General features: G+C 44.8%; 2 protein-coding genes across 10 annotated transcripts in view; both read left to right on the forward strand.

Moving 5' to 3' along the window:
* Window positions 1–253, forward strand: part of lamb2 (laminin, beta 2 (laminin S)) — a 101483-nt gene extending 101230 nt beyond the window's left edge. For all 3 annotated transcript variants that reach the window (XM_080496636.1, XM_080496634.1, XM_080496635.1), the window contains one exon: window positions 1–253. This exon is cut by the window's left edge and continues 44 nt beyond it. In XM_080496636.1, the coding sequence (XP_080352762.1) occupies window positions 1–93 (93 nt within the window). In that variant the 3' untranslated portion in view covers window positions 94–253.
* Window positions 254–9031: 8778 nt separating this feature from the next.
* On the forward strand, window positions 9032–53854 carry usp19 (ubiquitin specific peptidase 19). Of its 7 annotated transcripts, XM_080496806.1 has the most exons (27): window positions 9032–9340; window positions 15047–15425; window positions 27123–27251; window positions 29044–29180; window positions 29422–29542; window positions 29630–29937; window positions 30732–31068; window positions 31483–31639; window positions 31729–31800; window positions 32236–32351; window positions 35188–35414; window positions 37078–37270; window positions 37766–37899; window positions 38037–38195; window positions 40863–40973; window positions 41057–41167; window positions 41305–41406; window positions 42282–42422; window positions 42512–42630; window positions 42714–42857; window positions 46698–47071; window positions 47170–47280; window positions 47832–48048; window positions 48680–48832; window positions 48926–49092; window positions 49166–49338; window positions 50978–51385. In XM_080496806.1, the coding sequence occupies exons 2-27, from the start codon at window positions 15212–15214 to the stop codon at window positions 51257–51259; spliced, it is 4509 nt and encodes a 1502-aa protein (XP_080352932.1). In that variant the 5' UTR covers window positions 9032–9340; window positions 15047–15211; the 3' UTR covers window positions 51260–51385. The 7 variants fall into 7 exon arrangements, with proteins under 7 accessions (XP_080352932.1, XP_080352933.1, XP_080352934.1 ...); XM_080496807.1 differs by lacking the exon at window positions 50978–51385 and adding an exon at window positions 53276–53854 and having other exon boundaries at window positions 29422–29937; XM_080496808.1 differs by lacking the exon at window positions 50978–51385 and adding an exon at window positions 53297–53854 and having other exon boundaries at window positions 29422–29937.
* Window positions 53855–71603: the final 17749 nt, after the last annotated feature.

Consider the following 71603-nt stretch of genomic DNA (forward strand, 5'->3'; position numbering starts at 1 on the left):
AAGGCGCGGCAGCTGGACGGCTTGGAGGACAAGATGAGAGGAATCCTCAACGACATCAACAAACAGATCCAAATCTACAACACCTGCCAGTAACTCCAGAACACCGAGCTCCACAATCCTCCGCTTCCTCCAGCCACAGCGAAATATTTACAGTGTATTTTTGCATTTATTTGGAAAAGAATCTAGAATGTATGTGTTTGAATTTGTGTTTTTGCTCATTGAAAATATAGATCATTAAAGTCAAAAATGCACAGATGTGGAAGAACGAGATGATCCAAACAAAAGACAGCAGACTTCTTCCAATGATATTTGAATTTTAAGATTGAAATGAGAGTAGTTGTTGGTTGTGTACTATTCATCGACACAAGATACAAACTGCAAATCCATGGTTTTAAAAGCTTTAGTGTGTTTTGTTTTTCTATGTAAAGAATGCTGTTACACAGTTTGATTCAAATATCTCGGTGTTTTTAAAGGACTGTTATTTTCTACTGCAGCAGGAAACAACAGGTCAATGAGATCAGACATTCAGAATATTAGTCTGTGAGGTTGATCTGTGCCGTTTGGTGGTTTGCGGCAGAATCTTCTTTTTTTTCTCATTTCTTTTCAAATAAGCCAAAACGATTACAGGGTGTCGTGATCTTGTCGTAAACACGATGTAAAGCTTTGACAGAGGATGAAGAGCAGTCAAAGTACCGCGCTCCTCCAGGAACGTGGTTTCACCTCAGAGGAAATAGTCGTCATCGTCTGGCAAACTTCACAAGGCTGGAAGCTCTTAGCCGAGCTGAGCGACGCTAACTGCTCGAGTACAGCAAAGCTTTTCTTTGTCAGAACATAAATAAAAGCAGCTCATCCGTGTTTTTGTTGACTGCTAGGAAGCCAAACAAGCCAAAGAAGTGCTGGACAGAGAATCCGTCCCTCCCTGACTGACTGACTGTGTGTTGGCCTGTCATGACGAAAGGAACACGTGAGGCACGCAGCAGCTGAGGGGACGGACTCTGATTGTGCCTTAAACTTCCAGCATTACCAACAATGTAGCGTTTGCATGGAAACCTATTTGATTTCAGAAACAACAAAAGTTGAAGTTCTACCTTGCTGTCAGCTGCAGCCACGTGTCTCATCACCTAAATACCAAAAGAAGCCTTTAAAAAGTTTTGCAGACTGTCTGTTGTGAATAAAAGTTTCTTGACTCAGGATTTCTTTCAGATGAAGTCACGTCTTTCAGCTTCACAATTAAGACATCACACACTACCGGTTTGAAAAGTCTCCATCTGTTTCATCTCCTCACCTCACATTCTGCTGTCTGATGGTGATTGGTTTCACTGCCAGGTCTGCAGAGGTGTAACGTCTTTTTTGTCTCCTTTTTTTTTGTACACGACCGGGAGGGAACGTTCAAAGAGAGAGAGAAGAGAGAAGATTGAGAGCAGAGAGAGAGAGTAGGGGTTGGGGGAGGGGGGGGGGGGGGGGGGGAACATACAATACCCTTGTTAGTGCTACATATATTATTTACAGTTATCACACTGATCCAAATAATTTCCAACTGTTATAAACCAACCTGAGCAGCTCTATCTAGACAGTAACATGATTTTCTACATTAAACCAACCTGAGCAGCTCTATCTAGACAGTAACATGATTTTCTACATTAAACCAGCCTGAGCAGCTCTATCTAGACAGTAACATGATTTTCTACATTAAACCAACCTGAGCAGCTCTATCTAGACAGTAACATGATTTTCTACATTAAACCAACCTGAGCAGCTCTATCTAGACAGTAACATGATTTTCTACATTAAACCAACCTGAGCAGCTCTATCTAGACAGTAACATGATTTTCTACATGAAACCAGCCTGAGCAGCTCTATCTAGACAGTAACATGATTTTCTACATTAAACCAACTTGAGCAGCTCTATCAAGACAGTAACATGATTTTCTACATTAAACCAACCTGAGCAGCTCTATCTAGACAGTAACATGATTTTCTACATTAAACCAACCTGAGCAGCTCTATCTAAACAGTAACATGATTTTCTACATTAAACCAACCTGAGCAGCTCTAAACAGTAACATGATTTTCTACATTAAACCAACCTGAGCAGCTCTAAACAGTAACAGGATTTTCAGGTCACCTGATCACTGGTCCATCATGTTCTCTTCCTAGTCTGGATCCAACCCCAGAAAACCACAGTCCACCATGGACCAAATACACACTCAGACCGAAACTCAATTTAAAACCACATATTGACAGGTATACACGTGTTTTTGGACCAAGAAAGAAAATTAGAATATCCAGAAAAAAACAATAACATTTTAAAAGATCTTTTTTTTTTTAATGTATAAACAGTGTAGAAGGCCTTTAAGGTCACATTTTCGGTTTTTATTGAGCAAAAAAGGTCAAATCTTAACACGCTCTCGTCTCGTTTAAGACCATTAATACACTGGAGGTCCACACAGAAGGCTGTGGCGCCTCCTGGTGGTTAACTTAAAGATCTTCACCCAAACCACAGCAGCTGCCGTTGAGTTTGCTGTCTAAACAAAGGGGTGAGACTAAATGATATGAGAAGGGTTTGCTTCCCTCGAGGTGAAGTATTTTCCTCATAGCAAGAGTCATTTTTCAATTAAACTGTTTATTAGGGCTCTTTTCATCATCTGTGTCTTTGTAACTGGAGGAATTGTCCTTAAAATCCACCTCCTTATGTCTTGAGTGACAGATAGTCACAGTTCTATTCACCTGGTTGGTTTGATGTGGAATCATCTGGACACCACCCACCAGCTGCACTCAACCACCCCTTCACTTCTGATCACACTGACACCAATCTCTACATCTGCTCTTTTCTCTTATTCGACAATTCAAGCGAAACAAAATGTTTTATCAAGAAAGTAGTTAAGTACGTAAAGTTTATTTATAAAGCGCTTTTCACAGATCAAAATCCCAAAGTGCTTTACAAGGGTGCAATAAATTGGAACAGACAAAATTACATAATTACATAAAATACAGTAAAAGTGAGGGAGATATTTAGCTTAAAGCTTTCTTAAATAAAAGCGTTTTCAAGTGTTTTTTTTTAAAGAGTTGGTGGAATCAAGCATCCGGATGGGCAGGGGCAAGTCATTCGACACTCTGAGGGCTCCAGCCTGAAAGGACCAGTCCCCAAGGGTGATAAAGTGGGTCTCTGGGTCTTTCAGGAGACTCCGTCCTGAGGATCAGAGGGTGTAGGGACACAGCATGTCCACCGTGCAGTGCCCGGAAAGTGAGGGTTCAAGTTTCAAAGCCAATTCAAAGAAAAACGTTTTTTTTTTAGAACCAATAAAGTCTTTTTATCCATTTTCCAATTCACGTCCGAAAAGTCTTTTTTTTCTCTCATTTTGTTTTTTTTTTTCTTGAAAGATGATAGGCCACAGGTGTAGGCACTATTGATACCATATTCAATTGTACATTTGCGTGAACTTTCTTAAAAAATTTTACCCCCCCCCCCCAAAAAAAATAAAAGATGGTACAGAAGCAAACGAAGGAGTGCATCTATTTTACAATAATTCTTCAGCCTTTTGTCTTTCACGTCCAGAAACAACATGCTGCACTTCGTTATTGGTCCCATATCCATTATACCCATTCAAAATAGAAGCTGTTGGAATTCATACCCGTGTTCCCCTGAATTCCAGCGTGTTCGTTTGATCCGGGAGAGGCAGAAAGAGCGTTAATTTCTTCAATAATGTATTTAATAATCACACAAACAAGAGATTACAAAAATGCATATCAGATTATACAATGCTACAAAATTCCATATATCAGAGTTTACATTATACGAGCTGGGACCGTTCTTCCTTGCAGACCCAAGTATATAGGCTGAGTCTACAGTGAAGAAGGGCCCCGTTGCAATGCGGGGTTCATATTTATACATTTTGCATATGACACCTCAACCTCACATTGGTCAGTTCCTCGTGTTGTATGCGTTGCCATGGTGACGTTGCTATTCCTTTGTCTCTAAAACTGCTTCAAACTGGTTCTTCTCAGAGCTTGATGCTCCGTGGGACCAAAGTGACCTCTGACCTCTTATCTGTTCCAACCTTACTTTCAACCATATTTTTGCAACGTGGAGCGCTGAGGAGACATCGCCAACCAACTAGGGAAGTCCTTGAACATGAATTTATAGCTTTGTTATTCCCAACTTTAGCAGTGGGAGGATCCCAGCTGTGTAGAAAGACAAGTGAATACAATGTGTTCAGTTGTCCATTAGAAATCAAATGTTTAACTTGTATATTCCTTCAAAGCTTAAAAGAATTCTCTCTACAATTTCATGTTTTTTATGCTGTTTCTCAGTGTAAAAAGAAGCACTGCCATCCATTTTGTCTTCCTTTTTTGATAACAACACCAATCGAAACACTGTGGATCCATAACATTTCCACAAAATGGGAAACTTGTGAATTGATTCAGATAAATCAAAGAGATCAGCCCACTGAAGCCATGAAACTAAAGTAAAACATGCATATAGTTAAGTTTCCGCTCCCAGTCTTCACCACCTGCAGGGACACAAACCTGCAGCAGCCAGTTACTGGTTTTTGGTACCAATTTGAAATTTGACTAGGAGCCAATTAAGGTTGGATAAAATGGGGGCTGCATTGATGATACTCCCCCTTGAACTGCAACCTTATCGTGGTGGGGGAGTTTGAGCACCCAAATGACCCGAATGACCCTCGGAGCTATGTTGCCAGGGGGCTTGCCCCCCCAGTAGGGTCTCCCAAGGCAAACAGGTCCGAGGCGACGGGTCAGACTAAAAGCAGTTCACAAGACCCCATGGACACACTCACGAGGAGCAAGGTGACGTCGCCCGGTTTGGCGCAGCCGGGGCCACACCCTGGAGCCAGGCCCGGGGTGGAGGCTCGCACGCGAGTGCCTGGTGGCCGCGTTCTTGCCCGCGGGACTCGGCCGGGCTCAGCCCGAAGGGACGACGCGGGCCCCCTCGGAGGGGGTCCAGCTTGGGGACCACAGAATCTCATCCCTGCTATTTGATGATGATGTGGTTCTGTTGGCCCCATCAAGCCTGGACCTTCAGCGTGCACTGACACGGTTCGCAGCCGAGTGTGAAGCAGCTGGGATGAAGATCAGAACCTCTAAATCTGAGGCCATGGTTCTCGACCGGAAAAAGGTGTCTTGCCCCCTCCAGGTCGGTGGAGTGCCCTTGTCCCAAGTGGAGGAGTTTAAGTATCTTGGGGTCTTGTTCACGAGTGGGGGAAAGATGGAGCGTGAGATCGACAGGCGGATCGGTGCAGCGTCTGCAGTTATGCGGACGTTGTATCGGTCCGTCGTGGTGAAGAAGGAGCTGAGCCAAAAAGCGAAGCTCTCGATTTACCGGTCGATCTTCGTTCCTACCCTCACCTATGGTCATGAACTATGGGTCATGACCGAAAGAACGAGATCCCGGATACAAGCGGCTGAAATGAGCTTCCTCCGTAGGGTGGCTGGGCGTACCCTTAAGCCCCGTCTCCACCGCACAGAAAGTAGCAGCCTAGACGGGTTTAAACCGCTCCGGCTCGCGTCTCACGACATGGAATGCAGTCTAAACCGCTCCAGACCGCTCCAAAGGCGACCGCTTTTCCGCTCCCCATCCGTTGGGGTGCCGGGGACCATGGAACGGGTCTGAGGTTGAGCTGCTGTCTGCTGATTGGTCAGTGATTTACTACACGCCCTCAATATTTTAATGTGCCGGCTGGATGAAGCCTCTGCTGTCAGTGTGGTCAGCTTTGCTCTGGTTGTTTTTATTTTCATTTTCTTTTCTTTGCTGCTCAACTTTAGTGTTTGTGGTGAAAGAGCAGACTTGAGGCAGGGGGAGACCGGGGGGAGGGACTTTGCATCGCGTTGGAGTTTTCTGTTTGCAGCATAGCGCTCGCCGTGGCGCTGATGCGCGTCCGTGACACCGGAGTCTGGAGCTGTCGTCTCCGGCGCTGACCGCGCTCCGGCAGCTCCGCTTTCCAGAGGCGGTCAGCGTTCTGTTCAGCCGCGGTCAGTGGCGCTTTATCGCGGGGACGCACCGCGGAAGCGATGAAAAGGAGCTCGGAGCTCGGAGCTCGGAACTCGGAGCTCGGAGCTCGGAGCTCGGAGCTCGGAGCTCGGAGCTCGGCACCTCCGTGTTCCGGCGCTGTGCTGCCGGAACACGGAGATGCCGGAGTGGAGAACCTCCTCAGACTCCCGTGTCTGTGCCTCAGCCAACCGGGGGGAACGCTCCGGCCACTTGCCCCGCACCCGAGCGCTCGAGTGTGGGGCACGTCGCCCCAAGTCCCCGGCAAGTGGCCGAGCGTTCGCTCTCTCACAACAAACACGGAAGTTGCGGCTGCAGCTCTCCACTGCAAAAAATGACTGCTGCAAAAAGTAACTTTTTTTTTTCCGCTGTAAAAAATAACAGTGCAAAGTGGAGAATTTAAACAACAACAGAGGATTCATAAGATCTACATCTGACGACGTTCTTTTCTGTTATAATGTCACATTTCTGCGGAGCTCATAAGCCCCGCCCACTTTTCATGCTCCTCTCTGCAGTGGAGACACGACCCAAAATTTCGGTCGGGGTTAGTGCTTCCGAACTGCTCCGTACCGCTCCGCTCCGCCCCGGCACTTGTGTGCGGTGGAGATGGGGCTTTAGAGATAGGGTGAGGAGCTCAGCCACCAGGGAGGAGCTTGGAGTAGAGCCGCTGCTCCTCCACATCGAGAGGAGCCAGCTGAGGTGGCTCGGGCATCTATTTCGGATGCCCCCCGGACGCCTCCCGAGGGAGGTGTTCCGGGCATGTCCCTCCGGTAGGAGGCCTCGGGGCAGACCCAGGACACACTGGAGGGACTATGTCTCTCGGCTGGCCTGGGAACGCCTTGGGGTGCCACCGGAGGAGCTGGAGGAAGTGTCTGGGGTGAGGGAAGTCTGGGCAACTCTGCTGCCGGACTGCTGCCTCCGCGACCCGGCTCCGGATAAAGCGGTAGACAATGGATGGATGGATGGATGGATAAAATGGGGGCGATGTGGGCCATTCCAAAAAAGTAGACAAGACATGAAACTCTGAGTCAGTGAAGGAGCAGTGCAACTGGATGTCCTCAGCATATAAGTGGTAGGACATATTTTTAAAGCCACCAATAAGATGACCAAGAGGCAAAATGTACAATAAAAACAGAACAAGACCCAAGACAGAGCCTTGAGCAACTCCACAGGACTGGCTGGACACGTCGAACAGTTTGCTGTTGACAGCAACATTGAAAGTTCTTCCTTTAAGAACTTTCATGTTCTTTCATGTTTCATACACTGAAGGACTGATCCAGAAAAACCCAGCTCTGATTTCAGTCTATTGATCAGTATATTGTGGTCCACCGTACCAAAAGCAGATGTTAAGTCCAGTAAGACCAGGACTGTGAAATGGCCTGAGTCGGCTGCCATCATCACATCATTTGAGACTTTTAATACAGCAGAGTTTCAGCAGAGTGCATTTTATGAAAGCCTGACTGAAATGTGTCCTAAAACTCACGCTGTTCCAAATATGAGGTTAACTGGGTTGCCACTGCTTTTTCTAACATTTTTGAGAGAAACTGGAGTTTTGATATTGGCCTGTAGTTTTTCGGCTCCATGGGATTGAGATTTGTTTTTTTGAGAACAGGGTTCACCACCGCATGCGTTAAGGAGCTGGGGACCGAGCCAGATTCAAGTGAGAGCTTGATCAGTTTTATAACCCAAGACCACATGGAAAACCTCTGTGAAGAGAGATATGGGTATAATGTCAGCAGGGCTTGATGAGGGTTTCAGCTTTCTCACCAAAATCTTGGCTGACATCACTGAAGTCCAGTGTATTTGTAATTTTTGGCATTGGCTTTGAATTAACAAGAATATATGCTGAAAGCAGTTGCATCAAGCAAATTCTTTAGTTACTATGTTCAGAATTTTAACTTCCTTTCTTCAGATTCATATAAATGTTTCATATTACGGAATTGGCTGGAAGAACAACAACAATGCCAGCCAACACCATAGTTTCCACTTTCACTGTCATCAACAGACTGGGAGGATAAGGCAGCACTCAGGGAATTATTTGGATGAAGAACAATGTCCAAGAATAGACCAGTTCCCACAATAAAAGTCCTCTGACTTACTGCTGAGTGACGGAGAAGATTCCTCAGAACTATTGTTGCCAAAACACCAGTAACCAATGAGTGTTTGTTCAAGAGTAGAGTCTGTGATCACACTGACTCGTTACACCAAGGTTACCTGAGGTGACAGACCCCTAAACATTACAGTGCTTTTTCTTTGTTATATATCATACTGAACCCCTCCATTGTTACAGAGTACATTTATAATTGAAATTGTTCAAACAAAAATAAACAGAATTTAATTTAATTTCATCAAATCAATAAAATTTGATTACAAAACAAATTAAAACACAGAAATTAACTGAATTTCGCTTAATCAAATTGCAATTAATTCACATTAAAGTCACCTTACAGTTTCATCGTTTTGAGTTGATTCATCCTTCGAAATGAGCCGACTGAATAGATTTTGGTTGAAGGTGCTTGAAATAAACAATTTGTTGAATTGAGTAGCAGCTAGTGGATTAATCTCAGCAGAATCCAGTTTACTTGAAACATAAAATAATTCAGTTGGTTGATTTTAATAGTGTTGGCTTTATTCAATTAGAACATTTTTAGATTATATAATTATTAGTGCTGTCAATCCCCCCCAAAAAAACAATTATTGCAAAATTTTAATTGCGATTATCGCATTGTTTTTCTACTGAAGACTGAAGTTTATAATGGACATTTATTCAGGGGAAACAACGGCATTAATGTCGACGAGAGAGAGAGAGAGAGAGAGAGAGAGAGAGAGAGAGAGAGAGAGAGAGAGAGAGAGAGAGAGAGAGAGAGAGAGAGAGGAGAGATCGAGAGAGAGAGAGAGAGAGAGAGAGAGAGCGAGAGAGAGAGAGAGAGAGAGAGAGAGAGAGCGAGAGAGTGAGAGGGAGAAGAGAGAGAGAGAGCTCACGTGAACGCGCCAGGCAGGAAGCGTCCTCCTCGGGCACGGCTCTGGCTCTGGCTCTGTTCCGGCCGGTCAGCGGTGGATTTGATTCCAAACAAACACTCGCTCCGCTCCCCAGAGACCGAGATGACACCGATGGACTGAGCCGGCTCTCCGTGGTTGTCTCAGTTTGTTTCATCTGGAATGTCTAATTGTAAGTCTTCAGAAATGGCCCCGGGTGAAGTGAGGAACCTTCCAGAAGCCGTGCGGACTGCGGGAGTCGAGCAGGAGCCGCGGCCCGCCAGCCGTCAAGGAGCTCAGCAGCCCAGCGTGGCTCCTATTGTGTATTCAGGCGGAAGTTTCTCACACTGAAGCCCCGTAAGTCTTCACTTCTACCGGCGTTTCACAGCAGCCAGTCTGCCGTCGGAGGGCCGCCGAGTGTCACCTGATGCTATGTTTGTTTTGTTTGTGTGACACAAGCCGATCCGCGGCTGTTAGCACGCGGCTAATGTCATTAGCGCCCCGGGTGTGTGGGAGCGCTCGATTCTTCGCCCTGTGCTTCGCTGTGCGGGGACACAGTGCGTCGGTGAGCAATAACCTTAAATAACCTACATGCGTTTTGTTGTGGTTTTATGCCGCAAAAGCAAGTCCGCAATATATAATCCGTGATAATGTAACGTTCAAGTCAGCGTACCAAGATGAGACGACGCTGAAGACACATTGCGTTTTATAGGATCGATCTGGCCAGATGTTAGTGCTTAATATTAATTTAGATAATAAGTAAATGCGGTCATTATTGATGCATACATTTCCGATTTTGTGTGTGTGTGTGTGTGTGTGTTGATGGTGTGTGTGTGTGTGTGTGTGTGTGTGTGTGTGTGTGTGTGTGTGTGTGTGTGTGTGTGTGTGTGTGTGTGTGTGTGTGTGTGTGTGTGTGTGTGAGGGTGTCACGTGGTGGCAACATGCTCGTGTATTTAGAAATAAACGAACCTTTGTAGTTAGGGTTAGCCAGGTTAGCTTGTGAGCTAACAAGCCGAAAGCTCCGGGGACAAAAACTGTCAAACTGTCTGTTTCTCCACGCAGCCTCACCGCCGGCTGAGCTTTCATGAACAGTTTTTATCTCAAATCAAACGAGACGAACGATTTAGTGGCTGTTCTTTGTCATCTGTCCGCGCTAGCAGCTAGCTGTAGCTATGCTAAGGAAACGAGCTCGTCGTGACGTCGTGTAATGTTTTAGCTTTAGTGACACTTTCACTATTGTTGTTATTATTGTTGTTGTTATTATGGTCCGGGCACCAGGACGCGAGGAGACCCTATTGGAATGCCAGAAATTGCTGTTGTTATTGTTATTATTATGATATTACTATTGTTGTTGTTATTATTATTTGTACCTCCCTTGTTATGATTGACGACATAATTGTCCTTTGTTTACTGCTCAGGGTTTGATAAACTTCCAAACTCCAAAACCCGAAACGTGACAACTATGCATAAACCGTCGAATACAAACCTAACTAACAAATATACAAATTGCATGTAAACATAAATGTTCTTTACTATTGATATATATGAAAGATCTTTTCACCTTAACATGCAATTCTAGCCCCTGCAAACAATGAAATGTCTGTTGTAAATTGTTATAGACGGCTATAAACTGCCATAAACAGTTCTAAAAGGTTGTGACTGCTGTTAATGGGGCAGCATGGCTTGCTTGGTAGAGCAGTCGTCTCCCAATGGGAAGGTTGCAGGTTTGATTTCCATCTCCACCTTTCCACAAGCTGAAGTGTTCTTGAGCTCCCAATGGAGTGACGGCGCTTTGCGTGGCTGCAGCCTCCATTACCGTATTTACCGTTTTATACAGATTAAGTTGACTGTTAAACTCTTTAACACTACATGAATTAAATCCCTTAAATCAGGTTGTGTTTTGAAAAAACTCAGACGTCTGAACACAACCACGTCATGACTTTAGGTGAGTGACATCACAGACGTGGGCAGGGCCGACTGTAGGAAATAACACGATATACTGTGTACACGGACGATGATCAGATCAAAACACCACCTCCTACGATCGGATTGAAATTCTAATCAGATTGTGCAATTCTGATCAGACTGAAGTGTTGATATGGTGTGTCGGCATGTAACCGGGTTAATTTTGGTCCATGTAACCACAGCGAGTGACAGACAATGTCAGACCAACCGGAAGTCTGCTATTTTGTGTGAAAAGTCCAATTTTTCAAATGACTTCCTCCCAGGGGTAACGTAAACCACCTCAAATTTGGCCAGTCTAAACGTCATACCTTCCTGATGAAAAGCCATCAAAATGTTCCGCAATAGTCAAGGCCGTGGAAATGCTGGCCACCTAAAAATTGATGCATCGCCATAAAGCAAAGTGATGAAAAACTCAGTTCTCATCATCACAGTGCTGCCCTGAACACACCCGTATGCTAATGTACATTCACAGTCATAGCGCCACCTCGTGGTAGCAGGAATTTAAACATATTTGACACTTCGGTGTACTACTGTCATCCCACATTTCCATCACGCTCTGACGTGCACCAAACTTCGACATGCACCATGTTCCAACATGCGTGGGTGTACAGGGAGCTGTTCAACGCTGCTTGCATCTTTAATCGTAAATGACTCTTCAGATTGGCTCGTATTGTATCTACTTCTACCTTCAGAATCCTGTTGTATAAATGACAAATCTCTATTACTTAAGACACATTCAGTCTATTCTGATGATACTTCAGTGATATTTTCTGCCTCCATCATGTTTTTCCCACAGTCAATGGTATCAAATTCAATACTTCTGGAATGAAATAAAGCCTCCTCCATATAGATGATCGATATTCAGCAGCAAAGTAACCGTTCTCTCTTCAAGTCTTGTTGGAACAGTGAGTGAATATGGAACAAATGCAATTGCTGCCTTTTGTTTTTTAATGTAAACAGTGAAGGAGTAGCCTCACTGCTATACAATTTAAATAAAAAAAAAAAAACAACCTTAAAACATCTATACTTCAATCTTTGGGTTGAAGTTTTTGTGTATCCGTGTTGACTCTGAGGCCTCCAGGACCATTTTGGACAGAGACGTGTGACAGTACATCATGAAATCCTCCCAGTTGTTCTAATTGGGTTAATGAATGACGGACTTCTTCCTCTCGCCTGTTGTGAAGAGACGAACAGCAGTGCTGCTCAGAGCCTCCACTGGGTGCTCCCTCTCTCCCACTGCAGTCTCACAAGGCTTACGTCACTAAAGCAGCACAGCGCAGGACCATTTAAACACTTGCTCAATGGTTTGTTCAAAAACAATGAAAACCTGACATGAAAAGTTAAAAAGCAGACATGTCCAGGTCGGGCTGAGCGATGAAAAGAATTCTACATAACCAAACTTTTGAATGTTTGTGCTGCTCGGGTCCCGCTGGCTGCTCCGGTGAATAACATCACCACCGTGCAGAGCTTGTGTAAGCTACGTACCATACGTGGTGATGTTATTTGCGGCCACTGGATTTGATGAGGGAATCATTTGCAAAATTAACAAACCATTCCAAGAAATTGAAACACCGGAGACTGCTCCTCAATAAGAACTGGTATTGTATTGTAATCCTGGCCCTCAGGTGATGGTAGGGTATCGAGAGTACATGAGTCGGTCACTAAGCAAATGTACACTTTTTAAAATGAGTAATGTCACTTTGCAGTGATACTGTGGAGCAACCTCACACACACACACACACACACCACCTAGGATGTCCATGCATAACCTTGTAAGGTTGAATTGATGTCGAGGCATTGCAAACCTTTTCTCCACATTTTCTGATTGTCCAGGTCGTGTGAACTCGGCCTGAACAATAAACCGAAATCTTACCAATTCCGAAATATACAAAAATTACCGAGGTCATTTTTCCCATGTTGGTATATTTGGTATTTTAAAAAAAGAAAATGAATGTTGGTTTTGAGTGTGTGCAGGTCGCCTGTCCCTTTAAGACGCTGTACTGCGTGAGAGACGTGACTCCACCCATCCAGTGGGAAACTAAAATGGAGAGAGGAGGCGATGGAGGAGGTTCAGAAGTTGTAGCGGCTGCTGGGTCGCTGAAGTGAACGGCTTTAGAAGCCCTCGAAGCAAATCGTCCGTATTTAGAATCAGTGGCAGAGTGACGCTAGCTGCGGGAATCCGCGCCTCCATCGTGGGCAGAGCGTCGTGTAGCGCCGCGCCGTCCATCTGGCTGGACGAGGAAAGTCATTTTACACACAAACTATGTGTACTACAGTCCTTTAAAGTGACAATAAATGGGTCCAGGGGAGTCGTACTATCAATATAACTGCTACATCTAGTGGCCAAACATTGCTTTTGTGCAGTGGAGTCGTTATCGTTCATTTATCGTTATCGAGGTGAACTGATCAATATCAGGGCTTGACATTGAGGAGTTTGAGCACTTGCCCATTGGGCAAGTCCTTACAACTTTTTACTTGCCCGGACAACTTTTTACTTGCCCGAAATTTAATGGAAATTTATAAGCTTGGGTATGAATTCGACCAACATAACTTTTTACATAAAAACACTTGTTTCTGTCATATTCTGCCACCTCAGACCTCTACACAGCACGATGCAGGGGGAGGGCTCTCCGCATCATGAAGGACTCCACCCACCCAGCACATGGACTGTTTCAGCCCCTCCCCTCAGGAAAGCGGCTGAGGAGCATTAGGAGCAAGACCACCAGGCTCAGGAACAGCTTCTTCCTTGAAGCTGTGAGACTAGTGAACTCCAGCCATGTTCCGTAGACTCCCTCATCTTCCTGCACTACAACACTTTACACTTTACATTCACCACCACTTCCTCACTTTATCCCTTGTATATATTTTTACGCTCCTGTATATATTTTTACGCTCCTGTTATATATATTTTTATTACTTTGGCTTACCTTGACCTGAGTCCAAATTTCGTATCATTTTATGGTATGACAATAAAGAATCCTTGAATCCTTGAATTCAAGATATCTCAATGAAACTCAGGGAAGATGTATTTCTTTGTACTCGTCAATCTGAAAGAATAATATATATTTTAAGTTTGTTCTTCACAGCAAAAAGCCCAGAGTTGAATTAACTCCAAGTGATTTTTGCCGAAATAACGTCAGAATATCTCCAAAAAACCACGAGCCCGCTCAGGCAAGCTGGGTAGATGATTCACTTGCCCGAGCAAAGCTTTTACTAGCCCCAGACGTTTGGGCAAGCCTTAATGTGGAGCCCTGAATGTATCCTGATATTGATTTGAGGCCGTGTCGCCCAGCCCCAGTGTGAAAGACGCTCAGCGCAGGGTCGCCAAATGTTCAGCACACTGGACTCTGTCATAACCAAATCAGTTGGTGGCCAAATGAGTGGAAGTATGTTTCCTAGTAACCGGGTCTCCGTTCAGACCTGGTGTTAACGTGTGTTTTGAGTGATCAGATGTGACGAGCTCTGGCGCAGACTGCTGACCGTATAATTAGTTCTCATCATTAGCTCGTATCTTTCTACGCTGGAGGTAAACACCCGCAGCTGTCACCAGGTGAAAAAAGCTGCTTGTGGGCGGGGCAAGGGAGGGGCTATCTGGATTGGGTTGGAGCACACACTTTAGAAACAATTAAACAAGCAGAGAACAAGACAGCAGACTGTCTTCACTTCTGGAGCTTCATTTCCAGGTCCGGGGACGATTGTTACTGCAGGAAAACCATAGAGAAAGTGAATTTTGGTTAGGGTTAGATATGGGACCTTTATTACAATGTCAAATGTGTATTCATAATGAAAATGCATCTTTAACACAAATCAGTGGAAAATACTAATATTTATTTTATGTACATTTGCCTCCCCTGCCCGCACGTCACTGCTATTGCTGCTGGTTGCGTTGGATGGTTTCTGTGGTGTAACTTTCTTCCAGACGATGCTAAATAAAAAAAAGTCGTCACACCGAAGCCATGCTGGCAAGTTTTTTAATGCTATACAGGATTAACTGAGTTTTTAAACCAGTGATCGGGATTTGGACTAGAAGAAGATGTCAAACAGTTTGTGCGAGTGTATGAACTTTAACGTAACACCATGTGTCTCTGTCCTCCCCAGGTCCCCCTCCCTCTCGAGGCCTCTTGATTCTGTTCTGGGAGAGTTCAGGCCAGTATCATCGCCAAGATAGCCGGGCCGGGCAGGAAGAGGCACACCTCAGATTCAGACCCCAGCAGCGGTAGCGATTCCGGCGACGGGCGGCCTGTTAGTGCCAAGTGCCTGAAGATGGCCAGCAGCAGTGGTAACAAGACAGGCGGCCGCCGCGGCGGGGTTCAGCAGCGAGGAGGAGGAGGAGGAGGCGGCGGCAGCAGAGAGCCTGGCTCCGACCTGCCCTCCAGCACCAGTAAGAAGAAGCAGAAGGACCGAGCCAATCAGGAGAGCAGAGAAGCTAAGAGGGCGGCGGCGGCTGTGGACGGGGTTCTGGCAGAGGTCAAAAAAGGTAACGAGGAAATAAAGTTACTGCTACTCAATCCCTCCCTTCAGTCATCCTCTTTACCGGCCAGCAGTACAGGAAGCTGAGCCCATCTCTGATGACACACACACACACACACAAAACCTTTTCTCACTTTAATGTTTATTTTTCTCATTTCTTTGCAACACAAACAGAAAAATACAGGACAGTATATCCTGAACAAATGTAGTTGAGGTTAACTTTATCTAGACAGAAATACGATATATTAAAAAACAAACAAAACTAAATAAAAAAGAAGAGTAAGAAAAGAGGGTAGCATCCTGTTGGGAGCTTCAATCTGTTTTCTCAGTTGTTTTGCTCAGTTTTCATCTTCTTTGTTGATTATTTTCTTTCAATTTTCTGTATCTGTCTGGGTTCCTGAGGGAAAAAAGGTCCATTACTTCCACTTATCTTCTTCTTGTGCTTCTTGTAGTCTTAATCGATGTGTCAGTTTTTCCATTGTATAGATTTCCTGTATAATGTCTATCCACTGTTCCCCTGTCGGTGGATCCACTTTCCCCCAGCTCCTTGTTACAGCCTTTTCTGCAGCTATCAGTAGTATTTTAACCAGATATCTATCCCGTGTGTGTATGTTGTATTCCATTAGGTTACCCAAATACAGCATCACACAGCTCTTAGGTGTGTTGTATTGTTTTTGCATTGCTATATGTATAGTTGTCCAAAATGTCTGTAGAAATCATAATCACGATTATTTTGGGCAATATTGAAATCGTGATTATTTACGTGATTGTGTCTTTGAGTTTGGAACAGCATTTATTGAACATGTTTAAAAAAAGACTTGTGTTAAATATATTAAAATATCTTGGCACGTAATTTAGTAGTAAAAAAACTCATTCAGCCACAGATTTTCCTTCTGATGTATAATAAGCAAACAGGGATTCATGGACATTTGAAACTATACTTGTAATAATATCACATCATAAAGCTTCATCCTTCTCATTCATGTTGCCACGATATTTATCTACAGTCTTAGAAACCACTCGGCTTCTTGATTCACCTGCTTGAGACATGAGAAACAGACTAAATGTCCCCGTCCCCCATCTCAGGTCTTTACAGCATCAAGTCAAAGTCAAAAGTCAAAGTCGGCTTTATTGTCAAGTGTGCTGATATGCATGACATACAGAACAGATGAAATTTCAGTCCTCTCAGACCCACAGTGCAAAAGGCATGTAACAATATATTAAGAAAATAACAAGATAAAGATTTAAAAATCTATACACCCTATAAACATATAAACAGTATATACAGGTACTTCTCAAAAAATTAGCATATTGTGATAAAGTTCATTATATTCCATAATGTAATGATAAAAATTAGACTTTCATATATTTTAGATTCATTACACACAACTGAAGTAGTTCAAGCCTTTTATTGATTTAATATAGATGATTTGGGCAAAAAAGTAAAGAAAAGCCAAAAATTCCCATCTCAAAAAATTAGCATATTTCATCTGACCAATAAAAGAAAAGTGTTTTTAATACAAAAAAAAGTCAACCTTCAAATAATTCTGTTCAGTTATGCATTCAATACTTGGTGGGGAATCCTTTTGCAGAAATGACGGCTTCACTGCGGCGTGGCATGGAGTCAATCAGCCGGTGGCACTGCTCAGGTGTTATGGAGGCCCAGGATGCTTTGATAGCAGCCTTAAGCTCCTCCACAGTGTTGGGTCTGGTGTCTCTCAACTTCCTCTTCACAATATCCCACATATTCTCAATGGGGTTCAGGTCAGGAGAGTTGGCGGGCCAATCCAGCACAGTAATACCATGGTCAGTAAACCATTGGCCAGTGGTTTTGGCACTGTGAGCAGGTGCCAGGTCATGCTGAAAAAGGAAATCTTCATCTCCATAAAGCTTTTCAGCAGATGGAAGCATGAAGTGCTCCAGAATCTCCTGATAGCTAGCTGCATTGCCCCTGCCCTTGATAAAACCAAGTGGACCAACACCAGCAGCTGACATGGCCCCCCAGACCATCACTGACTGTGGGTACTTGACACTGGACTTCAGGCATTTTGGCATGTCCTTCTCCCCAGTCTTCCTCCAGACTCTGGAACCTTTATTTCCCAATGACATGCAAATTTTGCTTTCATCCGAAAAAGTACTTTGGCCCACTGAGCAACAGTCCAGTGCTGCTTCTCTGTAGCCCAGGTCAGGCGCTTCTGCCGCTGTTTCTTGTTCAAAAGTGTCTTGACCTGGGGAATGCGGCACCTGTAGCCCATTTCCTGCACACGCCTGTGCACGGTGGCTCTGGATGTTTCCACTCCAGACTCAGTCCACTGCTTCCGCAGGTCCCCCAAGGTCTGGAATCGGTCCTTCTCCACAATCTTCCTCAGGGTCCGGTCACCTCTACTGGTTGTGCAGCGTTTTCTGCCACACTTTTCTCTTCCCACAGACTTCCCACTGAGGTGCCTTGATACAGCACTCTGGGAACAGCCTATTCGCTCAGAAATGTCTTTTTGTGTCTTACCCTCTTGCTTGAGGGTGTCAATGATGGCCTTCTGGACAGCAGTCAGGTCGGCAGTCTTACCCATGATTGCGGTTTTGAGTAATGAAACAGCTGGGAGGTTTTAAAAGCCTCAGGAATGTTTTGCAGGTGTTTAGATTTAATTCGTTGATTCCAGGGTGGGTGTGGTGCTCCAGATGATTAGGTTCATATCTCATTTAGAGTACCTTTTCATGATATGCTCATTTTTTGAGATAGGGATTTTTGGTTTTTCTTTACTTTTTTGCCAAAATCATCTATATTAAATCAATAAAAGGCTTGAACTACTTCAGTTGTGTGTAATGAATCTAAAATATGTGAAAGTCTAATTTTTATCATTACATTATGGAAAATAATGAACTTTATCACAATATGCTAATTTTTTGAGAAGTACCTGTATACTCCAAACATATAAACTCCAAAGTGGGCTAAAAAAGGACACTTCATACAATTACAAGACGATCCACCAGACACGTTCAGGCTCTACTCTCCTGAAGTTAAACCAGACACGTTCAGTCTCTACTCTCCTGAAGTTAAACCAGACACGTTCAGTCTCTACTCTCTCCTGAAGTTAAACCAGACACGTTCAGTCTCTACTCTCCTGAAGTTAAACCAGACACGTTCAGTCTCTACTCTCTCCTGAAGTTAAACCAGACACGTTCAGTCTCTACTCTCCTGAAGTTAAACCAGACACGTTCAGTCTCTACTCTCTCCTGAAGTTAAACCAGACACGTTCAGTCTCTACTCTCCTGAAGTTAAACCAGACACGTTCAGTCTCTACTCTCCTGAAGTTAAACCAGACACGTTCAGTCTCTACTCTCCTGAAGTTAAACCAGACACGTTCAGTCTCTACTCTCCTGAAGTTAAACCAGACACGTTCAGTCTCTACTCTCCTGAAGTTAAACCAGACACGTTCAGTCTCTACTCTCCTGAAGTTAAACCAGACACGTTCAGTCTCTACTCTCCTGAAGTTAAACCAGACACGTTCAGTCTCTACTCTCCTGAAGTTAAACCAGACACGTTCAGTCTCTACTCTCCTGAAGTTAAACCAGACACGTTCAGTCTCTACTCTCCTGAAGTTAAACCAGACACGTTCAGTCTCTACTCTCCTGAAGTTAAACCAGACACGTTCAGGCTCTACTCTCTCCTGAAGTTAAACCAGACACGTTCAGTCTCTACTCTCCTGAAGTTAAACCAGACACGTTCAGGCTCTACTCTCTCCTGAAGTTAAACCAGACACGTTCAGTCTGTACTCTCCTGAAGTTAAACCAGACACGTTCAGTCTCTACTCTCCTGAAGTTAAACCAGACACGTTCAGGCTCTACTCTCTCCTGAAGTTAAACCAGACACGTTCAGTCTGTACTCTCCTGAAGTTAAACCAGACACGTTCAGTCTCTACTCTCCTGAAGTTAAACCAGACACGTTCAGGCTCTACTCTCTCCTGAAGTTAAACCAGACACGTTCAGTCTCTACTCTCCTGAAGTTAAACCAGACACGTTCAGTCTGTACTCTCCTGAAGTTAAACCAGACACGTTCAGTCTCTACTCTCCTGAAGTTAAACCAGACACGTTCAGGCTCTACTCTCCTGAAGTTAAACCAGACACGTTCAGTCTCTACTCTCCTGAAGTTAAACCAGACACGTTCAGTCTCTACTCTCCTGAAGTTAAACCAGACACGTTCAGTCTCTACTCTCCTGAAGTTAAACCAGACACGTTCAGGCTCTACTCTCCTGAAGTTAAACCAGACACGTTCAGTCTCTACTCTCCTGAAGTTAAACCAGACACGTTCAGTCTCTACTCTCCTGAAGTTAAACCAGACACGTTCAGTCTCTCCTCTCCTGAAGTTAAACCAGACACGTTCAGGCTCTACTCTCCTGAAGTTAAACCAGACACGTTCAGTCTCTCCTCTCCTGAAGTTAAACCAGACACGTTCAGGCTCTACTCTCCTGAAGTTAAACCAGACACGTTCAGTCTCTACTCTCCTGAAGTTAAACCAGACACGTTCAGTCTCTACTCTCCTGAAGTTAAACCAGACACGTTCAGTCTCTACTCTCCTGAAGTTAAACCAGACACGTTCAGTCTCTACTCTCCTGAAGTTAAACCAGACACGTTCAGTCTCTACTCTCCTGAAGTTAAACCAGACACGTTCAGTCTCTACTCTCCTGAAGTTAAACCAGACACGTTCAGTCTCTACACTCTCCTGAAGTTAAACCAGACACGTTCAGTCTGTACTCTCCTGAAGTTAAACCAGACACGTTCAGTCTCTACTCTCCTGAAGTTAAACCAGACACGTTCAGTCTCTACTCTCCTGAAGTTAAACCAGACACGTTCAGTCTCTACTCTCCTGAAGTTAAACCAGACACGTTCAGTCTCTACTCTCCTGAAGTTAAACCAGACACGTTCAGTCTCTACTCTCCTGAAGTTAAACCAGACACGTTCAGTCTCTACACTCTCCTGAAGTTAAACCAGACACGTTCAGTCTGTACTCTCCTGAAGTTAAACCAGACACGTTCAGTCTCTACTCTCCTGAAGTTAAACCAGACACGTTCAGTCTCTACTCTCCTGAAGTTAAACCAGACACGTTCAGTCTCTACTCTCCTGAAGTTAAACCAGACACGTTCAGTCTCTACTCTCCTGAAGTTAAACCAGACACGTTCAGTCTCTACTCTCCTGAAGTTAAACCAGACACGTTCAGTCTCTACTCTCCTGAAGTTAAACCAGACACGTTCAGTCTCTACACTCTCCTGAAGTTAAACCAGACACGTTCAGTCTGTACTCTCCTGAAGTTAAACCAGACACGTTCAGTCTCTACTCTCCTGAAGTTAAACCAGACACGTTCAGTCTCTACTCTCCTGAAGTTAAACCAGACACGTTCAGTCTCTACTCTCCTGAAGTTAAACCAGACACGTTCAGTCTGTACTCTCCTGAAGTTAAACCAGACACGTTCAGTCTGTACTCTCCTGAAGTTAAACCAGACACGTTCAGTCTCTACACTCTCCTGAAGTTAAACCAGACACGTTCAGTCTGTACTCTCCTGAAGTTAAACCAGACACGTTCAGTCTCTACTCTCCTGAAGTTAAACCAGACACGTTCAGTCTCTACTCTCCTGAAGTTAAACCAGACACGTTCAGTCTCTACTCTCCTGAAGTTAAACCAGACACGTTCAGTCTCTACTCTCCTGATCACTGCAGCTTCTGGACATTCAGAGGCATAAATGCACTCGTAGCGTCCTGTTCACCTCACAGTGGTATTAGCTTTCCACGAAGCTAACTCTGAAAGCTAACGTTAGCTTCATACTGTGAGGGGAGAGACTTGCAGCCAGTAATAATGTTACATGTCATGAAGGCACAGATGTGGTCGCTACGCCGGCCTGTACCTCCACTCTTCATACACGTGGGGCAGAGGCGTAGCGGTTGAGTGGCGCCTCTCAGAACGAAAACGACACATAATCGTTTTTCCTCGATTATATGAATTTTGAGATCGTCTGCAGCCAATATTGTAATCACCATTAAAATGTGATTAATTCAGCAGCCCTGGCAATTCCACAATGTGTGTGTGTAGTCTGTATTGACTTCCACATTCCCTCCAGCGTGGCTGGTTCACATTTGAGTATATACTTTTGGTGTTTGGTGTAATAAAGAATGTGAGGTTTTTCCAGGCCCACAAACTGGGGGATGTTTGGTGCACTGTCCACATATTTTGTCAGTATTTGTGTGGAATTTTTGCATTGAGTTCCAATTCCTATGTTTCTTTTATATAATCAGTTTAATATTTGTTTATTGACAATTTTTGATATAGTGTAGATATTTTTTGCCCTTATATATATTGATTATGGTTTGAATCACACCATTCACCTCCATGGAGGGATCCTTTCTGTATTAGTCTCTCATTTGTAAGTACTTATAAAATAATTGTATTTTTCTCTCATATTTTGGAAACTCTCCAGCTCCCCGTCTTTATCTAAAATACACCATGTTGTAAACCATAATTCCAAAATAAACAATGTCATTGAAGCCAGTTGTTTTTTGTTTTGTTTTTTATTTTAGTGTATGCTTCTTTAGCTCCAGTGAGGTTTGGGATGTGATGCCCCCTGAACTCTTCTTCCATGTCCTTCCATTTAGCGTGTTAGTCCGTTAGTTGTGTAGTTTGGTTTACATCAGCTTATCAAGTTACCAAGCTGAGCCGCATGAAAGTATTCTTTCAGTTTTGGGAGAGTCATTCCCCTCATATATTTTGGCAGCTGGAGAGTTTCAACATCTGATTCTGGGCTTCCTTCCTGCCCAGATGAATCTCGATATCATCCTGTCCCAGGTCATGAATTGGGTATGAGGTACATCCATTGGTAGAGGAGCTTGGGCAGTATATTTCTTTAAATTATTTCAATTCTCGCGGTAAGATCTAGCGGTAGAGTCGACCATCTTTGAATGTCGTTTTGTATATGTTGTGTTAGCTTGTCTGTCGTAGTTTTCTTTGTATAGTGTTTAATTCTTTAGTGATGGTGACCCCCAGATACTACATTTTGTGTAAAGGTCCAATTAAGATGGAATGATTCCAGTATCTCTCTTGGTGGAGGGGAGTTAAGTGAAAGTATTTGTGTTTTTGTAATATTATTTTGTATCCTGAGAGATGTCTGTAGGTTGGCAAAAAGTTCCATCAATAGTGGGATTGATTTTGTTGGTTGCTCAAAGGAAGGTTATGATGTTGTCAACAAAAAGTCCTATTTTATGTTCTGTTCATTTACTGTACTACCTTCCAGTTCTCTATTCTGGTGGATCGCTTGCACCAGTGGTTCTACAAGTAGAACAAATAATGTAGGTGATGGGCAACATGCTGCATCCTTGTGTGGTTCCCCTCTCTAGGTTCATTCACCTGGTCAAGTTTCCATTGATCCTAATTCTAGCAGTGGGCAGTTGATATAGGATGTTTATACAATGTATTGATTTACTCTTAAATCCAAGCTGTTCTAGCACTTGGTGCAGGAATCTCCAGGTTACACAACCAAATGCTTTTTTCGGTGTCTATTCTTACTAACACAGTACTTTGTTCTTTATGCTGTGTTCATCTATAATATCAGAGTTCTTCTGACATTGTCGTCAGTTTGTCGTCCTTTTAGAAATCGGGTTTGGTCTTCTTCTATAATTTCTGTTATGAAGGCATTCAATCGTTTTGAGATGATTGTTGTGTATATTTTAAAGTCTACATTTAATAAGGCGATAGGTCTGTAATTCCCACAGTGTTCTTTATCTCTTCCTTGCCTGTGAATGACTGTAATTATTGCTTCCGTCCATGATGGTGGTGTTTTACTGTTTTTCAGTCCAATTGAAAGCTTCCAGAAGTAGTGTTGTTAAATGCTCTTTGAACATGTTGTAGCACTCCGCCAGGTGTCGTCACTACTTGGAGGCTTGTTGTTTTTCAATGTATTGATTGCATCAGAGACCTCTTTCCTCGTGATCTCTTCTATTCATTTTTTATTTTGTAAGCTGACAATTGAAGGCAGATCCAGTGAATTGAGAAATCCTCTGATTTCCTCTTCTGCAGATTCAGGCTGTGTAGAATTCCTCTTAGTATTTCTGAAAAATGTTCTCTATCTTCTGGGTTGTGTATTAGATTGCCTGTAGATGAGTCTCTGATTTTACATTTATTATTCCTCACTTGTTGTTTTCCTATTTGTTTTGCCAGCAGTCTAGGAGCCTTCTGGCCTCTTTCCTATTACTTCTGTTTCAAGAATGTAGTCTTTTTTTTCAACTTCGTCTAATAATAAATAATTGATCTTCTCTTTTAGTAACTTGATTTGTTCATGGTTATTTGAATTGTTTGTAGTCTGATGTTCTTGTTCCAATTTTCTTAATTTTTCGGTGTATTTATTGTACAATTCTGATGGAACTTTTTTGGTATGCAGGTTCAGCTATCAGTTTTCCTCTTATAACTGCCTTCAAGGCATCTCATATTATTATCAGATCTACCTCTCTGTTATCGTTTTCCTCTATATATCTTTTCATTTTAGTTTTTACCTTATCTTTTCTTTGTTCATTATTAAATAATACCACATTGTGTTTGGTTTTTTTCTGTTATTTATATGGATTCTTCAGTACAGGAGTTATATTCTGACACATCTGCCCACCAATCTCACATTCTTTCACTCGATGACTGTCACTCTGCTTTAAAATAACAGTCAACCCTGGAATGAGCTTTGTGAGCGGCTGAGTAGTGTGTATAATCCTCATCTAAGGTTCCTCCATATATCCATCATCCCCATGTCTTCCAGTGATATGGTTAAGAATCTTGTTAGTGACATTTGTGTTCTTTTAAGACTCGTTGTATCCATGTTGTGCTTCAGAACAACATTCACATCTCCCCCACACATGAAGATTCCTCAGACATGCACACAATTAACCAAACAAGCATGAAGTACCTGGTTAGTAGTCACTAATAGAACATGCAATAACTCCACAGAAAGCCCCCGCTCACCCCTGGTAGTGTGAATAGAAGATAAACATCTGTTGTGGGTGTGGCTACAAAGTCCCAGCCTTGATTGTGGTGGCTGTTAAAAACATTATTTTCACTTGCAGTTCATGGCTCAGAGTGCCTGTTAAAGCTTGAGTTTCCTGTTTCTATATGCATTTCTGAATTACTTGGTTTTATGTTTGCCCCTGTGGATGTGGATTCCAGCTCATCTTTATTTCAATGTTTGCATCTCAGAGAAGAAGAATGTATATTATAGTTTGAGAAGAAAAGAACTGACCTTACAATGTTTTTTTGTTTGGTCTGACTTTTCTTTTAATGATTGTCAGATTCCACAGTTTATTGACGCAGAGGATTATAGACAATAGCAGCAGCTGTGACCCGTGCTGGTACCGAGGTGCATCTGGCTCCATAGTTTCAGATGGTGGACAGTCGATAATTCAGATGAAATTAAATTAAAACTCTTGTGAGCTGTGGTTTTGGTGAATCTACTCCATGTTCGACACTTGCATGGGAATACTTCAGTGTTCTACCGCCTCACTAAAATTATAATTTTCTGTGTTCAAAATGAAAAAATTAGATGATTCCATGTTTTATAAGGTTAAACTTAACTTTGTATTTAATGAAACTTGTCATGTGAAATTGCCAGATGACCGATTACATGATTTCAACATGAAAAATAATATATTAATATCTGATGATACAAATTCATTGTTTATGTACTAAAGTGTTGTAAGTTAACAATAAGGTGTTTTCTTGAAACAAACCTGTCGCTTTACTTGCATAACATGGGCTTGAATGTGGGGCAAATGGAAAAGACAAACAACATAATAGTTTGTCTGCTCCACAATCATGCTGTCAACATGAGGTACAAGTAGGACTGTCATGTTTATAATAATTATAGTACTTTTTTTTCCACAAGTGCTGACACACACTTAAAGGCAAGTTCCAAAAATGTTTCATTTGGTTTGTGGCAGAACTGATCTGGTTTGTTGACAAGGAGCAGAGGTCACATGTATAATGAAGTGTGTGCTCAGAACATCTGTGACACACCAAAGCTATGTGGACAAACCGGTTAGCAAAGAAAAGGTTCTTGTTGTGTTGATGCCGTCGGAGAAGTTTGGTGACTGGCGTCACAAGCCAATGATCTGTTAATGACATAACTACACCATCAGGCTTTAGTGCCTCTGGTTTGTTGCCTGTTGTGTCGAGGTGTGCTCGTCCTCTTGTGACATTTTGGGGTATATTACTTTAAGTTAGATTCCTTTCAGATGAAAGATTTATTCAGGGCCTGTCATGCGGATGCTTCCTGTCTGACCTGAACGCCGCTGCACAACTTGACTGTCCTAATATTGCTCAGGGGGGAAAAAGCAAACTTTCCTTCCTTCAAACACTGATCGACGGGACTGTTATGGAATTATTTCCAGGCCCAGGATTGGACAAGTTACTGTTCTCTGTATTGGAAGCAACCCCAACTTCCACTCGTGCTGAACGTCTGGATTATTTAGCCTGAATTCTCCAGCTGGCTGGACTGTTTCTGTCCCTACAAGGGGGTTCTGCTCAGAGTCCAACGTACAGAATACAGTTAGACTGTTTGAAACACATGTTGTACTTATTGCTGTCATAGTGTCCAGCAAAGTATATCATTGTTATTGAAGTCAAATTCATTATTTTATTCAGTTTCACAAATAGGCCACATTAATGCAAAGGTCCAAAACGTCACAAACGTGAGCGCAGTGTGTCCATGATCCTAAAGAATATAGTGGGACTGATGATTTCTGTGTGTGTGGCGCTGCTGCGCACAGCTTTGACGTGTCTGTGGGCTTCCACACTGGGCACGTGTGTTGCAATATCTGCCCTGCTGTTGGTCTGCAGCGTGCTGAAGCGCTGTAATTCTAGCCGTGACCGTGTCGAGTGGCGGTCCGATCTGATCTGGGCTCTGCAGAACTGTCAAGGTCACGGACCGCTCCAATGAGCCCTCTCAGCACTCGTCCCTCTCAGGTCCCATCGAGAAGCAGAAGTGACTGAGAATGGTGTGATTTTGTGCCAAATAAGAGTGTGTCATGGACGTGCAGGTCACCCCGTCATGAGAGTGTGCTGCAGCACGGCTCTGTAGGGAATACAACCGTCACCAGCTGGAGGGATTGAGTGTTGCTCCTGACCTTTCCAAGAGGGAGGGATTGAGGGAGGGAGGGAGAGATGAGGTTCTTCACTTGTTGTAGAAGCCTGTGATCCATATGTGACTCAGCCTGCAGGGACCCCAACATTTCACCGCCTCCATCAGAAAATGAGAATTTCTTGTCACTTTGTTGCCAAACCTTTGGTGCTACAATGAAAGAAGGTAGCTATCTTTTCTTCTTTATCTATATTTTTCCCTCATGCCTTGTTATTTTTGTCTCCATCTGAGCTCTTACAGCAGCGTACTGTTGTTTGTTTGTTGTAGGATTCTCATTTTTTCCCCCTGAAGTTGTTTACTCGTTGAGTCAGTGTGGTGCAGTTAATTTTAGAAGTCCTGGTCTGTGAAGGAGGCTTTCAGTGCCTCCGTCTGTCCATGAGCTCCACTCACTTGAGAATGTGACAGTGTGAGTCTACGAGCAGGTGCACTTCAACACGTGCACCTACTTTGTAAAATTTCGAGCTGAAGTGCTGTTCCTTTGTCCATGTTGAGATCTGAGACTCAGCTGTGTCGATGTCGTGTTTCAGCTTCTCACTCCATTTGTTGCAGACGTCTTTGTGGACTGGAAGCAGAACGTGACGGAGGTGACTGTGCGGCTGCGCTGTGGAGAGGGAGTCCAGAGGATCGAGGACATCAACACCAGCTTCACTGACACACACTGCCAAGTGCACTTCCCAGGTGAGCCGGTCTGAGACGTTCAGTAGAAGCTTCAAAAAGTTCCTCTCTGGGGGGTTTTGCCTCCTTGCGTCCCTCTCTGGGTGGCTTAGCCTCCTTACGTCCCTCTCTGGTTGGCTTTGCCTCCTTACGTCCCTCTCTGGGTGGCCTTGCCTCCTTACCTCCCTCTCTGGGTGGCTTTGCCTCCTTGTGTCCCTCTCTGGGTGGCCTTGCCTCCTTACCTCCCTCTCTGGGTGGTTTTGCCTCCTTACGTCCCTCTCTGGGTGGCCTTGCCTCCTTACGTCCCTCTCTGGGTGGCCTTGCCTCCTTACGTCCCTCTCTGGGTGGCTTTGCCTCCTTACGTCCCTCTCTGGGTGGCCTTGCCTCCTTACGTCCCTCTCTGGGTGGCTTTGCCTCCTTACGTCCCTCTCTGGGTGGCCTTGCCTCCTTACGTCCCTCTCTGGGTGGCCTTGCCTCCTTACGTCCCGCTCTGGGTGGCTTTGCCTCCTTACGTCCCTCTCTGGGTGGCTTTGCCTCCTTACGTCCCTCTCTGGGTGGCTTTGCCTCCTTACGTCCCTCTCTGGGTGGCTTTGCCTCCTTACGTCCCTCTCTGGGTGGCTTTGCCTCCTTACGTCCCTCTCTGGGTGGCTTTGCCTCCTTGTGTCCCTCTCTGGGTGGCTTTGCCTCCTTACGTCCCTCTCTGGGTGGCCTTGCCTCCTTACGTCCCTCTCTGGGTGGCTTTGCCTCCTTACGTCCCTCTCTGGGTGGCCTTGCCTCCTTACGTCCCTCTCTGGGTGGCCTTGCCTCCTTACGTCCCGCTCTGGGTGGCTTTGCCTCCTTACGTCCCTCTCTGGGTGGCTTTGCCTCCTTACGTCCCTCTCTGGGTGGCTTTGCCTCCTTACGTCCCTCTCTGGGTGGCCTTGCCTCCTTACGTCCCTCTCTGGGTGGCCTTGCCTCCTTACGTCCCTCCAGGATGAACTGCAGTGTGACGGAGGCTGAAGGAGCAGTAGAGGGACCAAAGAGCCGCGGGTTGCCGACCCCTGGTCTAGTGAATCTGATCTGAGATGGTGCACAGACCCACTGAAAGCCTTTTCACACGAAGTCCCGGAATAAATTAGAACTATTTTGTATTTCATCATCAAAATGCAGATGATTGTCCAACCGATGTGCATTTAGATTTAAAGACACACTTAAGATTTTAAATTGGAGAAATCTTTGGGGAACTCTAATGTGCAGCATTAAATAAATACTTTGTCTGCCACCACATTTAATTATTTTATTTTAAGCTTCATTTTCTGTCTTTGAGCACATAATAGAGGATAGTGGTGTCCAAATGTTTTCCTTGGAGCGTTCCAGATCACCTCAAAGAAGAGCACGCCCTGCAATGTGAGCCCAGTTTTGAAAGGGAGTATTGGTCGTCTGTTAATTCACCACCTGACCCCAAATTGCATAAGGTGTGTCTGAAGGTGGATGGATGGAATCATTTAATAAAAAGAAATGAAAAGAAATTGTGGTTAGAGCTGACGAATAACTGTTTCCCCCTTAACGACGAGATTGTTCAACACCACCATAACGAGTCCTCAAGTTGAGCTGGTTTTATTTAAAAGCCCCAAAATGGAAGTCATTTCCTCTGTTATCATTCTGTGTTGAAGGATCAGCAGATCAACTTGTCCTTAAGTAAGCACGACGTCTAATCCAAATTACAAATAACTTTTTCCCAATAAAATGTGTATTTTGTGATGCGTAACAAACCAACTTGAATGGAGCTGTATTGCTGGGCCGTCCCTCACGTCCGTCTGATGCCCGTGTCTTCCAGATGGACGCCAGTGGATCTGCTATTTGCAGGAGGAAATTGAGGCGTCTTGCAGCAGAGTCCTGTACAAGGAAAAAGGAGGACTTCTGCATCTCATCATGCACAAAAAGATTCCCTTTCACATCTGGCCATCTCTGAAGGTCAGACACTTCTTTCTTTTAACACGTTTCATTTTCATTAGCAGCGTATTGGCCAATCGGCTTCAACCCCAGTTTGCTCCTGATGGCTGGTTTGAGGGCCGAGCATGGCAGCTGCCACTGCTGGTTTGCAAATGGGATAAAAATCCCTCTGGGATTTGTATTAATCCAAGAGGGATTAATACAATTCTCTCCTCTCCATTCCTCTAATCAATTTTTTTTTTTTACTTTACCTCTGCTACAGTCAAACAAGGAGGCGCCATCAGCCGAGACCAAAAATGAAAACAAGCCTCCTTCCTTGGATTCATCAGAGAAATCCAAAGTGTCTCCGATGCAGCCGCAGCCCCCCTGCACACCTGCACACAGTGAGTCGAGGCGCAGTGGAGGCAAAGCTGAGCGGGGCGTCAAGCGCTGCCTGAAAAACCAGGCAGCATGCGACGTGCCCTCCTCAGATTCTGTCAGGGTTCAAAGTGGAGCAGGAGATGGAACAAGCTTCACCACCAGCAGCAGGCCTGTTGGGAGCCCGGGAGACCAGCAGCAGCAGCAGCAGCCTCAGGAACCCAGCGCCAAACGCACCGTCCTCAGGCCGCCCAACACCACCAAGGAAGCCTCGTCACCCGATTCGCCCTCTGCGACGTCTACAGCAGCTCAAGATAAAGCATCACAACAAAGGACTGGAGACAACAAAGCAGAACGGCGGGGCAGTGGGCCAGAAGAGGCCGATGGAGCAGCTGCCGCCACTCAAACCACCAAAACTCAGGTGAGACCAGTTCTTCTACACCGCTTCATCCTGTGCAAGGGGTTCTGGAGCTCATCCCAGCTTGCTGTGGGTGAAGACAGGATGCAGCCTGGACATGTCGCCAGTCGTCGTATTTCAAACACGGAACGGTCCAGTCTGTCTGTGTTTTAACCCGTGACCTTCTCACTGTGAGGCGACAAGACGAACCACCATTCTATCAACCCTGCAGCTGCTCATTTCTTTGAAGACAAACCAGTTTTCTAAACTTGTGCACCTTAATGAGCTCCCTTCAGAACATGGGTTTTTTTTCTCAGATGTCCAAATGAGGTGAAGAAATCACGTGAAGCTTCGAGCCTGTGTGGGAAGCAGGTCTTTAAAGGTTCCCAGGGCACTGGCTGGATTTGGCCTTGACGCCAGATTTCTCATTCGATGACTTTATCTACCAACGAGGATTCACTGCGGACCTGTTTGCACCATTGCCGTTGGGTCACACAACTGATGCCTGGTTTAGTAGAAGTGAGACAGACAGGCAGTGGCTGTTTTTACAGCATTAAATGTGACAGGTCAACTTTGCAGATGGTCTAATAATAAATAATCTTCTAGAATCGACAGCCTCTTATGGAATGGGATAGAAGTTGGCTGCATTCTTCTTGATAACGACCAATGGTGGGTCAAAGGGAAGATGCCTGTGGAGACCCAGCTAAATGTGAAGAGGGCGTTCTACCTTTATATTCACTTGGTTTCTGTTTCCTCAGTCCAAAGAAGTAAACATTCCTTTAGTTTTCCAATCTTTATTGTTGTTCATTTCCATTCAGCTCCCGGAAAAGAGAAGCCAGTCTTCAGACGGGTCGGGAGCAACATCACATGCCAGAAACGGCCAGTCATCATCCCCCGTTAGCACCAGCAGCCACTCGGACAAAGAAGCAGATTGTGTGTTTCCCCAAAAGCTGGGAGCCAACACGGACTCTGAGTCAGAGAAAACGCCTGCCAAGCAGGAGTCCCAGCAGGATTCTCTGACCCGCCAGCAGCCGCCATCCACGGAGGCGACATCTTCGTCTCCCAGGTCAGAGCTGAAGAAGAGCAGCTGTGACGGTGAGGAGAAGCGGGACCAGTCGAAGGAGGAGCCGCCTCGAGAATTGAAGCAACAGGAAGGTTTGTTCATGTTCACTGGATTTGGAATTCTCTTAAATTGCTTTTGGTCAAAATGAAGTTATTGACATGTTATCACAAGAAGTGGACACAATCTGCTCATTCTCATTTTTTTCTTTCTCAACTCATCAACCGTCATTTTCTGTGATTCAGAGCTTTGATTAAAACACGTTTGACTTTGTGTAGCTCCTCAGTTTAATCTTGATAGGAGATGATAAAAGACCCTCCCGGTCAACTTCAGGCACCTTGACCATGTGGTTATCCTGAACAGCTCGTTGGCTCAATAGTGCAACACACAAGTGACGTCCATCTTCAGATTTCTCTCTCTGCTTAAACAGAATCTGCTGACACTGCACATTCAGGCACATATAAACTGCTCAAATTTACTTTGCCGTCATCTGCAACGACTTCCCGCAGCTCCAGAAGCGATGGTCAACCTGCAGGTTGTAAAGAACGACTCGTACGAGAAGGGCACCGACCTGATGGTGGTCAACGTTTACATGAAGGGAATCTGCAGGGAGTCGGCCAGAGTCATCTTCAGGGAGCAGGACTTCACCCTCATCTTCCAGACGAGGTAGCCAACAGGCTCACGCTCTCCATGCCAAGCAATGTTTGTGTTTTTCGCGGCAGTTGATTGATGAGCTTCTGTGTGGTCCTCTGCAGTGATCCTAGCTTTTTGCGGCTTCACTCGGACTGTGGACCCAACACCATCTTCAAGTGGCAAGTCAAACTCAGGTGTGTGCGTCAACCCCGAATTAACATTCTGCTAGCAAACTGAGCTAACAGCTCAGCTGCACTCCATTTGTTCCAAGAAATGTCTTCAGCATGAGGACATTTTGACCAATTATTTGGGTTTCAAGAGACATGAGCGGGCCGAAGCACTGGAACTGCTTCACAGCAAACATGTCAGTATCAAAAAATCAGCAATACTGTCAAGGTAGTGTTGCTGATTTGACTGGGTGAGATCCTGACCTACTCTTGGATCACATGTTCTTATGTGTCAGTGTTTTGAACAGCCTCAGTATCCTAACTTTCTTCAAATCGTATATAAATGTGTCCGTGGTTTCAAACATTTGTTATACATCAAATCTCAGTCGGAATCCAAGACGCAACATATTGTGTCCTCCAGTCTGACCTGTGGACATTTGTTTCCTCCCCCCTGTCCTCCAGGAACCTCATCCAGCCTGAGCAGTGCAGCTACTCCTTCACCCCGTCCCGTCTGGACATCACCCTGAAGAAGAGGCACAGCCAGCGGTGGGGGGGTCTGGAGGCCCCCGCCACACAAGGTCTGCTACCAGGTTTCCACTTCTGTCTCTCACGAGTAGTTAGTATCAAAGATCTTTATGTGTAAACAATGTTAAAAAGAAAAGCTGCTCAAATGTTTTGTGCGTCTATCCATCAATCCATCATCCATCCATCCTCGCCTTGTCATTATCTGACATTATGAACACAAACATGTTGATATTCACTTCTGTGTTGATCACCAATTTAGTGTTCAGTTTTGGTAATCTAGTCAAATGTGGCAGAAATGTCTTTAGTTTTTCTTTGAAACTTGGGCTCTGTAAATTTGTCACTAGCAGATTGAGGTCGTAAAGTAGATTTGTGTCTCGAGGTTTCATTCCCCTTCAGGGTCATGTTAATATTCTGTCACCCTTTTAATTATTGTCAGTACAAAACTTTTATTTTAGCATACCGTATTTTCCGCCCTATAAGGCGCACCTAAATGCCTCAAATTTTCTTAAAAGCTGCCAGTGCGCCTTATAGCCCGGTGCGCCTTATATATGGACGATTGTTCTACTCCAGGCTGCTATTTGACAGCTGAACAACTAGAAGCTTTTATTTTGACAACTCTAACTTTGTAACCGGATCTTCAGAGTGGACGACACTCCACACAACACCTTCATCACTCATGGTTGCACACCAACGTTCTAACAAACCAAAATAAACTAGATGAAATAATTACTCCCTAAACTGGGGAACAAAAACACATAAACACAATCAACACAACACCAAGCCCAACAACGAGCCACAATAACCTCCAACAACACAAAACATGAATTTGTCGCTGCAAGGCATGATGGGACATCATGCCTTGCAGCGACAAATTCAACCTGAGCTCCTCAGTGCAGCCGATAGAAACTCCCATAATTCATTGCAGCTGTTTGTGGTGTTTTAAATGCAATTATTGGGGGTTCTATTTGGTTTGTGGTGTCGGTAATAATTGTGTTGTGTTGTGTTTTTGTTGCTTAGTTCATGTAGTTTAGTTTATTATTATTATTATTATTACCGGTAGTTGTAAGTTGTCAACCAGTAGTGAAGAAGGTTTTGTGTGTAGTGTCCTCCTGGCATAGGCTGCAGGTAGGACTATCAAAATAAAGTGTGTGCACCTCTCTGGGTGTTAGAATCAGTGGAAAATGTAACTTAATGGCTTTGAGCTATAAATGTTTCTGACCACTGGTCTGTTCCATGCGCCTTATAGGGCGGTGTGCCTTATATATGAACAAAGTTGTAAATTATGTCAATCAATGTAGGTGCGCCTTATAACCCGGTGCGCCTTATAGGGCAGAAAATACGGTAATTAGAAGACCTGAATTTCTATTTCATTTTTGACACAGAGGTGATGATGCAATTTTCTTAAGAGCTGACTGCTAAATAATCACTTGTAACAGAGGGAGTCACATGTTGTATTGTTCACTGTATTAACACGCATGAATCCCAATCTGACAGTGAAAGAACTGGCAGTGGTGGTCCTGGCTTGTTATGCCTCTCGTTAACCCTTTTTTAAACCAAGATTAGATTAGATTCACCTTTGTGTGTGTGTGTGTGTGTGTGTGTGTGTGTGTGTGTGTGTGTGTGTGTGTGTGTGTGTGTGTGTGTGTGTGTGTGTGTGTGTGTGTGTGTGTGTGTGTGTGTGTGTGTGTGTGTGTGCGTGTGCGTGTGTCGTGTTTCAGTGAAAAGACTTGTGAATTTGACGCTGTAGTTAGGTTAACACAGCAGTTTTCTGAGGCCCTCTGTGCCCGTGTACGGCGTTAAAGATCCATGCACTTGCTCCGGCATGACTCCAAAGGTGAATATTGTCATAATTATGTTGTTTTCAATGGGTGTCAATACCAACAACCATCCTGGCCAAAGTGTCTTTCTTGTTTACACGTGTCTGTGACAGGGTCGTGCATGGCGTCTATTTCCACCCTGTTATGTGCTGCGGACTTGCGCTCCACCTCAGTAATGAGTGTATGGGTCATATTTTAATCATCTGCATGTCGCCTTGCTACTATGTGAGCCCCAAAGTTGCTGAGTATGCAGGAAGTAGCATGGCTCGGAGTTACGTGATGTATCTCAACGAGGCGTGTGACTCTCCATCACTGACGATTCGATACGCATCTCGATACACTTACCAACGATACTATACAATAGCAATTCATTGAATTCCCTGGTGATACGATTCATCCCTGTTCCTGGTTTGATATTGATTTGATCGCGATTCAATTCTACACAATGAGATACAATGCGATTTGGTGTTGATGGTGTTGATGTTACAACAGTCCAACTCTCTATTTTATAGATTTTAAAGTTAAAATTTTCCTCCATTTCTGAATAAAATGTGATCTATGAGTGCGTGTCATTTCTGAACTTGTGTAATTCTATCAAAGTTGGTTAAAGATCTGCCAGTGATTATAGTCCTCCAGGTTGCTAAAAAAGCCTTCTTCATAGTCTAAAACCTCAGTGCTTCTGGGGGGCTTCGCCTCCATGGGCCCCCCCACCAGTGCACTGCCCCTCCACTCCCGGCCTAACTTACAGTGGTCTCACCCCTACGCTGTCAGAAAACGTTTGAGAATCCTGGAGTGTACTGAAACATTCTGAGCATCAGCCATGTGCATTTCTGAAACTCACTGAAGAACAGCCCGATTACCTGGATTTTAGCAATTAGAGTTGCAGTTGCATTTAGAGCAGAGCCAGAGGCTCGTTCTGGCCAGTTTCCCTGAATTTATTTACTCGTTTGTTGGTCAAAGACCAAAAAAACCTGTTTGAGAAGGAGAATTTATAAAGGTGTTTTACATTCTGCCAACTTCTGTCCAGCTTCTCGTCTCACCGTCTTCTGACCTTCTTTCTACTCTGTTGAAGGTGCAGTGGGTGGCGCCAAGGTGGCTGTGCCTTCCAGCCCCGCCTGCATGGAAAAGAGCCAGCCAGGCAGCAGCCAGCACAGCCTCCCAGCCAAGGAAGAGCCGCCGCGTGTCGGGGAGGACAAACCCAAGACCCCCAGAGTGGAGGACGGCGGTCTGGACACTGTGACTCCTCGCAGCGTTTCAGAGCACGTCGCCATCAGCAAGCCAGAGCCGGCTGTCACCGCGGTCAGTCCACATTAAACACACTTGAACAACTCCAGGATTTCCTCCGGGTTTAGCAGCTTGGTGGCTCCTGGTCAGCCAACATGGCAACCTGCCATTTTGCTGCACAATGACTCCTGTGGTCGCTGCGTTCAGTTTTACAAAGTAAAGCTAATGACTTTCACAATCAGTAAAAAATCAGTGATAAAAAAAACAAACTTTGTTAATTCAATTACTTTTTTAACTAGTTAAACATTTCAAATCAATTAATTAAATAAACCCTTTTTTTTGATGCCACTAATAATTGTATATCTTATATATATATATATATATAATAATGTACTATCATGATTATGGAATGATATTCAAAATGCAACAGACACATGTATTCTATTGCAATAAGCTAAATACTATACATTCTAGACATTTATATACACATACACGACCCACATGTAGAACAACTGAACTGCTATTAACTTCTTCGTCCTCGGTTATTTCTTAAAGTGCAGTAATTTAAACAATTAAACTTCAATGTCTTGAACTGGATCATTAAACATCCAACAGCTTTAGAACATTTTACTGCTCTGAGTTTTTCTCTCCTTCCGAAAAGGAGGCGCATAGAAACTTCTGATGCGTCAGCATAGAAGTGTAACATATAGAACGTGTTCTACACACAATTCTACAACGTCTCTGCAGTCAGCCACCCATTTGAGGCCCTGATGATGAACATCCATGGTCATTGTGAAGGCTAATGGAGAGACTGTACAGCCTGTACTTCTACTCAGTGCCATGATGTTCAGTCTGCTGTTAGAAAGCAGAGTTGTGGGTCTTCAAAAGGCTTTTAGCAGCGTGGTGATGGAGGTGTAATGGGGAAGAGGTTGAAGGATTCCCAGAAGAGGCTATGAGGAACTGATCCAAAGGCCTCGTCATGATGGTCTCTGAGCCCAGCCAGGGTCCTGCCGCTTGATCTATAGCAATAAAACCACACATTTGACAGTGTCGGTCCTCTTATTGTGTCCAACCTGAGGCACAGCTGTGCAATAATCCTGCTGTTTAATCAGCATATAGATCTGCTGCCTGTGAGGTAGGATGGATTATCTGGGCAAAGGAGGACTAAGACTATTGATTATCAGCAATATTTCAGAGAAACAGTCCGTTGTGTACAGAGAAATGTTTTGGGTCTTTGAGTGGAGCTCATGAAAAATGGGAACAAAAACAAAGTGTTAATATTTTTGTTCTGTGTACAATATAGAACATGAAGGTTGTTTGGTTCCTACTGTCGCCTTTGTCACCATGTTTGGTATTGAACAATATTACTCCTGCTGGCCTTCTGTCTTTGTTGTAGCCTGAAGTGATCAAACAAAGTTCCACCTTCCCTCCATCTCCTCAGAATGAGCTTATTTCACAATTTGAATTAGTCTCCATTACGTTTACAATAAATCTGCTGTAGAACTGTGCATTTCATAAATAACTGATATCTTACCCCCTTATTTATTTGTACTCATTCTATCAACCTGTTGAAAAGATACTCGTATGAAGTCATGAGTCTCTTTGTGGTGTGTTTCACTACTTTTTATTTTCTTGGACACGTTGATGATCTGGATCCTTACAAGCGACTGGACTCTTCTGAAAAGGAACAAGTGAGGCTAAGAGTCGTTCTGAATGAGTGTGTGTTTCCTCGCCCCAGCTGAAGCCGACCTGCATGGTGCAGCCGATGTCGCACGCACCTCCGGCCGGCAACGAGCGCCACGAGGAAGAGGAGGAGAAAAAAGTCTGCCTGCCTGGTTTCACAGGGTTGGTCAACCTGGGCAACACCTGTTTCATGAACAGTGTCATCCAGTCACTGTCCAACACCAGAGAGCTCAGGGATTACTTTCACGGTAAAAGGACACGAATGCTTCTACAGCTTACCTCTTTTGGCAAACAAAACTTCTTCTTTGTCCTGTTGCCAAAAACTACGACGAGTTTTTGTTTCAAGTCATCTCAGTGTGTTTTATTATTGCTTGTGTAAACAAATGTTGCCCACAGGAGCATTTTAAATGAGCCTTGGCTTGTTCAAACCAATTCTTCAGCCTTGTAATTTCTGCTGCTGAGACATTTAACACACAGTGTTATTTGCTGCAAAAGCTAGGCCACCTAACCCTGAGCCTGAGGTGGAGAGAAACTGAGTTTGTTTTAACATAGATTCATGAGCTTTTAAAATGTGTGGAATGATAAAAGACTGTACGTGTTTGTGAGTTCAAGTGATCTTTAGTCCAGGTGGTGAAGGACAATCTTGTATGAACGATAGAAAATAAGGCTTTTTTTCTGTTCTCGTCACCTAAAGTTCTCGGTTGTGGGCTGGTTTCAATTTCTCTTGTCTATTCTCTGGGCAGACCGAGCATTTGAGGCAGAGATTAACTGCAACAATCCTCTGGGAACTGGAGGCAGGCTGGCCATCGGCTTTGCTGTGCTTCTCCGGGCCCTTTGGAAGGGAACACACCACGCCTTCCAACCCTCCAAACTCAAGGTACATGAGCCACACCCTTCTGCATGTGAAGCCTACTTCTGTCTGCATCCATGACTGTTTTTGTTTGGAGGTTGTTTGATTTTTATGTTGGTGAGTGCACAGTTCAAAGTGTGTCACTGTCCTGATCGTCCCTGCAGGCGATCGTGGCCAGTAAAGCGAGTCAGTTTACGGGTTACGCCCAGCACGATGCCCAGGAATTCATGGCGTTCCTGCTGGACGGTCTGCACGAGGATTTGAACCGCATCCAGAATAAACCTTACACGGAGACGGTGGACTCTGATGGACGCTTGGATGAAGTAGGTCGTTTTGCTTCGTTGTGAGGAGAGTTAAAACTTTTTCTTCCTTTGCAGCTGCACTGCAGCAACATTTCCAGTGGATTTGGGACCCTTTTTAAACTACAATTGGCTTTAAGGGGCTCGTATTATGCAAAATTCACTCTGTACTAGTTCTCCAACAGTAATAATCGTCCCCATACCTGGAACGACGCCCCAGAAGTGAAGAAAGTGTGTCGTCTCTCTCCGTGGCTCGTTCAGTTTTTAAAAAGTGTGTTGTTCCCACCAGCCAATCAGAAATCAAACCCTATATAGTGTCATCGGGGGTTTAGCCAATCACAATCAAGGTAGGCTCTTCCCTTTGACCCTTTCACAATTAGGCAGCTCTGCTCTGGCACATGGCACCACGAGAGGAAGTACTTCCTCCTCTTCCCAAGATGGGCATGTGTGGGCGGAGCCAGTCCAGCTCACACAGACACAGCAGATTCTGAATGCAGCTCCTGGGATCCAATATTCAAATGGAGGAAAATCAAGGAAAGGCTCGGTTTGGAGGAAATAAACTTTGAATACAGGGTTTTAGGACCAACGACACCATGTGAAAGTGTTGAAATGCTGGATAATTTGACCCCTTTAATATCATAATCAATTGCTAATGTTGGAAAGAATATGTAGTTAGCATGGCTGTACAATCACTGCTTCTGGCCGTAATCCACTGTTTAACCATTATACGATAAGGAAAAGCGTTACAATGACTGAAGTTTCTATGAGCATGAACAGTTGTAAAACCACACAGCGACTTTTTCCTTGTGAAGGAAGCTGAAGCATGTTGTATTCGGGCTTCAGCTGTTTATTGGACCATTGCTATTTCAATAAACTCCTATTTTCTGAAGGAAGGGCGCCTCGTTGAAACGAAACGAACTCCATCTCTTTGACGTCAACATGGAAAATGTCTGACTAAGTCACATCAGCATCAGCCTGCATTCATAGTAGCCGTCTTAAATGATCTTTAGATTCCATTTGCAGTGCTGGCAGCACGATGATTTCTCTGCTATTCTTTTACTGCTTTGCGTTGAATTGTTTTGGCTGCGTCAACACACCGTACTGTGTTGACAGGCTCATTACTGGGCTTTGTTAGGAGCTTGGTGGGGAAGTGACAGTACACAAGTCACGGTTCAATATGAGCCTCATTGTGGGGGTCGTGTTGGGAGTGCCGCTGAGTGGCTCACTGAGACCGACAGACGGTGGCAGATCAAACTCCACCTTCACCATCACTCTTTAATTCCACTTCATGTTTTTGTAACTTCTTCCTCTTTTTCTTGTTTCTCCATCTGTTTTCTTGTGCATCGAACTGTGATGGTGCAGGATCAATACAAATACTGTTCCACCCTGAGAGCTGAGTGATGACATGATCATTAGATTGAAGTGCGTTGAGGCTGGTGGAGCTAAAGCATGCAGGCCAGTTGCTCCCCAGGGGCCTCATTTATCGTCTGCACAAAGTATAGAATATATTAACTTGTACTTCCACTTAGGAGTGTTGGTGAAGATCAGACAACTCTGCTTCAGCTTCGTTGAGAAATACCTTGATTTCAGTTTCATAAAGAATCTCTTTGATTTTTGTTATGATGATGAGAGGTGAGAAAAAAAAAAGAGGCATGTTGTTGCCATATATGATTAATTGGAGGCATTTGTGGAGTCAAACAACCTCTTGGTGCCGGAGCACCGGGACTGAGAACGAGTGAGATCATCAACAATGATGACGTACGACACAGACATGTTTGATAAATACAGATTTTTTGGGACTTGCACACATTTTAAATTTCAGTCACAATGATGATAAATAAGGCCCCTGGACCGGAGTTGGGAACTCCTGAAGCATCTTCCCCCAGCTGACTGACATGACTTCAGCTGAGGAGGATCAGGGAGTCAGCGGTGGGACTGACGCTGTTCAGCAATGTCGTCACAGCAACGCCACGCTTGAAACTTCATTTAAATATCTTAACTCTGATCAAGAACTGATTGCAAAGAACCTGCACAGTTGTGACGACCAAACTTTAAACATACTTTGAAGCTCCAATTAGCAAAGTTCTCCCAGGCACAGGAACAGCATCGGCTTCAGGTTGCTGTTCTTGGACTTGTGTGTAATTTGTTGTGCAGTGAGATAATGATCTATTTATACATGTGCTTACAACACAAATGTAACGTGAAACATCACAGCAGACCCACAACAGACGTACACGTGAGTTCACTGGTCAGTTTACGAGAAAAGAAGACGACAAACAAACAAAAACCAGCTGTTAGGGGGAACCAGTGAAACCTAAATACAGATGGAGCATGTTGCTGCAAAAGGGAGTCAAGTTACCAAATGATACTTTAAATAGGACTTAATTCACTCGTATTGGTATAATATTGGATCATGTAAAGATTTCTTAAAGTTTGAGTTTTGAGTTTATTAACTGGATTTATCTGAACAGTCTGATTTCTTTTCTTTAACCCTAAGATGAAGGTGACTCTTCCGAGTATTTCAATGCAATAAAAGCAGCAGGCAGCTGTAACTGCCGGTGTTCAGGAGTACTGGGGGAAGTCATGACAGTGTCATGAAGTAAAAGTCCAGTGTGCCTGCTTTGAGGGCCGTTTTCATCTTTGGATTTTCCTGTTGCCTGTCCTGACGCTGTGTTGTGTCTGCTGCTGCAGGTGGTGGCAGAGGAGGCGTGGCAGAGGCACAAGATGAGAAATGACTCCTTCATCGTGGATCTCTTCCAAGGACAGTTTAAATCCAAGCTGGTGTGCCCAACATGCTCCAAAGTAACATGCAACTCATTTCTACCAAATTCTTCTGGTCACTCCTTCTTTTCACAGCCACTGAACGTCTCTGTCCTCTCTCCCAGGTGTCCATCACCTTCGACCCCTTCCTCTACCTGCCTGTCCCGTTGCCCCAGAAACAAAAGGTGCTCTCAGTTTTCTACTTCGCCAAGGAGCCTCATAAAAAACCCATCAAGGTAAAGCAACAGAAACCTTTTTCTTTTTGTTCTCAGTTCGAGCTGAACGGTTGAAGGAAGATAAGATGTGTCAGTCAGAAACTCTCAGCCCGTCTTCCACGTGTCTCTTGGTTTATTTTACTTCATTGTTCTAACAGTTTCTGGTGAGTGTGAGTAAGGAGAACTCCAGTACTGCTGAAGTCCTTGACTCCATTTCCAGGAGCGTGAGGGTCAAACCAGAGAACCTCCGACTGGCTGAGGTGAGACGTCCACAATACTCAGAATACATTTCTGCTCTCATCATGGAATGATATGAATAATGATATGATAACTCCTGCAGTGACAACCAGTCAAGAGTGTTTGCATTAATGAGATGCAATTTGTTTGTTGTTGTTTTATTTGCTAAAGAATAGCAATGAGAAAGAATAGATTTACTGAAAAGAAGTAATTGTGCATTAATTCCTGATAACCCAGTATGGTTTTTCAGGAGGTTGCTTTGCTTTGGCCTGAAATTGTTCTTTTTTTGAAGATTTCAATTGTAGTTACTTTCTCTTTTTGCAAATCTGTTTGCACATTGATCGGAAAAATTTCTTTATAAGCTTGTATACATAATCTGCAGAATACTATAGTCTACGGTTGTGAAATTTTAGTAGTTTTAAGTGATTGAATAGAGGGTTTGTTGGATCTCAATTTTTTTTTTTTGACTGATTATTCTTGTGGCTCTTTTCTGTAAGATGAAACGTGACTGGGTGTTTGTTTTACAGGCATTTCAGTATGTCAGATATGGAACAATCAGAGGATTGTACAACATGTACAGTGCTTTGTCATCCAACAGATGTTTTACTTTTGATAAAAATGTGACACTACTTGAGTCTTAGCGGTGCTCAACTGACTTGTTTATTCATCTTGGGAAGATGTGGCTGAAAGACTGAAATCAGCTTTGTTGCAAAAGTGATGGTACAAGTGGAAATAGATGTTGATCTAAAATCTTTGTGGAAGACTGAAATAAATATTATTGATCAAACATTTTCTGATTCACAATAACAAGTATCTGATTTTTTTAAATGGCAGTGTATCTCTTTCTGGTTTATGCGTTGGGTAACCAAGCAGCTCCTTGCCTTGTTTCTCCTCTCAGGTGGGGAAGAACCGCTTCCAGCACATGTTCCAGCCATCCCACTCCCTGGACACGGTGTCATCCTCTGACATGCTGTTCTGCTTCGAGGTTCTTTCCAAAGACCTGGCCAAAGAGAGGGTGGTGCTACTCAAAGTGCAGCAGGTACAACCAGGATTAGTCCTCCCGTTCTTCACACACAAACTGAGAAGACAGTGTTCACTGATTTGATTGTTCTCTGTTTGGCTTTTCAGAAATTCCAGGTCCCCAACATCCCTATCTCGAAGTGTGCCGCCTGCCTCAAGCCCCCGGTGTCTGAGGAAGACAAGCTGAAGCGGTGCACTCGCTGCTATCGAGTCGGCTACTGCAACCAGTGAGTGGTGCCGTGCCCGTCGGCGAGCATCACTTCCTCCATGTGCAGTGTGTAATAACCTTCTTGTGCCCTTCCCCCGTCAGAGTGTGTCAGAGGACGCACTGGCCCAACCACAAGGGGCTCTGCCGCCCCAACACCGAGAACGTGGGCCTGCCTTTCCTGGTCAGCGTGCCCAAGTCTCGACTCTCCTACAGCCGCCTCACACAGCTGCTGGAGGGCTACTCCAGGTACACTCAGTCAAACTGCCTGTTTACATCACCGAGCCATCAGATCACTCAACCATCAGATCACTCAACCATCAGATCACTCAACCATTAGATCACTCAACCATCAGATCACTCAACCATCAGATTACTAAACCATTAGATCACTCAACCATCAGATCACTCAACCATCAGATTACTAAACCATTAGATCACTCAACCATTAGATCACTAAACCATTAGATCACTAAGCCATTAGATCACTCAACCATCAGATCACTCAACCATCAGATCACTCAACCATCAGATTACTAAACCATTAGATCACTAAACCATTAGATCACTCAACCATTAGATCACTCAACCATTAGATCACTCAACCATTAGATCACTCAACCATTAGATCACTCAACCATTAGATCACTAAGCCATTAGATCACTAAGCCATTAGATCACTATACCATTAGATCACTAAACCATTAGATCACTAAACCATTAGATCACTCAACCATTAGATCACTCAACCATTAGATCACTCAACCATTAGATCACTAAACCATTAGATCACTAAACCATTAGATCACTCAACCATTAGATCACTCAACCATTAGATCACTCAACCATTAGATCACTAAACCATTAGTTCATGAGACCATTAGATCACTAAACCATCAAATGTTATGATTATTTAAAAGCACATAACTGAAGCAATACAAAGATGTATACAACATATCTACATATATACACATAAGATGTATACAAAATAATTATTAAATAAGATTTAATGTACTTCAGGGACTACATACAGTCCAGTTTCATCCTGAGTGACCAGACTGGTAAAATATTGCTATAATAACCTTAAATGTGCACTTAAAGGTATACAGGAGGATTTTCAGGAATTTTAAGAAAGAACCGCCCTCTCCACCGTTTGAAAAAAATGCACATGCGCAACGCTGTACCTGCTCCCGAGACGGAACGCCTACTAAAACGCGTGCGAGAGACGTGACGAGCCCAGTTCTCCTCGTGCACGCTCTGTTTACAAGTCACAAGTCGGCATCGCTCACATAAGCTCACTTTACAAGAAGATTTGCACCAGAGGGGGTGAAACTGTGTAAAAATGTCCGAGAATAATGCGTGGGGTCGGCCACCGGCATGATGAGAACCGTGTGGAGTGAGTCAGGGACGAGCACGTACGACGGGCTTACGTCATATATCACCAGAATGATTGACAATTGGGAGGACCAGTTATTTTGATGATCCACCCGGAAGAAGAAAATCCTCTACTATACCTTTAAGTTTTTCTTTGTTGTGGTCACAGTGCATGTAAGGAAATTGTCTATATTTTTACAAGATCAAACAGTTAGTGCTAAAAATGGTTACAATCTCAACATAAATTCAATTCTAATGAAACATTCTGGTGCAAAATTCAATGAAACGTCAAAAATAAACTAGTGTAAATCCTCTATGATCTCCCTGCTTGGTGGGACCAGACTGGAGCCTCTTGGTGGGTTTTGGCCCCCGGGCCTGACGTTCTCTGCTGGGAAGGGAAAGTCAAACTAAGAGGAGCTTCACAGAGCAGCAGGGTGATTTAGGCCCTTAACATTCCAGCTTGCCAGCTTCAAATGTCTACTCATACCGTTTGACATGAAAAGTTATGGTGTGAGCACAGTGACCTGGACAAAAAACTGAGAAGAGATGGATATAACTAGTGTAAAGTATTAGTTTCAAAGGAAACCCCCACCCTGCCCTCCCCGACCAAGACAGCTGCTAGAAAAAAAAGCAGCAAGCTCTTCAGAACCAACATTACACAACAACACATCTTCCTAACTAGCACTAAACTAACTATTGCTCCTATATTGTGAACATTTCTGGACTTAGAACCTCAAAACCAACGTGTATACTTAAGAGGAATAGTAAAAAGTAAGTTAGTAAAAGAAGGGATTCCCTTTCCAAAATAGGACTTTGACACCCTGATTTGAGCTCTGAAATATGATTACAAAAAGATAAAGCAGATACAAATTCCTGGTCCAAATAATGTAGTATTAAAGTTGTCAACCAAAATTATGACAGAGCTAGCAGGTAAAGTGGTAGAACTTATGATGCTCTCAGAAGGTGCACGTAATGGCAGAATCAAAACAAATCAAGCTTCAAGCACAATGTCAATGCAGATTGTCTAAACAGCACAAGATTTGTTCGCAAATTTTAAGAAAAGAAAGAGAGAAAAAAAAAATTATCGGCAATAGTTGTCCGCAAAGGGGAGCAGGGAGTAGATACTCACGTACGAACCAGATGAGTGAACATGCCCACCTATGTAAACAAACCACACCAACTAAAATGGCACTGAACCTGCAGAACGGCAGGGTGGCGAACGGTAGTGAGTTGTTAAACAGTGCTATTACGGCGGCTTCGGAGACTTGCGGAGGGTCTCGATGTATTTCTGCGCCTCGTCCACGGAGCTGATCCACTTTCTGGCCCTACCGGACAGCGTGAGACGGAGCCGGGCGGGGTAGAGGAGAGAAGGCTTCAGACCCAGTTTGTAAAGTTCTGCCATTACTCCAAAGTATTCTGATCGCTGGCTGAGAACTTCGGGGCTGTAGTCCTCCACAACGCGAACCGGCTGGCCGTGATATTCAAGTTTCCCTCTCTGATGAGAAGATCCTTGGTCTGGTACCGGTGTAGGCGGAGGATGACTGGCCGTGGTCGCTGTCCGGGGGCCGGTTTGGATGCGAGAGAGCGATGGGCTCTGTGGATTTCTGGTGGTGAGGGCAGTGTCTTATTCCCAAATATCTCGCACTGCAGCTTCGAGAAGAACTCGGTAGGAGATCCGCTTTCAATGGACTCCGGTAGACCTAGGATTCGTATGTTCCGCCTCCTGCTTCGGCTCTCCAAGTCGTTAACTTTAGCCTTTAGCCGAGCATCATCATCGCGTAGAGTCGAGCAGATGCCTTCGAGGTCTACGACTCGTTGACTGAGGTCTTCTGGAGCAAGTTGGAGGGACGAGACACGTTGGCCATGGTCCTCCACTGCAAGCCGCGTTTGGTCAAGTTTCGAGTCGAGCTGACTGAATGATGTCTTGAACTCGGTGGCTAACGCTGCACGATGTTCCTCGAGCAGCTCGGTGATGGCTGCTAGTGTTAAGCTAGCGCTAGCATCTTCTTTTTTGCTGGACTTGCCGCCTTTCGCAGCCATTTCAGAGGTAGCGGGACTTGTTTAGGCGAAACAAAAAGAGGAAAGAGAGAAAAAGGAAGAGGGAATTCCGTTTGTCTTGAAAGTTTGAGGGCTGAGTGGTTTAAAAAGTTAAATATTCATGGGAGCACTCGCACAACACGTCTACGCCATCAACTCGCTAACCGGAAGTCCTCGCTTTTATTTTTAAACCTTATTTCAGTCATCCAGCATTGACAAAGCTCTGGAGGGGAAGTAAACGGCTCCACAACATGGAGAGTGATGCATAAATCATGGGACACAACGAATCGATAATGAAATTCGTTGCCAACACTTTTAATAATCGAATTGAATTGATTTTATCAATTGGTCGTTGCAGCCCTATTCTGAACACGCGTGGACAATTCAATTTAGAAGCAGTTAAAATCTCCTCTAAAAGCAACCTTCCGGTTGATGTTAACAAAATAATAGCCATTTCAACAACCCTTCTCACCTGATTTGTTATTTGAATAGTTTTTAGCAGTGAGGTTGCAGACGATAATTAGTCTCATCATCTCCTTCCTACATACATAGAATAGACAAGGTCCTTGCTGGGATATACAAACATGGCTTTGTTGTTGTTTTTAGATATGTGTCGTACCGTTCTTTACCCTGTAACAACTCAGTGAGTAAAAGTCTTCTGGATTTGTATCTGTACAGGTTTTCTGTCAACGTATTTCAGCCGCCCTTCCAGTCGGGCAGGACTTCTCCCGAAAGCTCCCATTCCCGAGTCGACCTCCCCCCGATCCTGGCGGCCTCGACCGAGGGCCCCGGGTGCGGGAGCGAGGCAACGAGTGTGTCGGGCGCCGGCGACACGGAGCCGGGGAGCCCGTCTCTGCTGCTGGATTGCTCAGCCGAGTCCACACAGGCCTCAGCGCTTCGCCCGGCGGAGCCCGACTCCCTGTCCTCCTCCCAGACGTCGCTCTCCACCACCCGCACCGCCGACTCGGGATTCTCTGAGCCCGCCTCCTGCTGCTCCCTCGACCCTCACGCTGAAAAGGAGACGTCGTGTGAGAAGGCTGTGAGGCCAGAAGGTGACAGAGCCAGACGCATGCTTCAGCATTTATTTGTTTTGTTTGGTGTTTCGCTGTGGTGTTGGTGTTTAACTTTCCCATCCTGCCACTCGGTCCAGCTGCAGTAACGGGGTATCAGCATCCCAGCGAGGCAGCAGCGGGACATGCCAGTCAGTTCTACATCTCTCTTGCGGATTCCCACAACAAGGAACAGAGGTTGGATGAGAAAGGTACGGCTGCAAGTAGCTTTAAGATATGGTTAAAACTGTGGCACTTCATACTGCCGGGGGGTTTCTTCCCGAAATGTTTCTGCTCCAAAATGTGTGGTACTAGGGACTGTAATGGCCAAATGACTTGTATCTCGGTTTGTGTGTTGGTCCTGACGTTTGTGTGTGCATACAGGGACCAATCAATATCACGGTCTTCAGCGCTGTCATGTTGCTTCAGACGGTGACCCTGCTAACAGAGTGGATAGCGGCAGAAAAAGTCCAGAGACAAAACTGCTTTCAAAGAAGAGTAGAAATGTCTTGTTAAAATCCAGAGTTCTGCATTATGTCTTTAAAAAGACACAGACATTGAATTAGCCACAAATAAATCTATGTGTGCAGACATGGATTATGAAATACTTCTGTAAGTCTGTGCAAACACAAATGTAGATATCGTCACAAAGCGATATGAATACACACACACACACACACACACACACCCGCAGCTCACCAGTCGTTGTGCTACTCCAGCAGTTTGTCGTGTTCACCTTTTGTTCTCCGCCGTCCGTCTGCAGAAGACCTTCTGGCAGAGCTGACGGAGGACACCACGCTGGAGCTGGTGTGGAAGAACAACGAGCGTCTGAAGGAATATGTGCTGGTGAGCTCCAAGGAGCTGGAGTACGAAGAGGATCCCGGCTCCCTGAGCGAAACCGCCCGGGCGGGACACTTCACCCTGGAGCAGTGCCTCAACCTGTTCACCAAGCCGGAGGTGCTGGCGCCGGAGGAGGCCTGGTACGACCCCATGCCTCATTGTATCCCCTTTGTTTAAATGAACAGGATTATTTGTCCTGGTTGTGGCAGAAATGGCGTAAAACTAAATCAAACCTCAGTTGACTTCCAGTGATGATCCTGTGAAAGGGACTTGCTGAACAGACTCGTACATCCTAACACGACATTCATATTGAATTTTCAGGCGGTTCATAGTATAGAGGTGGAACTGATGCACAATTATGTTTCTATTCAATGATTCTTTCTGGACTTTAATGCACAAACCATTGACTCCATGTAACAGCAGAGAAAAGCTTCACACTGGAGGCACTTTTACTTTACGTTTCCTTCTATTGCGACTGATGCAGATGTAAAGTACATAGTTTTTTTGAAGATGAGGACATGTTGTTGGTACATGGCCAGTTTTCAATGTGCAGCAACATCTGTAATCAGTAGCTGCTGTATGTGCTGCCACCTTCCACAATGCTTTCAGTGACCTCTTAAGTCACTCTTAATCACTGCATTATCCCCCGGTGAGACAGTCCTCTGCAGTCAAGTGTCCTGCACTCAGTCCACCTTGAGTGGCTTCAGTCTGCAGTGGAACATGAAGCTCTTTCAGTCTGCTTCAGGTGTGCGTCTTTGCTCTTTCTTTCAGGTACTGTCCAAAGTGCCAGCAGCACCGCGAGGCCTCCAAGCAGCTGCTGCTCTGGCGTTTACCCAACGTTCTGATCATCCAGCTCAAGCGCTTCTCTTTCAGGAGCTTCATCTGGAGAGATAAGATCAACGACATGGTGGATTTCCCTGTCAGGTACATGGAAGTACTGACACAAGCTCTGCTTTGTTTAAATACCGTGGCTGTGATGATTTGTGTAACTTGAGCAATAATGACTTGTGTTTTCAGGAATTTGGACCTGAGTAAGTTCTGTATCGGCCAGAAGGACGAGATGCAACAACCTCCCATCTATGATTTATATGCAGTGATCAACCACTATGGAGGGATGATTGGCGGCCACTACACGGCCTACGCTCGGCTGCCCAGTGACAAGAACAGCCAGCGCAGCGACGTGGGTGAGTTTCCTGGCCGCTCTCTGGTTTCCCGCGGGAGCTCAGGTGACCCACGTCTGTCCTCCATGTCTCCCAGGCTGGCGTCTGTTTGACGACAGCACGGTGACCATGGTGGAGGAGAGTCAAGTCGTGACCCGCTACGCCTACGTCCTGTTCTACCGACGGCGGAACTCCCCCGTGGAGAGACCGCCGCGGTTCCTCCGGCCCGTCGGCGCCGAGTCGCCCGCCGCAGGAGCGGCTGCCAGCCAGGTGAGGAGACGCCACACGTCCTCACCCCGGGTCCCTTCTGCCAAGAGGCTGTTTCCAAAGGTTCACTACTGCTGACTGCTTCCTCCTGGAGGCGTCGACTTCATCCATGGTTTCTAAACATCAGATATACACAAACACTCCTTTCCTGCTGATTCAAGATGATTGTAGACCAGAAACTTTGAGGAACGATTCCAATATTCACACCGTGCTCGTTGACAAACACAATCCAATGCTGAATGTTTCAGCCACAAGTTTTTAGACCAAATGTAAGATTCTCCCCGACGTGGCGACTGTTCAGGATACCTGATAACGGAACATCCAGTCAGACGATATGTTGATGTAAGTCATACAGAGCAAAGTTCTTCGGAGCATCGCAGTTTCTGTAGGATTATTGAAAGTGTGGACTTTTTTTTTTTTTTTTGTTAGTCAAGTCGATATATCCTCCATCTTCTCTCAAACTTTATTTAACTTAGGGTTTCTTTATCTCAGCCGATCGCCATTGACCTTTAGCAACAACTTATTGAGGTCTTTTATGTTCCTAAAGGTCCACAAATACATCTGGAGTAAAGCTCGGGAGCCTCAATGATAACCAGCTTTTATATACTGACATTGTAAGAAAACTCAACTTAATTTCAAGGTTTTAGAGAAACAGTCTTGGTGGATCCAGTAACCGAACCCTGATCTGTCTTGTAATGCCAAGTTATACCACCAGGTGAGGCAGTGAGTCACTGCCTGCATTCGTCGAACTCCCAGCAAACGAGTGAGATCCTGAAAAGTTACTCACGAAATGGAGCGTTGTCCAAATAAGAAAGTAGGAATCATAATGGAGCCCCGTCTGTTGAGGTGGTGTAGAATGTAAATACACCGATGGAATACTTCACTTACTTTCTGGAATACATTTCTTGTATTTGACATTGGTGTTGTGAATCAATTTGTGTTAGCTGTGAGAGATTTGCATTGTGTTTTCGTTTACTTTTAATCCAGCATCCCAGTACTTCTGGTCCTGAGTTTGTAGTTGGACGGCCTCAAACATTTCATAGACTGTTTGCTTTTGCAGCGACTGAGAAACAGGCTGAACTCCAACAATCTGTCACTGTGATGTCAACGCAAATACTCAGCAAACTGTAATAACTGATGTTTGGAAGTGTGAAAGGGAAACATTAAGTTTATCATGTGAAGCAGCGTGGACTTAATAAAAGATTTATGATTTATTTGAATCTTCATAATCTGACTGTTCAGCAGAAATCCGAAAGACTGAGTTGGTTTTCATTAAATCTGTGAGATTTATTCCAGGTCTTCTTATTTTGTTCAATTTTTTTTACAAAATACAGTTTAAATAGAGAGAAATATCTTGAAAAGCGTCCGGGGCCTGTGGCCTCCTACACCATGGAGATTTCTACTGAAATCCTTGTTCCTGTCCAGGCTGAAGCTGCATCATGTTTACTGCTAATGTTGACCTGCTTGAAGAGACCAGTGTTTGTTTCTGACTCCCTGAGGAGCAGCAGCTGTAATGGCCTGATCAGGATCCTGCTGTTCCCATCCTGTCCTGTGATCGCCCAGCCTCAGCTCTCACTGTGATCAAGTATTTGTTAGGCCACGCCTTTTCCCAGAAGCTGACACCGGTTTCCGCCAATCGCAGGCCTCTCTGATATGGCGGGAACTGGAGGAGGAAGAGGAGGGGCCGGATGGCGGCCCCAGCGGTCTGCTCCGCTCTGCGCTGCGGCGGCGACAGACGCGCCGGAGCTCAGACGAGGAAGACAGAAGAGCAAGGTCGGCGGCGCGGCGGCACCACACGCACAGGATGTTGGACTATCCCGACGACGACTGTGTGCGCTATTTCGTTCTGGGCACACTGACCGCCCTGCTCGCACTCCTCGTCAATCTGTTCTACCCCCTGCTTTACAAATCCAGCTGGAGCTGAGCGGCGGCGGGTAGCCGGGGCGGAGTGGCGGCTAGCTGGAGCGGAGTGGCGGCTAGCTGGGGCGGAGTGGCGGGCAGCCGGGGCGGAGTGGCGGGCAGCCGGAGCGGAGTGGCGGGTAGCTGGAGCGGAGTGGCGGGCAGCCGGGGCGGAGTGGCGGGTAGCTGGAGCGGAGTGGCGGGTAGCCGGGGCGGAGTGGCGGGCAGCTGGAGCGGAGTGGAGGCTAGCTGGGGCGGAGTGGAGGCTAGCTGGGGCGGAGTGGCGGGCAGCTGGAGCGGAGTGGCGGGCAGCTGGAGCGGAGTGGCGGGCAGCCGGGGCGGAGTGGCGGGTAGCTGGAGCGGAGTGGCGGGTAGCCGGGGCGGAGTGGCGGGCAGCTGGAGCGGAGTGGCGGGTAGCCGGGGCGGAGTGGCGGGCAGCCGGGGCGGAGTGGCGGGCAGCCGGAGCGGAGTGGCGGGTAGCTGGAGCGGAGTGGCGGGTAGCCGGGGCGGAGGGCGGGTAACCGGAGCGGAGTAGAGTCTAGCCGGGGCGGAGTGGCGGGCAGCCGGGGCGGAGTGGAGGCTAGCCGGGGCGGAGTGGCGGGTAGCCGGAGCGGAGTAGAGGCTAGCCGGGGCGGAGTGGTGGTGGGCGGGTAGCCGGGGCGGAGCGGCGGTGGGCGGGTAGCTAGAGCTGAGTGGCGGCGGGGAGCCGGAGCGGAGTGGCGGCGGGCGGCTAGAGCGGAGTGGCGGCTGATCGCCAGGCGCTCATAGACGATGTAGAAACTTTAGAAAACGCCACACTTTTCTGTCAGCTGGTAAACTTGTGGACTGGATCAACAGCCATCATTTGGAAGTTGGTTCAGACTTTTGACAGGAAGTGGGTCAGACTTTTGACAGGAAGTGGGTCAGACTCCCTGACGGAGTGTCGGAGGAATCAAGCTGCTGAAACGTGAAGCTGCTGCAGGATTGAGGAGCGTTTCTCTTCTGTGCAGCAGCTTCCATCAAGTTCTACAATGAATGAAGCAACATTTGCCTGTTTCTATATTTCCTAATCAGATTGGTTGTTTTTTTAACATCTTGAAGCCATACTCGCGTCCAGACGTTCAGGTTCTTGTCAGGGAAAGTAGATTTTACTTTCAGGGTGTGCTGAAAGTTGTTTTAATGTAAAGGTGGACAGTTTGGAGCTGAAGTTCCACATTTAAGGATCTTAAACAAAGGTGTGTAACCTTTAGATAAGCACTTTCACAACCTCAGTTTCACCGGCAACATTTAGAACGGCTGTACTTTACGTCCTCCTGATGACTCCAAACTGTCCACAGGTCGTCCAGGTCTGGATCCAGGCCCAGGTCCAGGACCAGGACCAGGTCTGGGTCCAGGACCAGAGGACTCTCTGTGTTGCTCTCGATACTTGATTCACTGATATGCAAAGCTGATGTTTGTCCAGTTTTTCTTAAAGGGACTGAATCTGATCTTTTTCATGTTTTCTGGAGTAAAAACAATCATGTGTGTGTTTTTACCTTTTGTCTCAGTCAGTTTCACCGCAGCCTCCATATTTTTCATGCATTACTTTGAATGGTCTGTCACTACGCCGGGCCTTGTAACTGGACACCAGTCCGGGCCTCTGCTACTCTGTAAAGTATCTTATTAAACTGACGAGATCAGGGGCATTGGAACATGGGAATTTGACATCAGACTCATTGTTTCTCTGGAGCCACTATGAATGATTGTAAGCAGCATCAACACAGAATAATGTGTAACAAACTGATAAGTCTCATCTGCCCCGACATGGAAACAGAAAACATGCGAGCAGGTTAACGCCCCCTCCTCCTGCGATGAATGAGAAGTACTGTATTTTAAACACAAATTGAAAGCTGTTATTAAATAATTCCCTGCAATAATGTATGTGTTCCATGGGTCTGAATGTAAAGCAGAAATAAAACGTCCAGCTGGTTCTCGTCCCGACACGTGTCTCTCTTGTTTCTAACTTCACAGATGAAAGCAGCCATTAGATCTCCCAGCATGCCGCAGCAGCGCCCTTCATCAGAACCCTTGGTTTTTCTTGCAGGACTCGAGCCAGTCGCTGTTCGGGACCGACCTGGACCCCGACGGCGCCGCCACGCTGACCCCCGAGGTGCCGGCCGACCTGTTCGCCCACTCTGGAGACTGCGCGGCGCCGTCCTACAGCAACATGGAGGAGGTGGACTAGCGGGGCGGCGAGACGTCCAGAGGAACGGAGGAGTTCCCGGAGTGAAGCTCGCGGCCGCTGCGCCTCCCGTGAAGCCCCGCCTGCACCTCGGCGCAGAAGGAGCGGGAGCGACGCCCACTGACCAGCGGCGTCTTCGTCTTTCATCCAACATGCATCAGTCATCTTCCTCCTGGACGAGGACTAAAGCTGCACCTGTAGTCCTTTCATTCAGTACGTATAGTGACCCCCCCCCCCCCCCCCCCCCCCGAGCCGGCCACGCCTCCTCGCACCGACGCACCTTGAGTTCTGGTTCCAGCTCAGAAAAAGACCCTCAACACCAGCAGGGACCGGATCCACTGACCCGGGTCACTTCTGTAATGTGTGTAAATCTATTTCCCCCATTTCTATTGTATCTGCATTGCTTCTGTAGGTTTGTTGGCCTGGTTTGTTTTTTGTTGTTTTTTTTTTTTGGGGGGGGGGGGGGGGGGGTAGTTTTAGTAACTGTGACGAGATGACCCTTTGTTTTTGTTTGTTGTTTGTTTTGTTTTTTTTGGGGGGGGGTTCTTCTCTGTTCCATTGCTTTGTAAACTTGACGTCTGTTTCTCAGTTAGATCTCTTCAGTCCAACAGGCTCCTTCCATATAAACTGGAGTGTGCATGAGTGCATGTATAACCCCCCCCCCCCCCCCGAATCTTGTTTCATTCTATTATTTCCATCAATTTCCTGCCTCTGTTGTGATGGGCTGCGTATAAAACGTGGGAATGATCCAGAATGCTGCTGTGGACACATAAATGGTTAATATAAATACAGTTGGTTTGGAACATTGCTGCAGCGTCACTCACATTCTTTCATTGTTTTCATTCACCTCTTTGTGAGTCGGGTGACATAAAGGTGAATTTGAGTCTAAACCTGGTGGGTTGAAAGAAAGAACGCCGTGGTTTGTCACAGTGTAATTTGACAGCAGCCTCAATAAAACAAATGAAGATGTAGAACAAAGAATCTTTGAAGTGACGATGTTTTTCTGTATGCTCTTGTATTTCTAAGAGCTGCTGCTTTTGTAGTGTGGTTGGAAACTGATGAATCCAATTGTGTGTGTGTGTGTGTGTTAGCTTAACACACACACACACACTTTTACATTCATGCATGTCAATATTCTCTGCACTCACTTCCTGTATCGTCTCATCAACCAGGCAGTGATTGGACAGCAAGCGGAAGTCAAGTCTTTCTTTCTACAATAAATTCAGGAATGAAGAGAAATGGTGCCACGAGCCTGGTGCTGGACGTCTGACCCGGTCCGGCTGGACGTCTGACCCGGTCCGGCTGGACGTCTGACCCGGTCCGGCTGGAACCACATAATGTGACTTTGACTTTATAGGGTTTGATTTCTGATTGGTTGGTTGGAGCAACAAACTGGAACAAGCCAGGGAGACGTCATGCAATGAGCTCATTAGATGCAGCGAAGGTGTTGTACAGACAGAAAAATATCTGAGATTGACCCAATTATTATTTACTGAACCAGTTGCAGAAATGAAAAACAACCAATTTTCTAAGCCTTTTGAATTTTGTAGATCCACATGCCAAAGTTGTCCCGAGTCTCCTATTCTGTAATTTCTATTTGCCAGTGAACCCTTTATGAGTTGCCAGTCACTTGTATGACTACAGGTGGGACGGAGCATCACTTGTCTCTTTTTGCAGATATTGTGTTTTTGACAAATCTGGACATCTGCATTAATGCTCAGTCTCGGGTGTTGGAGACATTTGCCCAGTTCTCTGGATATAGAGTGTTTCCCTGATCCATACAGTTTACTACTGCCCCAAAACGATTTACATCTTTAGGAATTCAAATATTAAATGAGTCAATCATGACCAGAATATCTAGAGAGATAGAGTGCAGTGCTAATTTCTTTGATATGATGAATAAATATTATGTACATGTCTGTTTTGTCCAAGTATTTAAATATCTTTCAGTCAGTTCCACTCCCTCTTCCTGCCTCGTTTTGCTCCTCACTTAAGGAAAGCTTTACCAGGTTCATATGGAACAAGATCGGTCCCAGATTACGTGAATGGGTGAATGTGATCAACGATGTAGAGCATTTTGGGGTTGCTCACAAAGTTGAAAAGCGTTATGTAAATGAAATCTATCCATCCACCCATCTGAAAACCGAAAACAGAACAGCACAACACATCCAAAATGCCGGAGTCCCCCTCGGCTAAACAGTCGTTCTGCCAAAAGTCAGGAGCCTCAAAGGTGAAAAGTGGCGGCTGCTGAGGCGAGGAGACGAGGACGAATGGAGGACGAAGCGTCTTCTGCTTCCTCAAACATGTTCCAGACGGGGTCACCGATGGCAGAACCACCTTCTGTGTCTTCTTCATCGATCACTGGATTTGAAATGACCATGATGATGAAATATGGTTAAATTCAGCCTCTTCGTCATCAAAACTCCGATCCTCCATAATGTAAACACAACTTGGGCACAGCGTGTGTCCAACTCGTGATGTCACTCTGTTATCGTCTGCTCCTTCCAGTCTGGTCAGAAGCTCCACCGAGCAGCGAAACTGGTGCTGTTTATCGGCTATTTTCTCACAGATTGCCGTGTCTTAACATTTTAGCCTTGGGCCAGTTAGCATAAAAATGTCCCTAGAAGCGACAGCCAGAGTGTTTTGGAGGTCGAGTTTTCATTTCATGAGGCCTTTAAATGTCCTTACACCAAGGGTGGACCAAACCAAAAAGGCTTTATCAGTGACAGAGGGAAGAATAACATGGATTTCTGCTGGCGGGGCATTATGTCAATACATTTGCAGACCAAACAAATGTTTAAATTGAGTCCAAATCTTGAAAGATAGTTTGAGAATACCATTTCTAGAGGTTTTTTTTGTTGGAGGTTGAACAGTTGAATAAAGTAAGGTTGCAAGAGAAACAGAATTAACTGAATTCCTCTCCAGGACAAACCAGTCTGGAGACAGAACAGTTTCAGATTGAAGCCAATGTTTAAAAGATCGAATATTAGAAGCCCAATAATAATATCTAAAGCTGGGCCATCATTTTCTAATCTAAATGAAACTCCCAAACTTCCCTGTTTCACACCTATTTGGGGACACGATGACTTCAGAGGTGGGAGAGGTGATCTGGGCTTTAAACTCTATGCAAAATAAAAGACCTATATTATGGAGGAAATCTGTCCTTTCAACAATTAGTGGATAAATACAACCTCCCAATGAATTTACTGATCTTCTCATGGCATCAGACAATGTACCAGGGCCTCATTTATAGAACCTTGAGTAGGAACCATACTAAACATGGTCGGGTGCCCAAAAGCTGAAAATGGTGTCCACCAAAAAATATTTGGATTTTTAAAACGTGCAAACGTGCATACGTACACTTACACGGACGTTCCTTTTATAAATCACAGTCCACCTGGAAGGTTGGCAGGTCAGATCCCGCCTTCAACACGCCCACTTTCTACCATAAATGGTCCATGCAAAGTGACTCAAACATTTTTGATCAGCCCGTTGATCGGCAGTATTTTACACTAAATCCTGGCAGAAAAGGAATTTAACAGAGAGCAAAATAGTCATTGGGAAGGTGAAGGCCAAGGAAATATTTTTGGGTGATCACCATAGTGGCCTCACTAATAAATAAAAAAAAAAACAGCCAATGAAACACATTGTCACTGCTGTAAATAGTGTGAGAGCCACACAGAGATCAAGACTCTGCTGATTATATGCTGACTCAGCAATAGGACTGATTGTTACACACTGACAAGTTATTCTGTGCTTTACTTTCCTCAGCTTCTGCCCAAAACTTGAAAAAGTATTTAACGGGACCACTCTTTTCCGCCTCTCAATTGTATTTTCTTATAGGAGTAGAAATGAGGTAGAAAACCAGTAAGTCCTTCATGGTTTGACGAAAGCTGAACAGTTGTCTGAAGCCACACTGGAGAGCAGAGGGATCCTGCTGAAAGACTGCAGGCAGGTGCTCTCAGTCAGCTGATCAGCTGGTGTTAGTTCGGGGTGAGGTCTTCTCCTCAGCGGGAAGGCAAGACACGGCTCCACTTGTCCTCCAGGTGTCATGGTTTCTTTCACTTTATGGGTTCTGACTTTGGACTCAACACTTTGTCACAATTGATAATCAATCAGTTCTATCCACCAGTCTGTGTCACTTAAAAAGAAAAAAAAGATGAAACTATGACATATGAACATTGTACTGCTGATTCGATAGTAATGTTCTCCTAAAGAAACATCTATAACACTGCAGCTTGGCTGTTTATGGTTATGTGGATCTAGAAGTCTGATAATTGAAGATATTTAATGTATGAGATGAATCTGGCTTCTATTCTCACCTCACCATCAGTGCTGCCAGGTTCCTCATCTCTAAAATGTGCAAGGTTCAAAGTTTGCTTACCGGTACACACATTCTAAACTGCAAAATGTCGCTGCTCACATAGCTTCTAAATATTCAATTGCCACTTGTAAACATTTGACCTTCACAGTCTCCACATTATATCAATAACAAAAACCACCCCTTCTTTCTTCTAATAAAAACATGTATATGGGGTGTGGGCATCAAGGCAAAGGACGCCAACAGACTGAACAAAGTGATCAGGAAGGCAGAGCCTGTTATTGGCTCCAAGCTCGTCCTCCTGGAGGAGGTGGTGGAGGACAGGATGCTGGCAAAACTGCTAGCAATCATGGACAACCCCCCCCCCTCCTCCACAAGACACTGGACCAGCTGAAGAGCAGCTTCAGCAACAGACTGATTCAACCTGCTGCTCGAAGGAACGTTACAGGAAGTCCTTCCTCCCCACGGCAATAAGACTTTTTAACTCTTCTCCCTCCGTCAGAGCCTCAATCATCACCACCTGGACTCAATTACATTGATACTTATATTATATCATATATTTCATATGGCAGATTGCATGTACATATACATATATTTATACATGTGCAAGTACACTATTACCATTGGTATTATTATTATTATTATTATAAGTATACCATTACTATTGGTATTATTATTATTATTATTATTACTGATATATATATATCTAGTTATTTTATTGCTACCATATTGTTATTGTTATATTATTGCTACCATTATTAGTAGTACTATACACCATTTTTATATTTTTATTTTTTACTTTTATTTCTATTCTGTCGTATTTTATAATATTCGTATGTACCAGATTGCTGCAACAAAACAATTTCCTTTCGGGGATGAATAAAGTAATTATCTATCTATCTATCTATCTATCAATCTATTCTGAGCAAACACTACAGGGGGCCTCTAAACAGTCTTTTCTGTCAAATGGAGTCTCTCAATATGCTACAAGTCCAACCTTGTGGGTCTCTTCACCCTCCTCTCAGACCTCGTCCTTGGAGTAAAAGGCAAACGAGTCTACCTGGGTGGTGTGACAAGACTTTGCACCAGTTGTGGACAGGAGGTCGCTCCGGCACCACACCAGTTCTCTGTCCAGCCAGAGCCTGCATGGGAATCAGATGCTGGCGGTTTTGCTTCTCCGTCCCATGCCGTGCATCACCAGATCACAACGTGGAATGGTGTGGCTCCCCACAACAGTCCCAGCTGTTTTCTGATCGGTCACCCAAACTGTCTGTCCAGGTGAAAAGTCACATGATGGCCCTGTATATAGTTTCTTTTTACGTCACCTCTTCATGGTTCGGCAGGATCAGGATCAGTGCAGGTTATATCAACGCTGTTGTCGAAGACACCGTCCCATAAGAAGTTGACTAGGACTGTATCTGTTGTGCAGTGGTTTCGCTCTGTAGAGCTTAATAAGGATCCGCAGACTGTTTCAGTAACTCTTTCACTGTATTGAATGCTTCCTCTGCTTCACGGCTCTGGAAAAACAAAAGAGGGAAAGGACAGGAAAACAAGAAGGAATAAAGATACAGAACAAAAGAAAGAGAATTGGAAAAACGAAAATGAAATAGAAAATCCCAATATGAGAGGACGGAAAAGAACACAGAGAGAAAAAAGAATAAGAAAGAACAGTGAAATAGATGGGACTTGGAAATATGAGGAGGGGGTGAGGACGAGGAAAGTTTTGTAAACAACGTGCGACGGCCCGTGCATTGCCCTTAGCTTCCTATGCCAAACTGCCCAGTCTGAAAAGACAGGGCGGGGGGAGTTACTGAGATAGCTTTCACCAAACCGAACCCAACCGGGAGGGGGAACAAGGGTCCCCAGTGCCTCAAGACCAACGGGGGACCCAGACGGGGGACCGGAAAAACCCACCTGCCCAGGGGCCAATGGAGTTCTACCCGGAGGTCTCCCCAATTCCAACAGAGCTGGAAGGAGACGAGTCAACCCCCCTAGCCTCTACCCACCATGATGAGGGCAACAAACGGGACAACTGGTATCTCATACCAGAAAGGCAGATTCTACTGGTAGGGGATTCAAATATGGGGCAGCTTCCAGAGATTTTGGATGAAAGGGTCCAGGTGGACTGCTTCCCGGGGGCCAAATTCTCACACCTCAGATACCTACTCGCCAATAACACGGACAAGTCTGAACAGGTCTCACATGTAATACTTTCTGTGGGCATTAACAACAGGACACACCATGTCCCCACCCTCCAGAAGCAGGTAATCACGGGAATGGTGCGGGCAGCCCAGAAGACCTTTCCCCAGGCAAAGGTCCTGGTGGCGGAAATAAACTTTGCGAAAACCCTGACAGGCGCCGAATGGTCACACCTCGCCACGTTAAACTATTTGATTGCCCGAACCGGCACCCACATTCCAAAACTTAGATCGATTGACTTTCAGACCAAGGCGGACAACATACATTGGACACCGGAACCGGGAACGGAAATGTGGGAGCACTGGCAGACTGTTTTAGGTTAAGGAAAGCCCCTAGGGCCCACCCAGACAAGGGGATCTTCAATCTGTCCAGTCACTTTATATTGACGGAAGGACAAACGCAACTGCTGAAAAGGGGATTGTCATTCATATCGGTCGGGACCAACAGGGAAGATGAGCGGGCTCAACTAACAACCCAACTCTCATCGTATCATAGACAACTGAAACTTAGGGCCTACTTCAAAGCAAGCACAACCACGAACATAACACCATTTATGCCAAAATCCCGGTGGGAACCAGATCCCATAAAACTACCACCAGAACTGATAAAACTACTAACATTGGATAGACAGGACATTGCAGGACTACAACATGAAAAACACCAACCCAACCTAACCGTAGGAGAATTAAAGGCATTTTCGGAACTTCGAGACAATAATACGATTGTGATAAAACCCGCAGACAAAGGCAGCAGTACGGTGATAATGGACCGCCTCAGACAATTAAACAATACAGACAACTATCAAAAACTAGACTATCTCATATATGAGGAGAACCGGAAAGCAATTACGGAGATTTTGACCACCCTTACGGAAAAGGAATTTATCTTGAAAAAACAGGCCATATACTTAAGGGGACAGAAAATCCCATGGAGACGGTATTTCTACCTCGTCCCGAAAATCCACAAACCACCAGGGGATTGGACTGTTCCACACAAACTTCCTCAGGGTCGCCCAATCGTATCAGACCGCGGGAGTGAGAGCTATGAGATAGCGGAATACATGGATTCTTTCCTCAACCCTTTGTCAAAACTTCATGCGAGTTATGTGAAGGATACGCCGGACTTTATCAACAACATTCGTCGAATAAAGTTACAGGAGCCTTGTACATTTTTTACAATAGATATCAAGAGTCTATACACAAATATCGACACCCGATTGGGCATGAAGGCCGTGGAGAAATCCTTTATATAGCGCCTTCTAACCACACTGAGTGCAGTCCCAAAGCGCTTTACATATCAGCTCACTCACCCATTCACGCTCACATTCACACACCAATGGGACAGAGCTGCCATGCAAGGCGCTAGTCGACCACTGGGAGCAATTTAGGGTTCAGTGTCTTGCCCAAGGACACTTCGACACATAGACCGGTGTAGACTGGGATCGAACCTCCGACCTCTCACTCCGAAGACGACCACTCTACCACCTGAGCCACGGTCTTTCCTCGTCCTCATCCCCTCCTCATATTTCCAAGTCCCATCTATTTCACTGTTCTTTCTTATTCTTTTTTCCCTCTGTGTTCTTTTCCGTCCTCTCATACTGGGATTTTCTATTTCATTTTCGTTTTTCCAATTCTCTTTCTTTTGTTCTGTATCTTTATTCCTCCTTGTTTTCCTGTCCTTTCCCTTTTTTGTTTTTCTTCCTTCTTTTTTCGAGTTTTCTCTTTTTTTCTATTGGTATTTCTTTCTTGTTTAGTTCCGTGTTCTGTCTTATTCTTTTTCCTCTCTGTGTTCTTGTCAGTCCTCCCATGTTTGGATTTTTGTTTGGATTTTCCCATGTCTATTCAATTCTCTTTGCAGTGCAGAAAATAGTTAAATTGTCTCCTGTTTGATTTAAAAAAAAATATATGTCCATTGAATACTCTAATCTGCTGGTTATGGCAAAAACAAATTTTAACAAACATAACCAGGTCATTGACGGTGGTGCTAGAAGCACTATTGCAGGGGTATGTTTCTTTATTCCTTCTTGTTTTCCTGTCCTTTCTCGATTTCGTTTTTCTTCCTTCTTTTTTTCCTTTCGAGTTTTCTCTTCTTATGTCCTATTGGTATTTATTTCATTGTTCTTTCTTATTCTTTTTTTCTCTCAGTGTTAATTTCAGTTCTCCCTTGTTCGGATTTTCTCTTTCATTTTCATCTTATCTATTCTCTGTTTTCCGGTCTGTTTCCATTTTCCGTCTTGTTTCCTGTCCATAACCTATTTTGTTTTTTCTTCAAGTGTTCTTTTCTCCCATCTGTCCTTGATTCGACGAAACCAAGCAGAAAATCGAACGCGCCAGCTTCATAGATGAACGTCCTAGCTGACTGAGCTAACCATCCTCCTGGGGTGTTTGCATATGTAGGATCGCCTAAGTTGAGGTTCTTCCTTTTTCCGTCTTGTTTCTTCCTTCTTCGGTTCTTCTCTCTTGTTCTCTCATTTACCGCCATTCATTTTCCTACCTCCTTGAGTTTTTGAATGCTTCCTGCCCAACCCAATCGGGACCAGCCCCGCCTCTCCAGTGCCTTCCCTCCTGAATGGGCTCGGAGCGTCAGGACCAGCCGAGATACACTCTGCCTTCCCAAGCGCCCCTGGAAGCTCCGACTCCACACTGTCATTTTCCCACTTTCACTATGCCAGGTTCCGTTTCCCTGTGTTGGTGTTGTATTTTATTCGTTATCATCTCTTTATTCCTGTCATCCGATTTGTTTGCTATAGTTATTCAGTGTGCCCCGGAGGCCTGTCTTTGAGTCGACGAAACCAAGCAGAAAATCCATATAAGGGACCGGATCCAACTCGAATCCCCGTCCCCCTCATCCAATGCGGACCAAGACCGAGGGTCCAGGGCCAAACCTCAAGGCTCCGAAGTTAGATTTTCGGCACTACCACAACTGGTTAGGGTTTAGGATTAGGATCTAGAGAGTTCACCTCTCTCACTTGTCCACACACAATGTGATCCCTGCCTTTTGGATTCTCTCCAGCACTGCATGTCGTCGACTGTCATGCTGCTCTTGTGACTGACCCTACACAAGCACATCATCCATGTGGCAGACGACTCCCTGAAGAACTCTGCCACCGTGTTTTGGAAACACTCCTGGGCTGACGCTATACCAAAAAGAAGTCTATGGAAGTGGTGATGTCCAAAAGTTGTAATGAGTGGAGTGGACTCTGCTGGAGCCTCTATTTACAGTATTTGCCAAAAATCCATGTTGGCGCCGCTTACTGAAGATCTGTGCTCCTGCCAGCATTCCCAGCATTTCTTTCACTGAAGGAAGGATGCATTTCTCTTGCACTGCCTCATTAGACTCATTGGCCTTCCATTCATGACAGATCCTGCTTCACTTTGTCTGTTCTGTTAAAGGCAGTGGAATTTGTCTGGGTGTTTTCAGAGAATGGCACGGCACCTGGTTTCAGATGGATGGTATACTGTATGTCTGACGTACTTCACCTAGACACCTAAACCACCGCACTGCTATGGGTAGGTCATTCTCAGTGTCTCCATGCTGATGCTGTCTCGGCCTGTGACAAGCTTGTGTTCACTGATGGCTGGTCTTCCCAGTAACGCTGTGTGTAACTGTTTGATGATGTACACCTCTTGCACCGTCATTCTGTCCCCTCTCTTCAGCTGCAGTTCTGTCACTCTCACAACATCCAATTGGTTTCGTCCAAGCGCCATTAATGTCTTGGATGCATCACTGAGAGCAGTTGAATGTCCTGTTTCAAACAATCCTTTCAACACACTGTGTGGCATCACTGCAACATCTGTTCCCACATGTCGATTTTGAATAGCATCTCTTGTTAATATCTTCAATCGTCCAGGGCTCACCATTGGGGGTGACACTGGCGAGAAGCACTCAATTGTTCCCATTCTCCTCAATCTCCTGTGGCAGTACATACGGTCTGTGCACGTCATGTCAATGACATGCACAGCATTTTACATTGTTTGTACAGGACAGTCATGTTTTGGATGGAATGGAGAAGCTCCACATCTGTAACACTGAGCTCTCTTTACCACACATTGTTGAACACTACTAGTCTTGGACTTGAACTGTGTGTTAAAATGCTGGAATTTACCTCTCATCTTTGTTTTGTCACTGCCTTTGAACACTCTGTTAATGGTTTTACTGTCACCTTCATCAGATCGATTGCAGGACAACTTGTCCACGGATAAGATTTCAGAATTTTATGGAGAAAATAAATCCTGCACAATGGAGTTTTACACATTATTTCTAATTAATATTTAATGTATCTTTTATATATCTAATATATGTCCATATACATTTAGTATGGTATCATATGGCTTTGTTTTTTGCAGAGAATGGTCTTCTTTCCACACGACGCCCCCTGCACCCCACCCAAACCTTCAGCTCTGCCGTGTGCCGCACTGCACATTCCAGCTTGCTAATGACTGTATCAGTCATATTTTAATCATGTTTATCAAGTAACATAGCTGCTGTAGGAGCCCCAGAGCTCATTAATACGTGATGCACCCGAACGCATCACTCAAAGCTGTCAGCTTTGAAGCGGTGTTTTAACTTTCCGGCTTTTTTGTTTTCAGAAAATACATTTCTGCAAACCGTATTTCTGAAGATGGTATCTGAGCCGGTGTGCCCCTGTTGAGTTTGTGTTTGTGCTCTGGGCAGTTGCCAATGTTTACGTTTGTGTCAAATATACTGATATATATTGTGTTTTTGTGTCAAATACACTGAATAATCCTTCCAAATTTGTCATTTTGTCAATATACTTTGACCCTTCATATCAGCAATCCTATAAAAAATAGTTGTGAACGACTTGTTTGGAATCAAGTTATCCCGGATTGCAGTTTTGTGGATGAGTTGTCCATGGACAAGTTGTCTGTTCACCATCAGATCCGTGACCTCTCAGCGTGACCTGCTGGCGTTTCACCTCCTTGCTCTGTCCTGCTCTAGTGATTGCCGTCTCGAGTGTCAGATCCAGTCCAACTGCATCTTTTTGACAACTGTGATCGTTAAGCCACCGAACAGGTCATATACTTCATCCCCATGCAGTCAGTATATCAAGGTATTTATCTTGTTCTCCTCAAAGCAAGCATGCAGATTAGTTGCCGGATGAAATCTGTCAAACTCTGTATCCATTTAAGCTACTCCTGCAGTCTTGTAAAGTTAAAATCTCTGCTGGCTTTATGCTAAAAGTTGCATTGGCCCCGGTGGTGGTGGAGCCGCTGCTCCTCGGCCTCCTTCGTCAGATATGGTGATCAAACGAAAGCCTCCAAAACACTGTGCAAAACCACAACATCAAGCTTGTTGTGTGCAGAAAGCATGAAAACACAAGCTGAATCGCAGCCGGAGACGACGTGAGCGTGCAAGAATGTGTGATTGCACAAGAAAAACCCATCCAAAACATACACATGAATGGAGCCCTCACTGTTGGGCCAATTATGTGTTTGGAGAGAAATACATTTTTAAAAAAGAATCATTATATGAAATCAACAAGGGAGTGTTGTCTGACGTCATGCACCACTGCCCTGGAAGTTTTGAAGCAAAATGTCTAATTTTAAAGGCTTTCTGAGGGAAACTGTATCTCCTGAGGAATGAAATATCACTTATTTGTTCAGCTTGAATCACCTTAAACCCAAACTAGTATTTTAAATGTATTTAATGGAGAGATTTTTAAATGATCTGTGTGAAGAGAAACGCTGTCAGAGTGCCGGCTCAAATGATGCAGGAACACATTACATAAAGCCATGAATGTTTCCTTTGTTTGTATTTAGACAACATGTTTCTACAGCATAACTGATTTGTAATGATCACATTTCAAACAATCTACTCTTTAAGGAAGTTTTATATCTATTTGAACAACAAAAAGGAATTCTTGCCAGTGTGTGAGTTTTAGTGGAGTCCAGAGTAAAGTCAAGATCATTTTTGTGTGTAGGACACTTTTTGGCCACAAGGTGCTGCTATTGTATTGAGCAAAGTCTTTTCCTTGAGTTTCCAGATAAGTTCTATACAGTAGAACGATTCCATCTATGACTGTAACCTGCTGATGATGTTCGTGTTAAAATTACAACACAAGGGCTTAAATCACTTCCCAAACCAAATATAACAACGGTCCCAAAACAGTTAGAGAACTGCCATTGGTTTAGCCTCTAATAACCAAATGAATGTTTACCAAACATAGAACGACAAGTACAAGTGCACCAGTGGTGGACCATCAGGGCCTTCAAGGCTTCAAGGCTGCAGGCCAAAGAAAAAGATCTGAATGGCAGTTGATTATACTCCATGAATACTTTTAAAATAATTTGAAATGGTCTGTCCGCTTCTTCTCATAGCTTCTCCCCGGCTGCGCTGCTTCCAGACACGTACTTCCATAGTAAAGCTTTTAACCAATCACATTTTAGCCATCACCCGTGGCCAGGATAAGGAAATATGCTTTAGGCCATCATATATTCTGTTCTGCAGGCGTCTCCAGTGTAAAACAAGTGTCGGTCAGGCTGCTGCTCAAACCAATCACATTTTGATATTGGCAACATAGGGCCTTCTAGAGCAGGGGTGTCAAACTGATTTCAGTTGAGGGGCCACATCAACCTGATCTGACCTCTGGAGGGCCAACAAGTCAAACGTAACATATTAAACTGCAGATATGGACAAATGTCAAAGTCTTTTCTTCTTTTCATCCTTTTGTAACTGCAAGAATTTACCAGTCTATTCTGAATTATACATATTAAAGTTAATCAGATATAAAAAAACAGACACCTTTATTGTGAAAGGTGTTGTGTTATGTGACCTCCACAGATGCATTAATGTCGGGGGTCAAATTCTGACCAAGGACAGTTTTGAATGTCATTTTTACCGATCGAGTGTTTTTAGATCAGCCTGTCAGTTTTCATATTTATTCCTCTTATGGGAAGTGTGGTTGAAAGATTTGTATCTGGTAAAGTAACTTTAACAGTGGGTGTAAAAAGTACCAATCCACAATGACATTAACATCAAATATTACTTTGTTTGTTTTGTTTTTTTTTTATTTATCTTCAATCTCAGTTCTCCATAAACTGATATCATGCAGCCTCGTTAAAACAACAACAAAAAAAATCACATGGCGGGCCGGATTAGATCCTGTGGCGGGCCGCTTCTGGCCCCCGGGCCGCATGTTTGACACCCCTGTTCTAGAACATAGATATAAACACGAGATGCTGCATGGCCTATCAGGGCTTGTTGGCGCCATAGATATAAAACACTTGATGCCTCACTTTGCCGTCTGCGAGGTGCCTACAGCGTCTGCGAGGTGCCTACAGCGTCTGCGAGGTGCCTACAGCGTCTGCGAGGTGCCTACAGCGTCTGCGAGGTGCCTACAGCGCCGCCCTCTTGGAGCAGTCGCCTGCTGGTGCTGAACATATAGATCTCAGGCTAGAAAATCCACAAAAGCATTTGTAGCTCGCTTGCGAGTCCACATAGCAACATAAATAATACCTCATTTTCCATGGGATAGATCTTTTCTTCAGCAAGGTTTATAAATGAGGTGTTATTTGTGTTGCGACATGTATGGAAGAGTATAATGCCACTGAAGAAAAAGAAATTCAGAGGCTACAAAAAACAATCTCATGCGCTCCAGAAAGAACGTTGAAAATCAAAGTCGAGATTTTTTTTCTTCATGGAGAGACGTCGGTCCATCCCTCATCATTTGCCCGTGGATGTGAAATCACATTAATTCATTTAATTCTGACTATATCGGGTTGCTTACTGGTGATGATCGAATTTGAACGAATCGTTCAAAACCCATGAGTCACTTTACTGAGCGGTGAGTCACGAGTTTTCACGTTCATTAACTCGTTCACTGAGTCATTCTTGCTACATCCTCCAGCTGCAGAGAGGAAAATATAAATGTCACTGTTCTGCAGCTCGTCTAACTCCATTACTCACTTTAGTCGCCCTGTGAGAAAAGCAGCTTTAATGCTAAAAGAGCTGCTAAAAGAGCTGCTAAAAGCAGCTTGTAGCTAGGCCGCTAACGCTAGCTGCTAAGCACAGCAGCTTCCGGCTCCTTCCAGTCACATGAGGCTTTCAGCAGCTCGAGTCAGCTTGGAGGTGAAGTTCAGCACGAATAACCGACTCACCTTGTTTCAATCGTTCAGCTCACATGACCGAGTCAGCTCGAAACTCGAAAGAGTCGTTCACTGAATCGGTCAGTAGCACTTCTGCTGTGTCGTTCACCTCGTGAGCGGTGAGGCTCCGCCCCTCCCTCACCTGAAAATCTGCAGCGGCGCTCCGCTCAGAAAGCTTCTGAGTGACGGCGGAGAAAAAAAACACATTGTTTGTTTCACAAAGCTTGTAGAGATAAATACATGAATAATACATGGATAAATACACAATAAACAATGTGAAAATACCACCGTAGCGTGTATTGTGTTACATTTAATATGCTTAGTTCTTAGTTCTGGCCTATGAACGCCACATTATTTATTGATACTAATAAAAAAAGAAAATCAGAATGTTGGAAGGAAAAAAAACTATAAAATCATATGTATATATTAATATATACTGTTTATCTGCCATTCTGGATGCCAGGTATTTATTCAGTTTAATCATTTATCTAATTTATTTTCTGATTCAACTAAACCTCAGAAACAACACACATAATCTAGAATAAGGAGACCAGGATCACTAAAAACTAATGTGTACTTATCGTTTATTTTCCTCAGAAGTGTTTCATCATTTCACCATGAATACATGATTCTCCCCCTGGTTCATGTCGCAGTTCAGCTGAGCCTCCAGGTCCTGGAGCGGGTGGAAATAGTGCGCATGCGCAACTGAATCAAATGACTCAAATGACTCAAATGACCGATTCACTTGGATGAACGACTCAAAAACCCGTGAGTCCGTTCAAGGAGTCGGGTTTCTCATCACTATTGCTTACTGCTTATGGACATGTGATTTTACACATGATTTCCTTAATTAATTAATAACACATTTTATAAGCATCCTGGGATCCGTGTCTTCTTCCTTTGTACTCGCGACAGAGAGCTGCAGGCTGCATTGTCTGAAAAGTCCTCAAACTAAAACTAAAAGTCCACTGTGTTTAACCCTTCAATGCACTGTCAAAAAATGACCTCACGGGTTGTTATTCTGCAACATCTTTAAAATGAAAAGTTGTAATATATTCATATTCCAGGTATTCCTCATAAAACGTGTTTGTGACATGAGACCATTTGCATTTGTACTTATTTTTTCATTAATTTTAAGAAATTGCAGTTTTTTTTATCACTACCCCACTCTTCCACAAGTGGGGTCAAAAATGATCCCAAGCAGTTCCAATGGAATCTTTTATGAAACTTAATTCTTCGCAACTCTGACAGTCTCATTTACACATCTGATCTCATCTCTCACATCTGATGCAACTTTGACTGTCAATATTGTCCCACTTAAACATGTGATGTCAGCAGTCTCGCCACCCTGGAGGTCATTTTTACCCAGCAGCGTACATGCAAGTATTATCTCCATTTATGAACTTATCTTTCATTGACAGATTATGATGTGTGATCAAATGTGTGACCAGATTAGGCTACTTTGTTGTTAGCTTACAGTGTATTTAGGTCGGTAACACAGTATTGTGTTCACTAACAGTAGTCACTGTGTGTGTGTGTGTGTGTGTGTGTGTGTGTGTGTGTGTGTGTGTGTGTGTGTGTGTGTGTGTGTGTGTGTGTGTGTGTGTGTGTGTGTGTGTGTGTGTGTGTGTGTGTGTGTGTGTGTGTGTGTGTGTGTGTGTGTGTGTGTGTGTGTGTGTGTGTGTGTGTGTGTGTGTGTGTGTGTGTGTGTGTGTTCTTCAGATACTGCAGTTTCCTTCTACAGTCCAAGAAACATGTACTTGAGGTTAATTGGTGACTCTAAATAAAAGGTGTTGATGGTAATTATCAATCTGCTGGTAGAATACTGCCCACACATGAAACTTAATTGGCTGTATTGTTCTTCTAAAATGTACCACTAGGTGGAGCTAACCTTACTTTGAGGTTACTGGGTGACGCTTAGGGCTACTGGGATAGTTTGGGATCATGTTTGAACTATTAGAACATTCCCTGATGGCTCGGGTTGAAGAAGACTAATGAAAGAACAAGAAGAAGGTACTTAAAGTTGGGTTGTCCTGCCAACCCCACTTCCCTTTGCGTGTAACCATCTGGATCATAAACTGTCTTGGGGATCTGTTATCCACAGTGAGTTTTTGCATCGTCCTGCTACCCAACAGCAATGGTGGAGGTAAATATATATATATATATATATATATTGCTGCCAGTGAGCAAAAATAGCAGAACTAAAAATATGGAGGTCAGCAACTAAACTTTGAGAAAACTTGATTGAACAGTGCTGCGTCTCATATCCTTTCCTGTACATGACGTTCGGTCCAAACATTTGGAGATGTGAGTGGTTCTTACTGTCTCCTGACTGCGCTCAGCTGGGGTTCACTCCTCACAGTCCTCACTTGGAGGAAGCCTCTGGAAGGAGATACTTTCTGCAGTTTCATGGCCTTGTGGCCATGATTTGACTTTCAGGGTGGATTGATCCTGGACGCAGCTCCGGAGGTACAGACAGTCACTGCAGCCAATTAGGGGTCAATTAACCTCACCTGTGTGTTTTCTATGTTCCTTCAAGGCTTTGAGTCGAGAACACAAACCACCTCACTGCTGTGCAGGTCTTACAGAGTGAGAGGGAAGGTCCAGGGGGTGTTCTCCATCAAGTAGAGCAGCCACAGCCATGGAGGAAAGTAGTCCCGGTAGCTCTGGTGGGGCGGATGCTTATAGCACAGCGCCACCTACCGACGATTCAGCCAGACTTCACCTCAGAGCAGTGCTGAGGTGGTGTGCATCCGCAGGGGAGGGAGGCCACTGTGTGTATGTGTGTGTGTGTGTGTGTGTGTGTGTGTGTGTGTGTGTGTGTGTGTGTGTGTGTGTGTGTGTGTGTGTGTGTGTGTGTGTGTGTGTGTGTGTGTGTGTGTGTGTGTGTTTTAGTGGAGAGGGGAGGGAGGGGGAGGAGGAGAAGCAGGAAAAGGTAGCGAGGGGGAAGAGGAGGAAGGTGGGAGAAGAGAAGGGGAGGGAGAGGCAGAAGGAGGGGGAGGAGGCAAGAGGAGGAGGAGGGGGAGGAGGCAAGAGGAGGAGGACGAAGAGGAGGAGGAGGAAGAGGAGGAGGAGGAGGAGGAGGCGGGAGGAGGAAGAAGAGGAGTCAGGAGGAGGAGGGGGAGGAGCCAGGAGGGGGAGGAGGCAGGAGGAGGCAAGAGGAGGAAGATGAGGAGGAGGGGGAGGCGGGAGGAGGGAGGAGGAAGGAGGAAGAAGAGGAGTCAGGAGGAGGAGGGGAGGCAGGAGGATGGGGGAGGAGGCAAGACGAGGAAGATGAGGAGGAGGGGGAGGCGGGAGGAGGGAGGAGGAAGAAGAGGAGTCAGGAGGAGGAGGAGGGGGAGGAGGCAATTGGAGGAAGATGAGGAGGAGGGGGGGTGGGAGGAAGAGGAAGGGGGGAGGGGGAGGAGCATGGAGGACAGGAAGAAAATGAGGAAAGGGCTGGGCTGGGAGAAGGAAGAGGAGCACAGGAGGAGGTGGTGAGGGCAGGAGGAGGAGCAGAAGGGGGAAGAGGATGAGGAGGGGGAGGAGAAAGGGGGAAGAGGAG

Source organism: Blennius ocellaris (genome assembly GCF_963422515.1).
Source record: "Blennius ocellaris genome assembly, chromosome: 5".
Classification (NCBI taxonomy): Eukaryota; Metazoa; Chordata; class Actinopteri; order Blenniiformes; family Blenniidae; genus Blennius; species Blennius ocellaris.

Coding starts and splice junctions, on each gene's coding strand:
- usp19 (XM_080496803.1), top strand. CDS start 15,212: ATGGCCAGCAGCAGTGGTAACAAGACAGGCGGCCGCCGCGGCGGGGTT. Junction 37,271..37,765: donor GCTCAGGGATTACTTTCACG/GTAAAAGGACAC, acceptor TTCTCTGGGCAG/ACCGAGCATTTGAGGCAGAG. Junction 49,339..50,977: donor CAGGAGCGGCTGCCAGCCAG/GTGAGGAGACGC, acceptor CGCCAATCGCAG/GCCTCTCTGATATGGCGGGA.